The sequence below is a fragment of the Procambarus clarkii genome, chromosome 92 (assembly GCF_040958095.1).
Source record: "Procambarus clarkii isolate CNS0578487 chromosome 92, FALCON_Pclarkii_2.0, whole genome shotgun sequence".
Classification (NCBI taxonomy): Eukaryota; Metazoa; Arthropoda; class Malacostraca; order Decapoda; family Cambaridae; genus Procambarus; species Procambarus clarkii.
The window spans coordinates 4940957-5001904 of record NC_091241.1 but is presented as its reverse complement, the minus strand read 5'-3'; the positions used below and the strand labels follow the sequence as shown (position 1 = coordinate 5001904).

The 60948-nt window shown below is 42.2% G+C and overlaps 2 protein-coding genes across 3 annotated transcripts in view; both read right to left on the bottom strand.

Moving 5' to 3' along the window:
• Positions 1 to 6057: 6057 nt before the first annotated feature.
• On the bottom strand, positions 6058 to 28258 carry LOC123775129 (kinetochore protein NDC80 homolog). Its single transcript, XM_045770027.2, has 13 exons — positions 28095 to 28258; positions 27328 to 27419; positions 25292 to 25480; positions 23829 to 24027; positions 23604 to 23724; positions 17024 to 17232; positions 15027 to 15176; positions 14175 to 14300; positions 12136 to 12282; positions 10745 to 10996; positions 9860 to 9967; positions 8180 to 8295; positions 6058 to 6648 (listed from the first exon to the last, which is right to left on the bottom strand). Exons 2-13 carry the CDS (start codon positions 27408 to 27410, stop codon positions 6486 to 6488), a joined length of 1863 nt encoding a protein of 620 aa, XP_045625983.2. The 5' UTR covers positions 27411 to 27419; positions 28095 to 28258; the 3' UTR covers positions 6058 to 6485.
• Positions 28259 to 46593: 18335 nt separating this feature from the next.
• CycY (cyclin Y) overlaps positions 46594 to 60948 on the bottom strand; it is a 16522-nt gene continuing 2167 nt past the window's right edge. For both annotated transcript variants that reach the window (XM_045770028.2, XM_045770030.2), the window contains exons 2-8: positions 57841 to 57944; positions 56259 to 56427; positions 54914 to 54945; positions 53116 to 53304; positions 52236 to 52369; positions 49299 to 49451; positions 46594 to 47432 (exon numbers count right to left, since the gene is read on the bottom strand). In XM_045770028.2, the coding sequence (XP_045625984.1) occupies positions 47144 to 47432; positions 49299 to 49451; positions 52236 to 52369; positions 53116 to 53304; positions 54914 to 54945; positions 56259 to 56427; positions 57841 to 57912 (1038 nt within the window). In that variant the 5' untranslated portion in view covers positions 57913 to 57944 and the 3' untranslated portion in view covers positions 46594 to 47143. The remainder of the gene's footprint in view (positions 47433 to 49298; positions 49452 to 52235; positions 52370 to 53115; positions 53305 to 54913; positions 54946 to 56258; positions 56428 to 57840; positions 57945 to 60948) is intronic.

Below are 60948 nucleotides of genomic sequence, written 5' to 3'. Positions count from 1 at the left end.
ACCGTGACGTTGCCGCCCGCGCCTCCCTCACTGTACCACGTGACGTTGCCGCCCGCGCCTCCTTCACTGTACCGTGACGTTGCCGCCCGCGCCTCCCTCACTGTACCACGTGACGTTGCCGTCCGCGCCTCCCTCACTGTACCGTGACGTTGCCGCCCGCGCCTCCCTCACTGTACCGTGACGTTGCCGCCCGCGCCTCCCTCACTGTACCCTGACGTTGCCGCCCGCGCCTCCCTCACTGTACCACGTGACGTTGCCGCCCGGGCCTCCTTCACTGTACCGTGACGTTGCCGCCCGCGCCTCCCTCACTGTACCACGTGACGTTGCCGTCCGCGCCTCCTTCACTGTACCGTGACGTTGCCGCCCGCGCCTCCCTCACTGTACCGTGACGTTGCCGCCCGCGCCTCCCTCACTGTACCGTGACGTTGCCGCCCGCGCCTCCCTCACTGTACCCTGACGTTGCCGTCCGCGCCTTCCTCACTGTACCGTGACGTTGCCTCCCTCACTGTACCGTGACGTTGCCGCCCGCGCCTCCTTCACTGTACCGTGACGTTGCCGCCCGCGCCTCCCTCACTGTACCACGTGACGTTGCCGTCCGCGCCTTCCTCACTGTACCGTGACGTTGCCGCCCGCGCCTCCCTCACTGTACCGTGACGTTGCCGCCCGGGCCTCCTTCACTGTACCGTGACGTTGCCGCCCGCGCCTCCCTCACTGTACCACGTGACGTTGCCGCCCGCGCCTCCTTCACTGTACCGTGACGTTGCCGCCCGCGCCTCCTTCACTGTACCGTGACGTTGCCGCCCGCGCCTCCCTCAATGTACCACGTGACGTTGCCGCCCGCGCCTCCTTCACTGTACTGTGATGTTGCCGCCCGCGCCTCCCTCACTGTACCACGTGACGTTGCCGCCCGCGCCTCCTTCACTGTACTGTGATGTTGCCGCCCGCGCCTCCCTCAATGTACCACGTGACGTTGCCGCCCGCGCCTCCCTCACTGTACCGTGACGTTGCCGCCCGCGCCTCCTTCACTGTACTGTGATGTTGCCGCCCGCGCCTCCCTCACTGTACCACGTGACGTTGCCGCCCGCGCCTCCCTCACTGTACCGTGACGTTGCCGCCCGCGCCTCCCTCCCTGTACCGTGACGTTGCCGCCCGCGCCTCCCTCACTGTACCGTGACGTTGCCGCCCGCGCCTCCCTCACTGTACCGTGACGTTGCCGCCCGCGCCTCCCTCACTGTACCGTGACGTTGCCGCCCGCGCCTCCCTCACTGTACCGTGACGTTGCCGCCCGCGCCTCCCTCACTGTACCGTGACGTTGCCGCCCGCGCCTCCCTCACTGTACCGTGACGTTGCCGCCCGCGCCTCCCTCACTGTACCGTGACGTTGCCGCCCGCGCCTCCCTCACTGTACCGTGACGTTGCCGCCCGCGCCTCCTTCACTGTACTGTGATGTTGCCGCCCGCGCCTCCCTCACTGTACCGTGACGTTGCCGCCCGCGCCTCCCTCACTGTACCATGACGTTGCCGCCCGCGCCTCCCTCACTGTACCGTGACGTTGCCGCCCGCGCCTCCTTCACTGTACTGTGATGTTGCCGCCCGCGCCTCCCTCACTGTACCACGTGACGTTGCCGCCCGCGCCTCCTTCACTGTACTGTGATGTTGCCGCCCGCGCCTCCCTCACTGTACCACGTGACGTTGCCGCCCGCGCCTCCTTCACTGTACTGTGATGTTGCCGCCCGCGCCTCCCTCACTGTTCCACGTGACGTTGCCGCCCGCGCCTCCCTCAATGTACCACGTGACGTTGCCGCCCGCGCCTCCTTCACTGTACCGTGACGTTGCCGCCCGCGCCTCCCTCACTGTACCGTGACGTTGCCGCCCGCGCCTCCCTCACTGTACCGTGACGTTGCCGCCCGCGCCTCCCTCACTGTACCGTGACGTTGCCGCCCGCGCCTCCCTCACTGTACCGTGACGTTGCCGCCCGCGCCTCCCTCACTGTACCACGTGACGTTGCCGCCCGCGCCTCCTTCACTGTACTGTGATGTTGCCGCCCGCGCCTCCCTCACTGTACCACGTGACGTTGCCGCCCGCGCCTCCTTCACTGTACTGTGATGTTGCCGCCCGCGCCTCCCTCACTGTACCGTGACGTTGCCGCCCGCGCCTCCCTCACTGTACCGTGACGTTGCCGCCCGCGCCTCCCTCACTGTACCGTGACGTTGCCGCCCGCGCCTCCCTCACTGTACCGTGACGTTGCCGCCCGCGCCTCCCTCACTGTACCGTGACGTTGCCGCCCGCGCCTCCCTCACTGTACCGTGACGTTGCCGCCCGCGCCTCCCTCACTGTACCACGTGACGTTGCCGCCCGCGCCTCCTTCACTGTACTGTGATGTTGCCGCCCGCGCCTCCCTCACTGTACCGTGACGTTGCCGCCCGCGCCTCCCTCACTGTACCGTGACGTTGCCGCCCGCGCCTCCCTCACTGTACCGTGACGTTGCCGCCCGCGCCTCCCTCACTGTACCGTGACGTTGCCGCCCGCGCCTCCCTCACTGTACCGTGACGTTGCCGCCCGCGCCTCCCTCACTGTACCGTGACGTTGCCGCCCGCGCCTCCCTCACTGTACCGTGACGTTGCCGCCCGCGCCTCCCTCACTGTACCGTGACGTTGCCGCCCGCGCCTCCCTCACTGTACCGTGACGTTGCCGCCCGCGCCTCCTTCACTGTACCGTGACGTTGCCGCCCGCGCCTCCCTTACTGTACCACGTAACTTACACACACTATGTATGTGTATAAAGTATATGTGGAAGCTGATCAGAATTACATTTGACCTTTGTAAATGCACATTAATGACACTATGTAAAAGACACATCGAACACTTTATGTAGCATACATAAATCTGTGTATCTATGTATTTACGTATGTAGCTTAGCCTAGCATTTTAAAAGCAATACAATCACCTGTGGTTGATTGTTCAACAAATCCCTGAACTATATGTTTGACAAATCTCTCACCCTGTCCATGGAGGACAAAAGAAAATGTATATGTGCTGATTAGCATTGTAAATGTGTGGCCACGTCTGTGGTAGAAAATAATAATAAAAAAAATACACACAGAAATCATAATAGCGTGATGCATCAAATGAGCAAATCCACAAGGGCCATGACGAGAATTCGAACCTACGTCCGAGAGTATCCCAGACGGTGCCTTAATCGACTGAGCTACGACATGGTCAAAAAGAGCTGAAAACCAAAAGATCTACTGAACTTACTTAGATTCTACAGCCTCTCTGAGACACAAACCAGAGTTTGTGTGTGTGTGTTGTGCCACGTTTGTGTCTGTGTTGTGCCACAAACCTCGTCACGGTCCTTGAGGATTTTTTTTTTTTTTTTTTTTTTTTTTTTTTGAGATATATACAAGAGTTGTTACATTCTTGTACAGCCACTAGTACGCGTAGCGTTTCGGGCAGGTCCCTGGAATACGATCCCCCGCCGCGAAGAATCGTTTTTTCATCCAAGTACACATTTTACTGTTGCGTTAAACAGAGGCTACAGTTAAGAAATTGCGCCCAGTAAATCCTCCCCGGCCAGGATACGAACCCATGACATAGCGCTCGCCGAACGCCAGGCGAGTGTCTTACCACTACACCACTGAGACTGTTGACTCCGTTCATCTGACTGTTGCTGTTCATTTGATGCTTCATGCTATTGTGATTTCTGTGTGTAATGAAGTAAGGGCGAAGAGGTAGAACGGCCTATTGACATAGCTCAAGTGCATGGGGGAGTTGTGTAAAACCCTGGTTTGTCTCGGAGAGGCTGCAGGATCCAAGTAAGTTCAGTAGAACTTCTGGTTTCAACTCTTATTGACGATGTCGTAGCTCAGTCGATTAAGGCAGCATCTGGGATGCTCTCGGGCGTAGGTTCAAATCCTCGTCACGGCCCTTGTGGATTTGTACGTGACGTTGCCACCTGCGCCTCCCTCATTGTACCACGTGATGTTGCCGCCCGCGCATCCCTCATTGTACCACGTGACGTTGCTGCCCACCCCAAACCTCATGTGCCCAACGCAATTTTAAGGGCGAGTCTGTACACACCTAACTGTATCTGCAGGGGCTGAGCCTTGGCACTTTGGTCCCACCTCTCAACTGGTGTACAGATTCCTGAGCCTATTGGGCTCTATCATATCTGCATTTAAAACTGTGTAGTTTGCCTCCACCACAGCACTGCCAAATGCATTCCCTTTGTCAACTACCCTACTGTCTGTTTACCTGTGTGTCTACATAAGATACCACCTACGATCAGTGTAAACAGCACCTCTCCTGCCACTACCCCACCGGGTCAAATAGTGGCGGGAAAGCCTGTCATCCTATTGTGTCCTCACGTCGTTAACGAGCTTGAGACCAGCTGTCAGACCACCTAAGAGTTTACTTGCATGAGTGAACGTCAAGAGCTTGTCTAAGTACAAGAGCTTGTTTTATTATTAAAGTTTCTGTACTCACCTAGATGTACCCGTATTGATCCGAGTGGTCAACCAGAGTTCTCATCTTCACAACACCTAAAACGGGTACAAATGGAAACCTAGACACACCCGACGGTGTATACATGTTTATCTGTGTGGAGTCAAGACATTACACCTGTCAGTGAATGCGAGCTTCACAAATACCACACATTTAGTTATTGTGTGCTGTAATTATTGTCTGTCCTACTGACAGTGCCATTGTTGATATATTGTGCATGATTATTGCGATTCTGTTTGGAGCTCCTGTCCCTTTGCACACCGGCATCGTCAAGCATGATGTGCTAGTGACTAGTTGTGAGCCATATTGTTAGGGTTTGTTCACAAGCGGACCGAAATCGATTAGATGTTAAGTCTTGCCAATACAATAATAGCTTTGCCAGCACCAATCTAGAATAAATTTAGCACCCAATGTATTAGTGGTCAAGTTATAAAAAACTACTGTTAAGCTCTATGCGGTGTTTCATTTGAACCACTACTCGCACTCAAGCCTTCAGCCATGATGTCTTCAACACCAAACTGCCTATTAATCACTATTCTATAAATGTAATGAGGACCCAAGAAGTCCCTTAAACTGCTTCTATTGCATTGAGGAGATTCACACAACCAATGTGGATCAGGACCCGGCAAAGCAAGTCTGAGAGACCACCCAGGACTCCCACTTGACTGTGCACCCAGGCCCTGTACACTTCCTCTCGTGTTGCTAGAGCCCCACAGCTTTGTGAAGTGTCTGCCATACGCACATTGGTGATGTTTCATGCAACTGCAGTCAGGAAAGAGCAATGTTATTACACAACCCTACAATGCCCAATTTACCTGATGTCTAACTAGGTGGGGGCTAACCAGATGAGCTGCACTAAACCACCAGCTTTATCCCAGTCTCTTCACCAAAGTGCGTGCATTGCCCCCCCCCCCCCCCGCTTTCCCTAGGAGACGCTACCATTGGGTAGGCTTAACTCCCAGATGAAGGAACATAAGGGCGTTCATGGTTCTCCATACACAACCAACATACAGGGACATATTTATCTTGGGCACCGCCACAGCAAGCCAGGAGAGAGCAACAAAACTACTCCCTCCTACCTGCTGGCAGTGCACAAGACACCAATTGGCCTTCAATTGCTTCTTATATTCTTGTGTTACTGTACGTCATCCCAACAGCTACATAACCGAGACGAATGCTAGTCAACAATTGACCAATCAACTTACAAGTTAAGGTTAAAGTGTTAGCTATCCTCTAAGATTAGTACAAGATTATTGAAAGCACTGATGAGTAAAGGAAGCACAAAAATACTTTATTATGGTTCCTTTACTGCTCACAGGATGAGTGCAGAGTGCACAATTAACGTACAGTACTGTTCACAAGATGAGTGCGTGGTGCACAGTAAAAGTACTGCTAACAGGATGATTATGGAAGTTCACAAAAGAGTTGAACACAAGCTATCTGTACTAGTGATACATTAATATCTTAGCCTGTTGTAAGTGGTAGTAACGTGTAGTAATGCTCAAGATAAACCACTCAGTATATCAAAAGTTTATTGGGGCTTAGTAATGAAAATACTTTATAGTAAAAAAATATATTTAATTTGTATAGCTAGTGTAAATATAAAAATGCATGCCATTGATACAGATGACCGCCAATATGTCAATATTAGCTACGTAATAATATATGAACTCTAAAGGTTATATTTCATACAAAGATAAATGCCCTAAAAGTATATAATGAAGAAGTGTTTCAGGATCTAGAGAAAATATACTGTACTCATAAAAACAGCAATATTATATATTTATACTAAATAAACTATAAATGTCAAACAATGGATATACAGTATATTGCAGAATTAATACAAAGAGCCTATGCAGTACTATAAAATAAAATAAAATTTCACAATGGAGTTATAAATGTTGGTACTGGAAATATTTATTTTTCGATGGGAACTAATAAACTATTTCTTACATGAGGATTAATAAATTTGTAAAACTAGATAACTAGTTTGTGAGCTCAAAGCAGATTTTCTCCACTTCGACTTTAAACTTGGCAGCTTCACGCTGCTCGTATCCCCAGTTCTCCAGGGCAATATGTCCCACGTGCACCAGGAACTGCGTCCCCGCAATTGTGTGGTCCTTCACACGAGTCTGTGTCTCTTTAAACCTGTTTAAGAGTAATTTGATTAGCAATCAATGGTTTACAAGTGCAAATTAAAGGATTAATTAAATTTCAGGAAAATATCAACACTAAATGTTCCATTAATCGAGCACACCAATTTCATTCATTTAAAAGCATATTATATGCAGACAATGAGTCACAATAACATGGCTGAAGATATGATAACTAAACCACACACCAGAAGATGAGGAGACGACGATGCTTCAGTCCGTTCTGGACCACTATCAAGTCAATGGTGATGGGAGCGAGGGAGGAATGGGCATGCCTCGCTCCCCCGACTTGATAATGGTCCAGGACAGACCGAAACGTCGTCGTCTCCTTATCTTATGGCGAGTGGTTTAATCTGCACATTATAAATAAATTCTTACAAGAAACACCTCCATAACATTCATGCACTATACATAAGACAATGAATATTTAAAGTAAAAACCTTTGTTGAATGTAATGAAACGTCTCTTTCTGGTCCAGCCCCAGCGGCTATATACTACAAGTCATATCAGTTGCAGGAGTGCAGTTTGGCCTACTAGGAACCAGAGTCAGAACCTGGTCCCCCCATCAAAGAGGCAGAGAGAGCAAGTACCACCATTTTACTGGGAAAGCATCTAAAAAGTCAGCAAAGCCTTACAGACAACTGCTGGGTTCACAAGACTCAAAGCCTCAAAACTGCCAAATAGCTCCCCAAACAAACCATCCTCCCCCCCTCCCAACAAAAAAATCCCCAAGCCTGAATATCCGGCCAAGGCATATTAGAAAAGACTGCCACAAGTACAGCACACTGGCGAATATCAGGGGCCTGGGGTTAGACTGTAGGTTGGCTAGTCTGAACGACACTGGAAAACTTGAGAAATACGAGCCTTGGAACTGGGAATCATGGAGACTGGATCAACCCATTAAGTGTCCACTAAAGCAGAGTCCATGGCATGCAGGAAGTGATGAATCATCACCACTTGATGCAACAAATGATGAACCCCCATTCCAAATCAACCAAGCATCACAAACAAAAGAATCAAAAAGAAGTCCACAGACTTACGCTGCTGCCCACTCCTGGAAAGGCTTACCCTGGAGCCCTCTCTCCCAGTGCAGTCCACCCTGGTGCCCTCTCCCGGCGAGGCCCACCCTGGCGCCCTCTCCCGGCGAGGCCCACCCTGGTGCCCTCTCCCGGCGAGGCCCACCCTGGCGCGCTCTCCCGGCGAGGCCCACCCTGAGCCCTCTCCCGGCGAGGCCCACCCTGGTGCCCTCTCCCGGCGAGGCCCACCCTGGTGCCCTCTCCCGGCGAGGCCCACTCTGGTGCCTTCTCCCAGCGAGGCCCACCCTGGTGCCTTCTCCCAACGAGGCCCACCCTGGAGCCCTCTCCCGGCGAGGCCCACCCTGGTGCCCACTCCCAGCAAGTTGCTCTTACTGCAATATACCTCACTGGAAGAGAGTACCAGTGTACACCTAAACCCGTAATACGTATACAGTATTACACTCCCAATTCTGAATCTAACACAAAATATTTCATTATTTAGCAACTTACACTTTTTTCGCCTCTTCAAGGGCAAATTGTTTTTGAAAAAGGGAGCCTTTACGAGCCTTGCGTGCTTCAGTGATCTCGTGGAGCTGCCATTCATTCTCATGGTTCATCTCTCGCTCCTGGGGAGTAGAAACTCAGACCTTTGACACTACTCAAGTATCGTGTATTGTAACAGGGTTCCCTATATACTACCAAATCATGTTATGATGTTGAATGCTACCCAGAAAAAAAAAAAAAAAAAAAAAAAAAAAAATTGTGGAATAGAAAAAAAAAAAAACTAGTGGGTAATGTATTATTAAAAGAAAATTTACATCAGAGATGAACTGAGATAAAGATTAGTTTGGACATGTCATCTTGATGTACAGAATTCAACCTTACGTGTGACATTGCAAGGATGCCACAATTATGTCACTTCATATGATAATTATGGGTCAAGCTTTTATGAGCAATTCCAATATATACCATAAGCACTTCATGCTGCCATCACAATGTTAGGGAATATTTAACATTTAATATACAGTATAGTTTTTCTGGTTTGTGTTTACTCCTGTTAATATTCCACTGCTCTTACTGGTGTTGAACAAAGATGCCAAAGATTTTAATGGTGGAAAACTTAGCCATGCTAAACTAGCTTATGCCAATTTAATGCAAATGCATTCAAAATGCATTAAACATTACTTCATAAAGCTCCCATTACCGACATTACATTGTTTAATTATCAGACTGATTGCTACTGGCTATCACCTTACTTGTCCTGGCCAATGAAACACTATGAGATACTGTACTAAAGTGAATGTCCCACACAACAGCATTTTCTTCCAAGATAACTAATTGTCATAACTTACAAGTTACTAACTTATGTTCTTTCAATGTAAAGAGTGCACCAGCCAATGTATTCTTTCATAACCTTCTACCATACTGCCATCAACAAACAAACACTTAAATTTATATGAAACTTTAAAGAATTACAAACAAAAATGCCAAAATTCTGTAAAAGTAGTCTACCTACCAAAAAATGTCATCAATATTTCTATCTGGGTAGAACAAATTATATTTCTGAAACTCTATATTAAAATGAAATTAATAACAAACACAATTTAAGTTTTTCACATAAATAATAGTGGACTTATGGGCAGAACTTTTTATCACTACGACAGGTCTTCGAAACTGTAGAAATATGTAACTTGTCTCAGAGTTAATTACAAGTCAATGAGACAACTGATACCGAGCAGGTGATGGAAGCTTCAGTGATTATCTTTCCAAACTGTACAAAACACTTGTCTTGCACAACCTGGAATAGTGTGTTAGGAGACTTTCAAATTTTTTTTTTAATCAGAGTCTCATGAAGCCATAATCCTCTATAAAAAAAAACCTTGAAAATCTAACCTAACTGTAAGCTTCAGTTCAAGGTACATTGACATATTCTGGTCACATACTTGTCTTGAGCTACTGTAATGTCCCACAGGTATTGGCAGAGCACTGGCAAGTCTTAGCCAGAGTCTTGCTCGCTCCCGAGGCTGACAACCACCAACACCACGCCCGGCCATGATGCCTCTCATACCTTTTACCTCTCATCATTGACAAGCTTCATGTATTAACTATCAAAAGTTAAATTAAATAAGATGATATGCAACAAAGGTAAGAAAACAACATTCACGGAGAAAAAATATGCAATTATCGTACCTGTTCAGCAATTTCAGTTTTAGTTAGCAATATATTTTCTTCTACACGCCGGAGTTTGTTCTCCAGCTTGCTTGTTTGATCGGCCTTATCTTGGAACATCTCTCTTATCTGTGAAATAAGAGCATGAGTGAGATATAATAATTCTCTTCATCTGGCACAGGAAAGCTGTGTATTTACACACTTTAGGCTTTTATCAATCTTGTACGCAATCCCACCTCAGTTCCCTAACTTGCCTTATATATTTACTGCTAGGTGAACAGAGGCACTAGGTGAAAAACATGACCAACCATTTCTGCACTGCCAAAGCTGTCCCAATTGGGATCCATAGCTAGTACCACGACTGGGAGTTGAGAATATATACTACTGTACTACAGAACCCATAATATATAAGCAAGGCCAACTTAACAGGAAATAATTTAGCTCAATCACAATTTCCTACATAAATCAGCTTAAAAAGTATATTAAAGCAAATTAGGAGAGCCATACTTTAAAAATTACTAGTAATGCTTACGTGGAATCATTTATCACTGAAAATGGTTACAATCAAGCATTTAATATAACAACATTTCTATCTGAGCAACTCTCAGTAGCTCCCTGATTGATGCCTAAGGCTCCGATACCATTGATACCTACGAATGCGACCAGGTCCATGGATTTACACAAGCCTACTGGAAACCGGGATCAGAGTATGGTTTGTTAATGAAGATTAGGGGAGCTTGTCAATCCAAAACAAAAAACTGACATGAAATTGCAGGAAAACAAAATAAATGTCCTTGACAGGAAATGAATTAAAAAGAATATACAAGGTTCCAGTTGAGATAGATATATATATACACGCATATATATCTGTTATCCATAAACAAAACGAAACCTTGGATAACTTGCCGTATCAACTTCCCCTTCTTTTTCTCTCTTCTGGGTTTGAACAAGGTATGTATCTTGTTTAGCATTCTTTTTTCTAACTCGCAGCTCATTCAGTAGAGTATTTTGCCAGTGATGCAAGTTGCCACTGACATTGGCCGAGGAAATTTCACAGTCACTAGGAAGTTCAAGCTGGCGAATGAGGGTGTTGAATGAACACACAGAATCACACAATGTTTTTTGCAATTTTCCAGTCTCCATCTCCAGACCCCATACCTGAAAAACAAGTTAAGTAAAATTAATGTGTAGATGACAGGCCAACAAGAAAGGCATTGCCAAGCCCCCAATGTCAACAGAGAATCACAGTTTGTAAATAATGATACATTTTACAGAGCAACTTTACTTATCTGAATTAACATGTGCTAAAATTCATTCAGATACAAGTTATGCATTTAAAGCTGTAATGCATTTTAAAACTAAAAAACAAAGTACAGTATACGTGGAATTGGGTACGATTACCTGCCTCTATAGCTTTGCTGATGCTTTATTGAAAATGGGAAAATCATCCTATTATCTTGGAAGGGAAAAGTGGAACAACGAATGAGAGATTGGGGAAGGAAGAAGAGTTGGAGAGCTTGAGAGTATAAGATTTGTGTGGTGATAAGAGCATCCTGCAGGAACTTCTGCTGTAGCCACCCCCTAATGTAGAGCTCCCAAGAGAGCGCAGAGTGTCAGAGGTACAGTATATGGCTAATTTAATATTAGCCATATACTCATTAGATAAATGTTCACACACATTAAACTGACTGCATCATTACAACAAAGTGGTATTCACTACTAAAGCTGTTTGTAAGAATCAGTTGTGTAGTGACTAAAAGAAAACCAGTAAACAGGACATCTTAATTCTTCACTTAATGTATCAGTGATATATATATTGCTTAAGGTACGAACTCCCACCAGCTAAGCTCCTCACTCCTAGTGGAGTCTATACTTCATCACACTAAATACACACATGGTTTCTTTCGTAATTTTCCATACAGTTTGACCATGTAATGATTTTCTTGGTGTTGCACAAATGTTGAACAGTTAAAGAATTAAGACTACTGGGAGCATCTTTCTGAGGATACACTTAATAATAGTACAGACACTGCTACACCCGTTTACCCACTTTCCAATCCTGTAAAGTTAGGACTGGCTCTAAAATCAGCTACCAAGGAACTATCCAGCCCAATACTAAAAGGGACATTTCACTTACCATCATACCAGAGTGTTAAAAGTTTCAAAGTTAATATACAAAGGTGTTCTCCAGGTTGTGCCAAGGAAAAATAAATCCTGTAAAAATAATCATAAAAAATTACCTACTAAGGACACAAAAAATGAATGGTATGTGTCACTACTTGTATTAAGTAACTCACCTGGGAGTCTAAATCCTTGATTTCGTTTTGAAGTTGAGCAATCATCGCAGCCACATCATTAGCATGATTTTTAAACCGTGCCAAGGCTTCAGCACTTAAAGCTTGTTGAGCTTGCAGAATCTCAAGGCTTGCTATCTGCTCTTTGATCTACAAGAAAATCATTTAATTTAATATATATACAAACTTTCAAAAGACATTACAACAGAATGACTGTGTGTAAACATAAACATCAGGACTGAACAAGTCTCAGACTTTTCACCTACATGAAGTACAGAGCTCCTAAACCAGGTGCATTCACATTCGCCATCTACAAAGCCTTGTTACACCAAAAATACACCATATAAACACTGAGAAAAAGACTGTTCACCACTTACTGTACTATGTGAACCTTCACTTCCATAATCACTAGGGTGGATCAACAACAATAGTCTCTCAGTCCATTCAGCATTTCATCAATTTACATATAGGGAAGGGTTCAGGTCAATACATTTTCCATATATCAAGAGCTTCATATGAAATTCACTCGGGTTTTATCTAAGAAAGTACGAGTTTGTTAGGCCTGGAGATTTGGGTAGAGCCTCCATGTTCATCAGTCCCATGTTTTCAAGGACTGTCTGGGCAAAAACTTTCAATTAGCCACTTGGCTGAGGCAGACCCCACAATACCCATACTCTAATGAAGTACTGTACAGAGATTTGCAATTAAGCTAGCAACAGGATTGAGATAGATGAAGAGTTAGCAATACAGTATAGCATTAAAATATTATTCTTCAGCTTCATCGTGACCTCGTTACGCCCGATTTATGCAGTTTAGCTTTCGTTTCTGTACTGTAGAATAGATATAAATTCACTAGAATGCATACAGAAAAGGATGAAAAAGTTAATCCCAGGAACTAGAAACCTCCCATATTATGTTGTTAAAAACCTAAGTTTATATTCACTAGAGATGAAGATTAAGGGGTGCCATGATTGAAGCATATCAATGGATGACAGGGTACAAGAGAGAGGATATAAATAAGGTTTTAAATATACCTGTATCAACACAAAATAGAATGAATAACAATGAACAGAAGTTTAGATTCAGGAAAAGCTTGAGTAAATACTGCTTTGGAAATAAGGCAGTTGATTTATGGAACAAATTATAGCATCAGAATATACCGTACATTAGATAGCCGGATCATTTCAAGTGCAGTATTCAGGAAAGAACTGGATAAATACTTCCAAAAGATACCTGATCTGCCAGGCTGTATTTCACACATAAGGCTGCAAGTAGCTGTGTCTAACAGTCTGATTGACCAGACCAGCAATCAAGAAGCCTGATCAGGAATAGGGCCAAAGGGACATTGATCCCTGGAACCAACAACAGGTAGACATACATATGAATTTGTTTAGATGGATATAAATAGGAGCTGCCTTTTTTTATGCCACTGGAGCTTCAACAGTGTCCTTTATTCTCATGTTACTTAAATTAAAAAGGAGAGAGAACAAACGAACATCAATAGATTATGCAAATCATTCATAGCAATACAAGTAAATCCGCAAACCCTGTACAAGTGGAATGAATTGAAAGAAGTTATCAAAACTACTTCCATCCTCAAATTAAGAAATTATACAAACTTAAATGTAATGAGAAGCACTAAGCAGAGAAGATAGACAAGACTAGAAGGTGGGGCCAAAAGAGCTGTGTGTCACTGACAGGCAACAACTATCCTAACATACAAGTTCAAGCAGCTTTTCATACTCAATACAGTACCTGGCCAGTTACTAATTTCTTCCTTACTCGTATATTTTCTCATTACTAAACATCATAATTTTATTCAATGACTTAAAATACTATCACTGATATCTTACACTATGTTCAGTTTTTCATGCATATGTAACATTAAGAATAACTTTGGCAATTAGAGAGAGAGAAAGAGATCTGATGTATAAATGGAAATCGACAAAACTCAAGACAAATAATACACAGAGGTATTACAGTATAATATAATTTATCTTTTATTCAGTAAAGAACTTATATATAAACCTTGAAAAACTTACTTGCATATTTCTGGAATTTAATTCAGAGAGTTTGTCTTCCAGCTGAGTTTGTTCACTGTCTTTGCTGGACATATAGACCTGCATCTCTCGGCAATATTCATTCATCTTCTCCAGGTCATTTTTGATCTGAGACAAAATACATGGGTGTCTTTACACATACACATAAACTTGGCATCCCTGCACTTGAACCACATTTTCTTCTTACTTTTCTAGTTATAGGATTACAGCTAAATAGTAGTCAATGACAAGACAAAAGTCAATATCCAAAGAAAAAACCCACTGCCGACGAGCCCCACATGACCCGTGGCCAACCAGCCCCACGCAACCAATCGTTTGATGAGTCCCATGGCCAACAAGCCTCAACAGCCAATCCTTCGCTGTTGACCTCCATCCAACCCATAGCTGATGAGCCCCGCATGACCCATGGCTGATGTCCCCAATTTGAAGTCTATTTCCTCTTTACTTAAGAAGTTGGAATTTGTTATTCTATTGAACATCAAGTTACTTTCTGTTGTAATCTAGTTGGAATTTTTCAGTGTTTTCTACTGAAGCAATAGCCATGCTGATTTTGGTATACAAAATCTGTTCATTTATGTTACTCTTATCATTAATCATTACTGACTAAATTACTGGCATAGCAGGATACTCCATATATGTAAGCACTATATACAGTACTGGTTAAATAGAAGCCATTTTGATTTATGTGTCTCACAATTCTGTCTCATTTTTAACAGTATTCCTAGCCTAACTGGCACTCTTGGAGCCTAGTTCTACTGCCACTAATGATTTTAAAAGATCTAGTACAAAATCTTCATTACTGGTCACATCACCGAGCAGAGGAAACAAACATACCTGACTGCACTGGAACTGCAGTTGTTTAAGCCTCTCTGGTCCACTATTGAGAGTGTCCACCATCCTTTCTAGCTCCTCAAATTCTTCTTGATGATGCACCATATCTTGCGGTCGTACGCCCTCTACAAGCTCCAGTGCGTGCCGGAACTCCTGTTGACAAGTGTTCAGATTCATTGCAAAATTAATGTTTCAATACACCTAAAGTACTTACCAATCATCTCTGCATTATATAGTGACATCTGTGTTATATAGTGTATGATCATCTGTGTTATATAGTGAGATCATCTGTGTTATATAGGTGAGACCACAGGGGCACTCAGGCGCCCCTGTGGTCTCACCTTGTGATTTGAATCACAGAATCTTTCTCATGAGAATTCCCTTGGGTTGAGAAGCGAGCTCTGCTGCTCTACAGAATCATGTGGCTGGTCGTCCCAAAGTTCTGGCTCCTCCATTAATCGACTCCTGCAGTGGTGTGTTGAGAAGTCAGTGGTAGAGATGGATTATGGCAGTAGTGGGCCCCATTCAACTACGGCGGATGAAGCACTCATTTGAATGCAAGTCGATTTCTATGCAAATACATACTTTGTGAGGTGGTGTGTACACAAATTACATTCATGGTACCCAAAGGGTAGCCCCAGTAGAGCAACCTGTCCTCCAACAAAGAACATTGCCTTTTGCTCGTATGAGTTACACAAGGCATAAGTTGTCGTACTAGAAAATGGAAGCGGCCCAAAACGTTCTGTTTTGGGTCCTCTGGTAAGTTTGGAGAGGACACTCTAAATCGACCATTTTCTTGACATTTGGTAACCTTAAGAGGACAGGCCAAGTAGAGACTGGACGAGTTTCAAACTGACCAAACTGATTTAAATGTGTTGAGTCTACTGAAAAGGCAGTTCGATCCCAACAGTCCACAGCCCAAGTTGGTGGCTGTTTGAGCAAAGACCCTTATGAGTGTTGGTCACGTGATCGGGCACATTTATGTGCTATATTTTCCAACACATGTTGGAAATATAATAAGCATGCAAATTTGTTCCGAGCATCCTCTTGAGCTCCTATGAGTGTCCTTTGAATATGACAGCATATGTTAGGCAGCCATAATTGTGAAGCATGTCATACATACAGCAGTGTTAAGCTAGGGATGAATATGTTACTTTGGTATTGTCTGAGGGATGCTCAGGCATTATTGCACACAGATGTGGTCCAAGCAAAGTAATTTTAAACAATCATAAAGAAGTACACTAAATTCAGAAGCAGACACTGTCTGAAAATGTAAGTAGCTATAGCCAATATGTAACCAAGGTTACTACACAGCCATATAAGAAAATCAACAGTAGGGAATCATATTATTGAAAATACAGTAACCTCACAGAAATAAACACAAAATTTCAAGCTTTATGGGTTGAGTCTGTGGAGGGATGGTACAAGAGCTTATGTATAGGAGGAAACCATCGTGGAAAATATAAGGTAATTGAGGAGATAAAGAAATGCCTGGAAGAATTAGAGGAAAACAAAGCAGTAGTACCAAGACAAGAGTTTGCTATTGATAATGAAAGAGGCAGCAGATACAGTACTACATAATCCTCTCACTAGAGAAGGCCAATGCTACCAGAAATGTGTGTGCAATTCTCACAAGGCTTCCAGGTCCCTGGCATTTTAAGTAATTAATTAACCGTTCAAGAAGAGTTCTTGAAATAAACACGACCTGTAGTTAGTTAGTATATCTGTTAAATAAACTAACTTTCCTTCCAAGTCTTACTGTTATATATATATATAATGAATAGAACACTGTTCTTCTTCCACCTGGCTTACTCAAAACCCTAATCTTTGGCTTATAACCAATTCCTTCAGTAAATTAACTACAATCTTCAACTTCTTTCACCTAGCCCATATGTTCAATAAAAGGAAAATATTAAGTTCACTACAGTTACAACAGGGAGATAGAGGCAGCATAGAAAGGAATTTTAAACATATTAACAAAGACATTAAACCATACATACCTCTAAGGCAGCCTCAATTTTCTCAGTGTCGCATTCATTTTTGGAAAGATTCACACATGTTGAAAATTTAACTTGGGTTATGTTGATGTCCGATTCAAAATCACTTGGAAATGCACAGGTAACAGGGTCAAAGGCATCCATCATGTTCACTATGTCCACAAGCCACGCTAACATGGCCAACACTGATGGCCACGTATGTGGGGAGCCAACTGCAACAATATCACTTCATTATTATTATTATTAATATATATATATATATATATATATATATATATATATATATATATATATATATATATATATATACACACACACACACACATATATATATACAGTATACTGTATATATATAATATGACGAATTCTTCAGAACCGAATTTTTTGTCAAACTTAAAGGACTGTAATATTAAGTTTTGCCTTTATTGGCCTAGAGAGGTTAGGTGGGTTGACTAGGCTCAAATGTTTCTGGTTAGGAAAAGCAACTGCATTTTACTGTGTCAAATGTTGAGTGCAGGATCCTAACATATCTAATGCATGTATATCCTAATTTATACAAACTTTCATTTCTTCTCTCCTGCTTGTCATTTATTCCATTTACATTACACAAACACAAGAGTACTCTATAGAGCATCTACTCCTTCCAAGAGAAGCCTAAAATACTCAAACCTAATTTCCCTCCACACCTAAACGGGTGCTGGCTCATGACAAATCAAACTGCAGTATCCCAGGAGAGACTAGGATCAGGTTGTCTTTCTGTTCAACAAACACAGTGCTACATCCCTGGACACCAGGGATATCTTAATACATGCAAAAAACCAGCGTTGAATGTAATGAAACGCCATTTTCTGGGTGAGACCCGGAGGCTCCCCGGAGCTTTACCGGCTGATATGCTAATGTCAGACTTTGGCATCAGTCATGTGTATGGAGTTCTAGGGCCTACCGGGGACCACGAGCCAGAACCTGGCCCCCTCAGAGAGGCAAGGGGAGCAATGGCCTATAGAAACCCCCGTGTGGTTGGAAGCATTCTATGTCTGCCATCGACCGGGTCAAGCATCCAGAAAGGTAAGCATTCCAAAACAAACCCCTATTCTGGTGAAAATTGCTACCTAAGCCGAACTAGTGGATAGAACTCTTCAACAGAAAACAAGGAAACTAGTATGACGTCATACGTCACCGCGCCGCTGTCTGCGCAGCTCCCCCCTCCCCGGGAGGGGGAAGGGGGAGCCCCAGACCTCCCACGCCGGCTATCCACCCATCAGTTCTGAGGCTGGATGTCAAAACACGCGAAAAATGCCGACCGGAGGGAGGGAGGGCACATCACAGGACACAGGCTGACCAACGCCTAAGAACACACGCAGAACATCCCTGTTGCAGAGGAGGCAGGAAGAAAGAGTAGCAGCACAAAAAACCCCAGGAGAACAACCAGGGGTGGACAATCGGGCAGGGACAAAAACCCCACGCAATCCCCAGGCACAAAACGGCAGCAAAGTGCCACTCCACAACCGGACACAGGAACAAGGACACGCCACCGTGAAACACGGTACCAATGCACAAGTGCAGCAGCAGCAACAGGCACCACTGCAACATGCAACATGTAAATAGCAACTCCCCTCTGCAAAAGCAGAGAACGGAGCAGGCAGACCCCAGACAGGGCCAACGGAGACACGACAAAACCCTGCAGGCCCAGAAACCTGCACCAGGCGACCGACGGCGGAGAAACCTCGCTCGATACCTGCTGGATGAGGTACTGGGAGCTCTTTTACACCTGAAGCCCGGCCCAAGGTCAGGCCAGACCGGCCAGAGGATGGCCCACCAGGCAGCTGCTAGGAGCAGTCCACCGGCCCACATACCCCCACAACCAGGACGGGCCGGAACTGCCATACGAAAACAGGCCAGTGCGCCCTGGAAGTCCACGGATGAACCAGCAAGAAGGCTTATGCTCGCAAGTAGGTTGTGTAACAAGCACAGACCACTGATGGTAATACAGTGTTCCCCAAAAGTGCCAATAGCACCACTGCACTCCACTGGTACTATCCCGCAAGTTCTACCAGATAGGCGGGACCCAAGAGCCAGAGCTCAAATCCTGCAAGCACAGCCAGGAGCCTCACCAGGCGAGTACAGAACCAACCCCACAACCCCACACCTCACAACATTAAAAAAGGAGGGTCCCCTGAATGACTCCAGCATGGGTTGGACATGCACAGGAGGGGGACAGGAAGGGGTGATAAAGGGACAGTCACTGGTGTGCGAACGGTCTCAGTCGTACAAAAATATACCTAAACAAAGACAGGTATATAAACACCGCCGCATCCAGCGCCCGGCCAAAAGACGCCAGACCTCAGAAACTCACCTGGCGAATGGTGGCACGAACTGGACACGACTCAACCGTGCCCAGAAAAACTTGGGAGCACCGCCAGAGCCGGACCCTGCCGGACCCGCAGGAGAACAGGGAAAGGCGAAGGAGGCGTGCCAACACACATGACACAGGGAAAACCGCGGTGTCCTCCCCACAACTGGGAACCAGGACACCCCCGGCGCGAAGGGGCACATACCGCAGCCATGGAGAAGAACGAGAGGCGAAGCACTGTAGCAAAAAAGGGCGCAAAACCCCAGCACTGAAACACCGCCCAGACCAAAACAAACTCCACGGCGCATGCGCATAACACGCTGGCCGAACCGCACACCCTCCCTGCGGGAAGGCGCCAGCCAGGACTACTGCACGAGAAAAGGAGCCAAAAGAGGAAGCAGGAACAATAAAACCGGCCAAAGAAGCAAAGAGCCCAAAAAGGAACCCAACCGGGCGACAAGTAGCCCAACCGGGCGACAAGTAGCCCAACCGGGCGACAAGTAGCCCAACAGGGCGACAAGTAGCCCAACAGGGCGACAAGTACGAGGAGCCGACAGACGTTCCAATAATGCGGGAAGTAGCGAAAAACCTTCCCGTACCCTCGAGAACACAGAAGCCAACACTAGTCCCGAAGGCACACGAAGGCGCTGGCGCACCCGAGATCAGAAGTCACGCAGAACCCCATCGAACGGGGAAACATGACAAAAACACCGTCCCAAAAAGGGGGGGGAAGGAAACATCCACCCACAGGACGGAACCAACCGACTCAAAGGCCAAGGAACCGAGCCCGGGGAGGGGCCGACGTACAACAGCACGTACGGCGAGTGGGGAGGAAAGACCCCACTCCGCGTAACCACAAGCCCCGCCTAGAGGGGGATAAAAACCCCCACAGGGTCTAACGGGGCCAAGGCCCCCCCAAGTCAGCCCCTCCCCAGCCCCGGGAACCTACACGACAGGCCCCGGGAACCTACACGACAGGCCCCGGGGCCGAGCCGTTCCCCCAAAGCCCCGGCCGTACCAGAAAACCGGGGCAGCCGTGAAAACACTAAGGAAGGGAGCCCACTGGCAGACTCATACAACACGGCCGGAGGAACAGGCCCAAATGCCCCCGTCACTACCCCGGAAGAGGAATTCCCCGAGATTGCCCGAGTCTCAACACCACCAAAAACCCCGCCCCGAACCTACAGACGGTAAGGAACTGGATGCAGGCAGAAGGGTGAACCAGGGGAAAGACAAGGGGGCGTGGATGGAACCAAAGCAACCAACACCCCCAAGTCCCAAAACGAACTACAACGGGGCAGCCCCGGGGCTCCCGGGGAGGAAACCACGAGAACGTTGCCACCACCAAGGCTCAAGTGCAACGCCCCTGCTGCCCGCACCCGCTTTGTTAGCACAACTGGGGAACCGAGCCACAACGAGCAACCAAACTCGCAGGACTCCGGGTCGAAGGTGTCACCGACCCCACAGGCAGCAGACGGAGGCAAAACAGAGTCACCCAGAGACAAAAGGTGAGAGCAACCCTCAAACTCGCTAGAAGCGAGGGGGGAACTCTGGGGTCACATCCATCGGACCCGCGCGCCCCCAGGGGTTTCCCAGGGTCCCGAGCGTTTACTTTAAGAGGACTCGCGCTCAGGTAATCCCAGGCAGGGTACTGCTAACCGGCACCCAAAGCTACCAAACAACTTTCTAAGAGCTGAACCCCCGGGACGTGTACACTCACGGGGACCTAGCAGGGGGTACCACCAGAAAATACTCAGAACACAAGGGACACAAGGGGCAAGAACGAAGGCAGACCCCCCCCCCCACCAGGTAGATAAACAAAAAGAAAAAGAAAACCCCGCAAGAGGACAGCGTACCCAAGCGGAACAGAGCCGGCCGCTATGATTGGTAAAGACAAGCTGCACAGTACCCCGCGCCCCACCAGTGCAAACACTGCCCCTTACTCTAAGGCGAACAAGGGAGACAGAACACCCGAGCACACAAAGAGCGGCCGAAAACCAAGCAGTAAACGGCCAAGCAGGGGCAGGACCCAAGGAACTTGTGGAAGGTGGCCCCAAGCCCCAAGGGCAGTACTTACAGGGCACCTAGGGAAGGGAACCCTAAGCGCATGCAGCACGAGTACTGAAGAATCACTCCCGGCTCACGCACCACCTAGAAAACAGACACCACACTCTAGGTACAGTGCTGAAACAACCACTGGAGCCGGAGCACATAACCATTGCCTATAGCATCAGCCGAAGAACTGATGGGTGGATAGCCAGCGTGGGAGGTCTGGGGCTCCCCCTTCCCCCTCCCGGGGAGGGGGGAGCTGCGCAAACAGCGGCGCAGTGACGTATGACGTCATACTAGTTTCCTTGTTTTCTGTTGAAGAGTTCTATCCACTAGTTCGGCTTAGGTAGCAATTTTCACCAGAATAGGGGTTTGTTTTGGAATGCTTACCTTTCTGGATGCTTGACCCGGTCGATGGCAGACATAGAATGCTTCCAACCACACGGGGGTTTCTATAGGCCATTGCTCCCCTTGCCTCTCTGAGGGGGCCAGGTTCTGGCTCGTGGTCCCCGGTAGGCCCTAGAACTCCATACACATGACTGATGCCAAAGTCTGACATTAGCATATCAGCCGGTAAAGCTCCGGGGAGCCGACGGGGCTCCCCCCAGAAAAGGGGCTTATTCCAAGATTAAGATAGATAAAAACTAATGAACAAGATATCTGTCCGAAATGCTTTGCATAATAGTGGCTTTAGGCATTGTATATACTAGCTCTATCTATAAATCCATCAACTTTTGTATCTTACCTTGTATGTATGTACCTTACCTGAATAAATATTTATTTATTTATTATTTATTTATATATGTATGTATAAAGAAAGATATCTTTAAATATTTAAAGGCACCATACTTCCTTTTTAGCTCCACCTAAAAAGAAATGTAATAAAAAGGTCACCACGAGAAGGCATGGCAAGACTTGAATACCTCACATTACAAATGGTAATACACTTCAAAGTGCTTATCAAAGTATAATTACAAAAAATGTTACCAATACATGTGTAGCTTTCCCAGTAACAACCTTGTATGCCCTACTGAATATGGTACTGCCACTAGTCTCCTACAATGGGGTAAGACTCAGTTGTCCAGACACGGCCAACAGACGAAACAAGCATAAACAAAAGCCAGACAATAAGATGACACCAGCTAAGCTTGCTGACATGTCCTGTAATATCAGATTTTAATTACCAGTGGTTCCTAAGAAATGACCTATAAAACAGTGGCATACTTAGTGTTATCCAGTCCCAATGGAGCCATAAAATATGGGAACAACACGTGTTCTAAGTGGGTTACCTACTGAACAATGGGAGTACAGTATAATACAGATCCTGATATACAATGTTATGAGACAATCAGTAGAAGCCATGAGGAGTCAAACCTTCACACTGGGTACACCCAAGTATAAGCCTTAACCAGTGTGCAGGTTTGAATCCTCATCGTGACTTCTACGGATTTTCTCATTGATACATCACGTTAAATGGGATTTCTTTGTCCATACAATGTTTTACTAGTGAAATTTGCTTAAAAATTACTGCACTGTATCTAGCCATTTAATTGCTCAAATACTTGAGCCATTTTAAGATTTTATGCAGTTTGATACTCTTTTATAATAACAGAATGCAGTTGCAACGCGGCAGTTTCAGGTCTGGCGATGTGGGAGTGAGATATGCGAGTGCCAGGATATGGATGGACTGGTGACATGGGAGTGGGACACCTGGCAACATGGGAGCGGGACACCTGGCAACATGGGAGCGGGACACCTGGCAACATGGGAGTGGGACACCTGGCAACATGGGAGCAGGACACCTGGCAACATGGGAGCGGGACACCTGGCAACGTGGGAGTGGGAGGCCTGGCAATGTGGGTGTGAGAGGCCTGGCAATGTGGGTGTGAGAGGCCTGGCAATGTAGGAGTAGGAGGCCTGGCAATGAGGGAGTAGGAGGCCTGGCAATGTGGGAGTAGGAGGCCTGGCAATGTGGGAGTAGGAGGCCTGGCAATGTGGGAGTAGGAGGCCTGGCAATGTGAGAGTAGGAGGCATGGCAACATAGAAGTAGGTGGTCTGGCAGCAAGGGAGCAGGATGTGGATGGCATAGTGACATGGGAGTAAGAGACTGGAAGTATCAATGATGGTACAAAAGCAACAAAGGAAGAATTTACAGTAATGCAAGGAATAATTCGTTACTCTCACCTGTGATAAACGATGACTTGGGCATCTGAATAGGATATTTCAGTAACTTCAAAATCCTTGGGATTTCTTCCTCAACTCTATTGGGCTGCAAGTAAGAACTATCCAGATGTACATATACAAACTGGAAAAAGAAGAAAAGGCAAAATTATCCCAAGTGAATATGAAAAGCGCTTTCAGAGCACGACACACTGATGTTCCGTAAGGCAAGATCCATTCATTACTTACATTGAAGATTCTTGCAAAATCTCTGGTGGATGGAGTGTAAAGATTGCGTCGCTGAAGCTGGCACTCGTAACCATTTCGAACAAGAAAATCAAGAACCTTATCAATGCATTGATTCTTGAAAGCTGGATCACCAAGGGGTCGGGTCTCCTTCCTGCTTTTACCACCCATGCTAGAGCGGACTGTGTCCACGGACATCCTACTGCAAGCAGAAATAATTTAGATGTAATTTACAAGTGAAAATGGTGTCCCAAGAATAAATGACAATGGCTCTAGGTTAAAAGATTTATACAATTAAGAAAGCTAAGTATTACCAACACATTTTAACACAAAGATATAAACAGTACATAAATAACAGTATAAGATGGAATTGTATAAAAAAGAGAGCATGTTTTTATTGAGAGAAGTGTGCTCAAGTATGTGTGTGATATGAGAAAAGTGAGGAGAACATTGGAGGTTTGGCTGATCATGTTGCTGCTATAAAAGATAATGTTGGGTGAGTGGAAATCATGAAAGAGGTGCTCATGTGTACAAGACAGGCTCTGATGGTGGGAGAAGTGCAAGATGGTATGCCAGACAATATAACTGAAAGAGGAAGGAACATCAGCAAAGAAACTGAAATGTGACAAAGCTGCAGGTGTTGAGGTATATGCAGAAATGATTGAATTTAGAGAAGAAAAAGAATATCGAAGGTTTTGAGAATTTTACAAGGGCATAGAATAGTGGTACTGTATTGTGATTGGAATTTTTTTTATCATAGCAAAGAATTACCACAGCATTAGTTCACAAAGTGTATGGGAGGAAAGTGAGTATTGTGGAAAATTAAATAAATTCATCAGTGATGCAAAGGTGAGGTCTGTGGTGGAAAAGGGATATACAGTATGTGCAAGATTTTCAATACTTCTGTTATAGTAGCCTTCTCTGGTGATTGTCTGGTCTATGAGTGTTTATAGCTGTAACCGGCAGCCATCATAACGAGGCTGAACTACATTCTCCACTGCATTCAGATAACCAATTTTCCAACCAAGTAAACAATCTTCCATACTTGTATTTTTAAAACTCTTCAATGAGGAGCTTTATCAAATGTTCATGGAAATTCTAGAAAATAATATCTGCCTCCTTGTTGTCGGTAATCATATTAAAAATGTCAGACTGCATATCAATATAATAAATGGGTTGCAAGCACTGATAAAAAGTATTTATTGCAGTATTACTTATCAGCTTTACAATGATGATGTACACAGTTCAACCATTGTTCCAATCTTACAATTATCATCATCAATGCTAGACCCAATAATAAGGAGAATCACTCACAATTGATTTAGCACTACACTCGTCAAAATATGCCATGCCTATAGCACTTCAAGTACTGTAATGGAGTAACAAAATAAATTGCTATGTGATGTCACATGGAAGGGGTTAAACATTGAACATGTTTTTTGCAATACAGTACTGTGAATACAAACCTGCTACCACTGGGTGGGCCTGCATGAGTGTTAATGGATGGAATATTGTTTCGGTTCGGGGTGTAACGCATTGATGCCAAGGAGAGACGGGCAAGGCCTTCTGTGCTTCCTCGCTTGAATCTGCTGGTGCTTCCTCTCTTACCACTGTCTGGCTGCAATGCTTTAGGGAGATGGGATTTCCGCCCGAGTCTGTAAGAACGAAATCAGCAGTATTGTTAGAATTTTTGTATACATATGTTAAATAAAGATGAAAATAAATAGGTGTCCATGAATGACAGAGTGTGTGTAATAATTAGAGGAGAACTGGGAAGAGAAGAACAATCAGAAGTAGTGCTCAGCTCAGTGCGGTGGCACCTTGACTTACGATAATTTCGAGTTACGATATAAATTTGATTGAAAAATGCGACTCGACTTATGATAGTCGTCGACTAACGATATTCATTGATACGCGTTCAGGTCGACCGAGCTCGTGGTTCCCAGTCACACAGGCCGACCTGCCTCAGTTTACAAGAGCCGCCAGCTTAGTGACGATCACGCTTATAAGAAATTCCATTTTTGCATGATTTTTTTGCTTTTTGAACTGATTATTATATATCAGTTCAAAAATGATATAATAGTTATATTATATATAACTGATTATTATATATCACGCCATGGTCCCAAGAAAGTCAGTGGTAAGGTTCAACATGTGAAAACACATGTAAGAATGACCATAGAGGAAAAACAAGAGATCATATGTAAACATAAAAATGGTGCTCATGTTGTTGAACTAGCTAGGCAGTACAACAAAACTTCAGAGGAGGAGGAGGCGGCGGCAGCATTAGAGGATGTCCCTTCCTTATTAATTAAGAAAATGTGTGCAGTATGGGAAGAACTGCAAAATTTTGCCGAAACGAATCGCCCAGATAAAGCTGTAACAGGCCATTGCATTGATCTTTTTAATGACAATGTGATGCCTCACTACAGACAAGTGTTGGAAAGAAGGGAAAAACGAATCTTCAATGGAACGATTTCTAGTGAGAAAATCAAGCAGTGAGCCAGAAGCAGGACCTAGTGGTATGCAGGCAAAACGTGCCAGTGAGTGCACCCCAGAGAAGTCTTCACTGCCTGATGTTATAATGGAAGGGAACTCCCCTTCCAAACAGTACCACCTCTCCTTCTCCCCCCCCCTCCTCACCTTCTTGTATACACCATCAAGAGTCCTCCATAAACGTAAGATAAACATATGTACTGTATTGTAGTTAGAGAAAAAAATTGTATTCAGTATAAAATGCATTTTTCAGTTAATATTTTTGAGGGTGTGGAACGTATTAATTCAATTCCCTTTATTTCTTATGGGAAAAATCGTTTTGACTTACGATATGTCTCTAGGAACAGATTACCATCGTAAATCGATGCCCCTCTGTATATGCATGAGGAATATTGATGTGGTCAACTCACTGAATCCTTTGCTGATACTTCTTGTACATGTAAGAGTGAAAATTATTGTTTATACATTGCACCAATTTCTGTATGTAAGCAAGGTCACTTGGCCTATAAATAAACAAGGGAGTAGCTGTATATGTCGGAAATTTTAAAATGTAGTGTCATTGAGGTGATCAAAATTGAGCCACCCTCAAAAATTATTTAACAAAAAATAATAATCTAATAATGCACAATGAAATCACATTAACGAGATGTATCAATCAGATGTATTTATGTACAGTATGTGAATGACTATAGCACATGAAAGGAATATGAAGACAAGTAGCTGGGATATGGAGAATGGTGTCTAGGCACTTGGACCCTCAGGGATTGAGCACTGGCCTGCAAGAAGTGAGGCCTCCCCTGTAACAACCAATCCAAACCAATGGCATTTTTTTTTTATTAAAATAATACAAATTGCTGAAAAATATCTTGGACACCAGAGAGGGTGTCAAAATAAATGGCCTAACTTGCTAAATAAAGATTACCAAAATCATGATGATGAGATGAACAAGAAATTATGTAAAATACTGAATGATAAAAAAAAAAAAGAATGTTATGCCCCCACCAACCTGTTAATGGGAGTACCGTCATCACCGCGTGGCCTGATCCCCGGACGCTGGACGCTTCCTGTTCCCAAATTTGACTTCCTCATGATCGTGATCTGAAATAAACGTTGGAGAAATACTGTACAGTATAACTATAAGCCTATATAACTTAACATATGCTGTTTACCACAAAACACGACTCCTAATTATACCATACCGGACAATGTATAACATTTCAGAGAACAACGTTTCATCTCAGGGGGGTACAGATACTGCTTTAAGGGGCGAGAGGGAGGAGGCGAGAGAAAGGGCGAGAGGGAGGAGGCGAGAGAGGGCGAGAGGATAGGGTGAGAGAAAGAGAGAGGGTGAGAGAAAGAGAGAGGGTGAGAGAAGGATAGGGTGAGAGAAAGAGAGGGTGGTGCACTATGGAGGCACTGTCCACGCTCCAGCATGACTCCCCAAGTCTGGGAGTTCTGTGTACACCGTGGCATGTGTAACCATTTCATACACAAATCCCATCTATAGTACCTCGTGTCTTGAGGGAATAACTTGTTATTGCCCGAGTGAACCATGGCAGTTAGGAGTCTGAAGGAATTATATTGAGTACACTGTACAGTATAACCCCCCCCCCCCACAACATCTGGCTCACCAGCCAGGTGTTGTGTTGGGGGGGGGGGTTGTAGTGACCCTAGTACCTGGATTGTACCTGCATGAGGGTTCTGGGGTTCTACTGCCCAAGCCCGGCCCGGGGCCAGCCAGCACTCAGGCAAACACGTCCTCACACACCTTACCTGTGTAATCTTCCTCAAAACTGGTAGATCTGTCGCGGATCCTAGGTCCTCACATGCCCTACGCAGGAGCCCCGAGGTCACAGGAAGTCACAGGAAGTCGCAGGACACAACACACACAGGTCAACAGAATAAGGCTGAAGTTTGAATTAGCGTTTCTACCTGACAAAATCAACAGAGCGAACTGACAATTGATTTTATTATAATCATTAAAAGTCTAAGTTAGTACAGGAAAATATTAATTATTTTAATTAATCACAGTATAAATTTGCTATTGCAATATTTGAGTAATATTGATGAAAAATAAATGTGAAGCATGAATGTGAATGTCTGATTTTCTTTGGTTGTGTTTTAGGGTAAGCTATAGAAAATCGTCCTCATACTATACTCTCCTAGTTGTGCTTTGGCTCTTTTGTCCCACTTCTCAACTGTCAATCAACTGGTATGTATGGGCGTTATGTATGTATAAAACTTGTATGGTCGTTATGTATGTATGAAACTTATTTCGGCCACGAGACAGCGTTGCCAGATTGGGCTACAAATAGCGAATTGGGCTACTTTTGAGAGCATCGCGCTCCCAAATTTTTAATTTCGCTACTTGCTACTTTTTGGGCTAATTTAAAAGCAAGATGTGCTAATTTGGGCTATTAAAGTAAAGAATGTACGATTGCGAGTTACATGAAAGTAACTAAGCTATAAATAATTGTAATTAATAATAATTGCAAATATTAATTAATACTAAATAATATTATTTAATAAATTAGTCCCAATTCAATGCAGAGTTTTCTTCCAAGTATAGAAACTTGTAAATATAAATACAAGATAATAGATAGATCGATAAATAAATAGACAACTTTCAAATATTGCACCAAGTAATGGCGAGAGGAAAAAACTAGACAGTATACATTACATTTGAAATTAATAATGGATGAATGGTAATAAATTGGTGCATGTTTGTATGTATACCAGACAAAGTCCATTTAATGGCAGAATTTAGCTATTTTGTGTAAAAACTTTTATATCTCATATTATTAATTATAACAGTAATCGAAAAAAGTCATAGTTTGTATATACAAGAGATGAAACAGAGAGCCATGAGCTAGAGCGATGTGCTGAGTCCATAAGGAGGCCGAGCTTCCAGAAATACCTTCCTGTGATTGGCTGTTGCGGGGAATACCAACACTCTTTTATGAATAAAATTTAAACTAAGAAATAGGTCCTTGTGCACAACAAGGTTGTTGTGAAAAAGAACAACAATTTCTGATTTGCACCTGACAGAAATCTCCATCTAACTGAATAATAACTGAATAACTAACTGAATAACTGCTTTACTAAGTGGATGGCACCTATAGCTTTAATCCCTTCTTGTGATTGGCTGTTGTGTGAATGTCAACAAAGAATATCTACCAATGATATGCCATTTATTATGCACCCCATACCATCTTGTGGGCGGAGCTTGGAACCTCCTACCTGAGCACAACAACCCGCCTTATGGGTTGCTGTTTGGCTATTTATAGTGCGTTGGAAAAGCAACAGATGGCGTTAGTTGTATTTTGTGGGGTAATTTGTTATAAGTGTAATTTGATGTCAACAGATGGCGTAAGCTGTAACTTATGGCCATTATTGACCAGCCAGTTGATAGTGTTCTCTTCTGCCGACAGATGGCATCAGCTGTGTTATTATTACTTCCGAATTCCTTTAAACACTGATCTACAAATCCCTTGGCTTATGATAAGATATTATACCATTTATGATAAGTATTAGATAACTGGAGTTCCGCAATTACTTTTATTTATCAACTGTTCAGGATATCATCATATAACGTCTGGTTAGGACGTACTGCTCTCGATTGATGAAGATTAAGCCACCCAAAAGGTGGCACGGGCATGAATAGCCCGTAAATACTGCTCTCGTAATATTATTCAGGGGGGTGGGGGAACTATCAAGTGAAAGCGCCAAGCCATTACGACTATATAGCACTCGGAAGGGGTCAGGATACGGATTTGAGATGAAACGGGGGAAAGGAATGTTGCCCAACCTTTAGGATGGTCGGGGATTGAACGCGGACCTGTAGGAAACGAGACCGTCGCTCTACCGTCCAACCCAAGTGGTTATAAGCGTAATATTATTAAAACAACAATTTATGCATATAATAACAGCATTTCACACTAAAAATACTTGGATATATCGAAATTTGGTAGTGAATTCCAATCTAGGAATCTCCTATGACTAAACTGTACTTTTTAATTATTTTTATGTACTTACTACTTATTATTAAATTATTAAGTACTTACTATAATAATTAAATAAATTATTTTATTTAATATTTAAATTAAATGATAAAATAATAGGTAATAATAAATCATTGTGTAGGGGGACAGGCAGCCAGTGTATATATACATGTTAGGCTTACACCAAGGTGCCACAAAGGTGCCACAAAGGTGCCAAATTAAAGACTGGGTGCTGCCGGGGCGGGCCCAAGGGCTGCTGGCGGCCCTGGCCAGGCTGAACTTCCGCGCCCTTATAATCACCATTGTTTAATAATCTTCACAGGGAGAAACAACTGTAAATATAGGAATAGTTTATTACAACATACACGGTAAAGAAAACAGCTCGGAAACTAAGGAAATAAAACTGCCGAAAAAACATTAAAGTCCACTTCAAGTTCAAGTATGTTTATTGAGACAATAAAAAAATACATCTCAAAGGGATAGAGTAGCTTAGGCTATTTCTAGCCCCCCCCCCCTCTACTTCAAGTCCCTCAAGGGGCGCACAAATTCAGTGAGTACAAATACACAAATCACAATACAAGATTCCCATTTAACATAGCAGGTTAAAATAGGAAGCCCAGCATATAAGTGTTACAAGTGAGTTACAAGTTACAAGGGAACAAGTGAGAAGGCGGTGGAGGCCAAAACCGGAATTGCACACTGATTTTAATGCAGATATGTCGTGTTTATCATAATATATAGATGATAAGGCACGAAAACCTTTTTATTCGTTAAATTGTATAAGGCAATTAAAATAACCTAACTCACAGCCCCTCTGTTCAAGTCCCTCATCATGCTAAACATACACTCACTCTACACATTCTCGTGTGCTATCTACATGTACAAAACCCTTGTTCCTAAATGCCAATCTTGATCTAAAGCTTTTGCTTGATAGGTGTAATAGAACCCATGAGTACCACACCAGAAATAAATATCTATAAATATCTTACAGTCCCCAAGTGGGCATTTAAAGGCATAGACGACGTTGGTCTCCTTCAAAGAGTTTTTCATGGTTTTTTGATTGGCCGTTTTTTTTGGTTTTATAAAACGGCCAATCTACTCATGAAAAACTCGCCAGACACCAAGCAGAAAGCTTTGAAGAAGACCAACGTCGTCTATGCCTTTAAATGCCCACTTGGGGACTGTAAGCCCCAAAGAACTCAGTATATATGGAACTCACTCCCTAATGAATTGAAAAGCTGTCCAACTTTTGCGTCATTCAAAAACAAAACTAAAAAGTACCTAATCTCATCTGCATAGTTTTTTTACCTTGTTGCTTTAAAATTGCACTGTATCTATTGGTACCCAATCTTTATGTACCCAATCTAAACATCTTGATCATTGTGATCATTGCTGTCAATCTGCTGTATGGTGTCTATTAATCTTGTTTAAATTACCAATCAAGCTGTCAATGTAATCAATCAGCCCGAAACGCTGCGCGTACTAGTGGCTTTACAAGAGTGTAAATACTGTACTATGCTTATGTATTCTCACAAACCCAATGTACCTTCTTGTATATAAATAAATAAATAAATAAATAAATAAATAAATAAATAAATAAATAAATAAATAAATAAATATTCACTAAAAAAAATTGGGCTACTCTTATTACAAATTCGCTACTTTTAGACCGTCAGCTCGCTACTTTCAGCAATTTAGATGTGGCAACCCTGCACGAGATGTGTGGTGGTAAAACACTCGCCTGGCGTTTCGCGAACACTTTGTCCTGGGTTCGTATCCTGGCCGGAGAGGAATTACTGGGCGCAAATCCTTAACTGTAGCCTCTATTTAACTCAACAGTAAAATTGGTACCTAGTGGTTAAACGATTTGGCGGGGTCGTATTCCAGGGAACATAGGATTTAGACCTGCCCGAAACGCTATGCGTACTAGTGGCTATACATGAATGTAACAACTCTTGTATATAGTCTCCGTGGTGTAGTGGTAAGACACTCGCCTGGCGTTCCGCGAGCGCTATGTCATGGGTTCGTATCCTGGCCGGGGAGGATTTACTGGGCGCAATTCCTTAACTGTAGCCTCTGTTTAACGCAACAGTAAAATGTGTACTTGGATGAAAAAACGATTCTTCGCGGCAGGGATCGTATTCCAGGGACCTGCCCGAAACGCTACGCGTACTAGTGGCTGTACAAGAATGTAACAACTCTTGTATATATATCTCAAAAATATAAATATACAAAAATAAAAAGATGATTCGGCGAAGCTCGTTTTCTGTTTGTTAAAATCGTGTATATTGTTATGTTGGGGTGTATTAGCTTAAGCTGCATTGGGCTCGGTTGGGTTAGGTTGGTTTGGATTAGAATAGGGTAGGTTGGGCTGAGTTAGGTTAGGTAGGTTTCAAAATCCGTTTGCCGATTGTCTTTGTAGTCCGACATTTGAACTTGGCGAATCGTCTTGTGTACGATATGATTTGTATTCGGCTGACCCCGAGCTTCCTCCCTCCACATGAGATTACAAGTTAAGAGTAAATGGAAATTGGTATAAAACCACGTTATTGTCTACTCAAGAATATTGAATTGACTATTGAAGAATAGACATAATCAAGAACAGAGATAACAAAAAGAATTGAAGAGAAAAACTAAGTCAACGTAGAACACAGTATGCTAGGGAGAATCAGGATCTCAGGTTCAGTGAAATCAGGGTGGGACGGGGATGGGTAAATCAAGCAAAGATAGCAGGAAGAGGCATAAGCGAACCGACAGGGTTTGGTGTGGTAGGAGGCACTGGGGGAGATGACACAAATGAGGGAAAGGGGGAGGGGGCGAAGAAGGAGAGAAACAGCGAGGTGAACTTGATCAACAACAGCACCAGAGGGAGACTCAAGGACTACGGGAATCTCCATAGCAGGGTCAGTCGACTCCGCCCTCGAGATGAGATGCAGGGACAGAGCCGGAGGTGGGAAGCAAGGAATGGACTGATGCTCTCTTACCAGCTAGGGAGATTGTTGTTGTTAAGATTCGCTGCTTGGAACAAAAGGTTCCAAGTAGCACGGGCTATGGTGAGCCCGTTGTGGCTCCTGGCACAGGAGCGGGGCTGTAACTTTGGCTAGGGAGGAAAAGTGAGAGGTATTATGACCAGACCACACACTAGAAGGTGAAGGGACGACGACGTTTCGGTCCGTCCTGGACCATTCTCAAGTCGACTTGAGAATGGTCCATGACGGACCGAAACGTCGTCGTCCCTTCATCTTCTAGGGTGTGGTCTGGTTAAACTACTTCGGCCGTTATTGTGACTCATCGCCTGCATGAGAGGTATTACCTGTCTGACTGAGATACAGGCGTACCAGTAGCGATGTACTGTGCGACAGCCTCCAGTCTCAGATGGGTAGTCTCCGTGGTGTAGTGGTAAGTGGTAAGACACTCGCCTGGCGTTCCGCGAGCGCTATGTCATGGGTTCGTATCCTGGCCGGGGAGGATTTACTGGGCGCAATTCCTTAACTGTAGCCTCTGTTTAACGCAACAGTAAAATGTGTACTTGGATGAAAAAACGATTCTTCGCGGCAGGGGATCGTATTCCAGGGACCATAGGATTAAGGACTTGCCCGAAACGCTACGTGTACTAGTGGCTGTACAAGAATGTAACAACTCTTGTATATATCTAAAAAAAAAAAAAAAAAAAAAAAAGATGGAGTGGGAGAACAAGAGCGGACAACACAGAGACAGCTGCAAGGGAGGAGGAAGAATATCGGCCTGGACAGACAGTTGTTATGGAAAGCCAAAAGAAAGATGGGGTCTAAAAGTGAAGGTCACAGTGGATAGAGAAGAGGGAAGAAGTGACATTTAGACAATAGGTAGAAGACTGGGCAGGAAAGGTGGAAACACCCGGCCATAAACTATGCGGAAAACCCTCAGCTTCAGAACATAGAGGAGCTGAAGACGGGGAGCTGGTGGAGGTGTCAGGGTCTAAAGCCTGGAAACGGTTGCGAAACTGAGAAGGGCGGGGAAAAAGAGTGGAATGCAGCGCACGAGTGACAAATCAATTCAATTTGATTTGATTGTTATATCAAATTAACTTGAATTGGTTTTATCTGAGTGTAAATCATGTCAGAGAAAATGGTAAAATTGCGAACCTGGCGTCTTGCCTCGGGGAAAGATATACAAGCTCGATTTTTTAATAATTTGAGATTTTAAATTGATTGATTCATGACGATTAAGCCACTCAAGAGGTGGTACGGGCATGAATAGCCCGTAAGTGGTTGAGGATTTATCTTGAGATGATTTCGGGGCTTGGTGTCCCCGCGGCCCGGTCCTCGACTAAGCCTCCTTTTTGTTACACACCTCCAGGAAGCAGCTGTCTAACCCCCAGGTACCTATTTCCTGCTAGGTAACAGGGGCATTAGGGTGAAAGAAACTTTTTGCCCATTTTTCTCCGCCTCCACCGGGAATCGAACCCGGAACCTCAGGACTACGAATCCGGAGCGCTGTCCGCTCAGCTGTCAGGCGCCCTGACAGATGATGGCTTCTTGGCTTCAAGAAGGATGGCTTCTTCAAATTTATAATGCATGCATGTGCAATACATGACAGGAGTGGGCCTCACCAGTTGATACAGGGAGCTTGGAGAGAAGAGCACTGTCTTAGAATGATCAGGGTCTCTACATAAGAGGCACAGGGACCTCTCACCTCTACATAAGAGGCACTGACCTCTCACTCACTTCAAGGGATCATTTTTAAATTTCCAACACCTATTGTAGAGACGTGGAGAGGGAATGTATTCCTGAACAAAGCATCTGATACCCTACGAGAATTACACAAGCCAGAAGGGTCCTACCATCAAAAGTAATTTTGACTACTTGAAGAGGCTGATGATGACAACCACAACGGATGGTAGGGAAAGGGGTCAAATGAATGCATCAACTGGAGGACAGAAACAGCTTGGGCCTCAAGTATATATTTAATATCCTTATGGCAGTCTTTGAGGTCCCTATCCTTAGTCACAACATAGTGTGGGAAAATGCTGGCTTTGGAGACCTGAACCAGAGTCACACCAATGGAGGACAACTATACCAAAGGAAACAAGAGTTAGTATCAGTGGGGTTTAGCCAGAGTGAGAAAATGTTGTAAGTGGAGTGCCTCAAGGCTCTGTCCTGCCTGGGACGCCTATGATACAAAAATCGGGAGGGAAAATAAACGGAAAGACTCACTATCACATCAAGACGATCTAAATAGGGTTTTGAAATGGTCAAAAGATTGGCAGATGCAGTTTAATGCTGACAAATGTAAGGTTTTGAGGCTAGGTAATGATGATTGAGTTACAAGATACGAGCTAGATGGTGTTGAGATTGCAAAGTCGGATTGCGAAAGAAATCTGGGAGTTATGATTAGTAAGAATTTAAACCAAAAAAATCAATGCATAAATGTTCGTAATAAGGCAAATAGGACACTGGGATTTATTTATCGAAGCATTAGTAACAAGAAACCTGGTGGTGTTCTTCAGCTATATCTTGCTCTTGTTAGGCCCCATTTAGATTATACAGTTCAGTTTTGGTCTCCATACTATAGAATGGATACTGTATAAATTCACTAGAACGCATCCAGCATAGGATGACGAAGTTAATTCCGCAAATTAGAAACCTGTCATATGAAGAAAGATTAACAAAAGCTTAAATTACATTCTCTAGGAAAGCAAAGAATTAGGGGTGACATGATAGAGGTGTACAAGTGGATGAATGGACATAAAGGGGATATTTTAATTATACAAAGGGGAGGTTATAAATAGGAGCTGCCTCGTATGGGTCAATAGGTCTTCTGCAGTTGCCTTTATTCTTATGCAGAATATGTTATGTAGCCAGGCAGGCGGCTACACAACTAAACATGATTTTTTAAACACTGATAAATGTACCTTTTAAATTTAAATCTAAATTATACAGTATATAATTAGTATGTTACGCTTTTTCTTAGATAAATAACTTACTGTAAATTTGTGCAAACTAAAATGAGGTCAATGGGAATAACCGGTAAAGTAGGATGCTGGATACTCAGTTTTCTGTCAAACAGGACTTTGTACCATAATACAGGGTACAAAACACAATCAAATGTGCCCATAGTAGGAAAACAGCATGTAAAGGATTTGGGAATAATGATGTCTGACGACCTAACGTTTAGGGAGCATAACCAAGCAAATATTGCGTCAGCCAGAAAAATGATAGGATGGATTACGAGAACTTTCAAAAGAACTCCCAGAACCCCATCAACCAGGTAACCTAACTATAAATGTAGAAACATTTACAAACAGTTTTGAATTTGAATAAGCCATGTATAGAGGGTGAAGTCTCCCCATCTAGCCTAATGACATTTTCCAGCAGTCCATATTTTTACAATTGAGCAGCGCTCTTGCTTCAGAAGGTAAACTGTTTTATTTTATCTCCCTCTACTTGATGAGTTTAACAGATGCCTTGTGGGGTGTAAAACAGCAGTCATTTCATATTGAGTACACTACTGTAACACATTCTCTTCTTCTTTTATATCACTAATGCTGTTTCAAACTTTTTTTTTTTTTACTTAATTATAATTGAAACCATAAATCACTCTATATTTGACTGATTTAAGATGTCAGTTCTGTTCAGTGCCTTGGAAAACAAATAAATGCAGGGACATTTACCTGCATAGAGTTGCCCAACCACTAAAAATTTCCCAGTAATCACACAAGATTTAATTTTTAAGTTTCAAAACCAGCAGACTGGGCCCTGTCTGCCGCAATGTGTGGATTGTGTATTATCACAAATAAATACATTCTTATTTGATTCCACTTGTAAAGAAATTCTTGTAATTATCGCATGTCCCAAGTATCTGATAAATATCCAGTCTCTGTAAAGGTAGTGGTGCTTTCGAAATTCTTTATAATGATAATTAAATGCTGTACTTTAAATTTTAACGGGAGAAAATTTAATATTTTATGAAATTCTACTCTGTGAGCACCATTGCCACACATAATACCAATGCTTCATAAATTATACTCTGTGAATACCAATGCTTCATATATTCAGGACAATATTAACCAAAACATCGATTGTATACTTCATGAAGTTAAGATATATTTTGAATAAAATTTATTAATAATGAGTGTACTTAGGACAAAAAATTAATTGCATATTGTATCACATACATCATCTCCATCCAGCTATTGTAAAGACAGCAATTGAATTTACATAGACCATGGAAGAAGTATACTGCTGTCTCTTCTATTTAAGTGTACTATTTACGTTTACAGTGGTAAAACACAAAGTTGTGTTCATTGAGCTGCGACTCAACATCACTGCAGGAACAAAAATATATTAGCTATTGAAAAGATCAATTAACTACCACATCAGGATAATTTTGCTCGTTTGGGCCTTTACCAAATCACTTTTGACACCCACTCCGAGCTAGTTTTCAATACACTATTAATATGGTATTGTCATAGAAGTTATCATTCAATACAGTACTTTAAGGTTTAATTTGCATAAAACAATAGTAATAATGACTACAGATGTTGATACAGTAGTGATATTACAATTTAGCCTCAAGTGTAAGTAGTGGAATATCAGTTACTCACGGCTGTCAATAACTTGCTTTCATTTTATGACATACTGGATGTTTTGGGGTTGAGATTTACTTCAGCTTTGACTACAGAGGCATGTAAGTCAGAACTAAATTGCCATTTAAATTTTCATGATGAAAGGTATTTAAACCTTATTTATAAGAGTCATCAGAAACAAATCTCTACAATGAAATGGCATTGTACAACCCAATGATGGAATTCAACGTGCACTGGTAGGGCCATCATGTGCCATTCTGCAGTAGAAGAAATCCGGCACTCCTCCAAGGAGTGCCGGACCAACCGGGCTGTGGTGGGTATGTGGGCCTGCGGGCCGCTCCAAGCAACAGCCTGGTGGACCAAACTCTCACAAGTCGAGCCTGGCCTCGGGCCGGGCTTGGGGAGTAGAAGAACTCCCAGAACCCCATCAACCAGGTATCAACCAGTAGGCTTGTCACATAAGTTCCCAGTCTTTGCTCAAAATGGGTTGTAGACTCTGTGGCTGTGCTAGCTCTATCACAAGGGAAGTAAATTGAGGATATACCATTTATCCACTTTAAGCTCATCTTCAGCAACACACAAGCACTGTATTCACACTGGGAGGAGGTATTTTATGCCCTTCACTCTCAGTTGCAGTAGTTTACTTTGCTTGTGGTCTTTAAGAACACATTCCCGTGCAAAACTGGGGTCTCTGAGAGTGCATCAATGTGCAGAGCCAAGGTTTCCAGGAACACATCCCAATTACAAAAACTGGGTCCTAATAATTACATTACCATACAGAACTGGGTCTTAAGGAACACGTCCTTGTACAGAACTGGAGACTCTTGGAATACATTTCCTTTCAGAACCCAGGATCTCAAATCTGGTATTATCATATTGAACTGCATTCCTGAGCAGCACATCTATGTGCCTAATTCGTAATTTATTGTACCGCATATACACGTACAAAACCATTAAGACAGTGGCTTCCACCAGTTAGGACTGACCGGTTAGGACTGACCACTGGGTCAATCAAGTTTCAACTATCAAGGGAACACTACCAAGACGCATACAAATGAACTTATTATGATCAATGTGTGGCAGGGGGTCGCAGGTCTTTTAGTACAGTATTAGAAAACAGGGCTGCGAGTTCAAAAGAGGTTGGGAACCATTTCACTAACAGATAAGCACACATTAAATCGTATCATATAACAGCAAGGATTTCTCTCTTCCTAAGGTATACACCAGTGTTAGCAATGAGTGGTGAATAAAGAAAATTAAAGATAATTATATATAATAGCATAATTAATTATTTATTCACATAAGCTGAGGATATCACCCGCAAACCACCAAATTGGCACAGAAAATTTTAGCACTGAAATACTTTGAAGAGGTTATTATACAAAGTACATTTATTAATTGCACTTACAATATTGATGTTAGTGATTTGGGTATAAAATGGCAAAGCCAATTTGCCCACCACTCGTAAGCTTCACTTGTACCAGGGATGCCCATACCTGTGCTTCAGTCAAAACAATAACAAATATCATTCTTTTCCACACAGATTTCAATTTCAAATAGAGTACAAAATGCTTTCTCCAGTAGTCAACAGTATATTTTTGGGAAAACTGTCAACAACACACAAATTATTCTCAATTCAAATGACACCATAAAAACCAGCATTGAATGTAATGAAACGCCATTTTCTGGGAGCCCCTTCGGCTCCCTGGAGCAATCGGGCTAATGTGTGATATTAGACTGGGGAATTAGTCTAAGGAGTTCAACCTACCAGGGACCACAAGCCAGAACCCGGCCCCCTCAGAGAGGTTGCAGGGAGCAATGGCTCTGGAAAACTCCCGTGGTTGGGGGTTTTCCTTATCTGCCATCGACCATGGTTAGGAACGCAGAAAGGTAGGCATAACAAAGGATGAACAACGGGAAGGACCAGGGAGCGCGGATTGAACCAAAGTTGAAGCGACTAATGCCCCCAGGTCCAGGTCCAGGTCCCTATAACCAAAGAAGGCATCCGGGTGGGAAACCAACCTAACCTTGCATGCAATGCAGATGCTGCCTGTACCCTAATAGTAATGTCATCAGAATAGTACTGGAGAACAAGCAGAGAATACGACTCGCAAGACTCTGGGTCAAAGGTGTCGTTGACCCAACAGGCAGCCTGAAAGGCAAAAAGAGGTGATTGTCACCCTGAGACAAGGGCACACAGCAACCTTTAAACCTGCACAAGGCAGGCTAGAACTCTGAAGATGCATCCATTGGTCCACCGAGCCCCGACAGGGTTTTCCAGGGCCCGTAGGCTGACTGCTACGAGAAGCCCGGGCAAGGTGTTGCTAACCAGTTAAGACCCAAAGCTAACAAAGGGGGAGATCAAAACACTGAAACCCTTGCGACATGTACAATCACAGGGGCCTAGCACAGAGGCCACCAAAATATAATAATAATATTAATAATAATATTTTATTTAGTGAAAGTACATACATAGATGCAGAGGCACAAACATACTGTTGGATTTATAGATAGAGCTAGTACATACAATACATAAAGCCACTAATACGCTTAGCGTTTCGGGCAAGAAACGCCTCATATTATAAGTTGAACAATAGCCATACCAGGCAAAAAAAAAAAAAAAAAAAAAAAAAAAAAAAAAAAAAAAAAAAAAAAAAATTAGTACGTCTCCAGAGGAAACAGGAACTGGCCGCTGCGTAGGTAGGCAAGCAGCACAACACCCTGACACCCTAACCAGCATGATACCACTCCCTACCTAAGGCCAAACAAGGGCCACAAAACCCCAGTTGGCCCCAAGGTTGGGGTAAATGCTGAGCAGCAAGAACCCTTACAGAAATGGTTATCCCGAACGCACCGAGGAAGAGAACCCCAATACGCAGAAGTACTCACAGGGCATCTAGGGAAGGAAGTCCCTAAGTGCATGCAGCCCCAGCACTGATGAGGAACACCTGGCCACCACAAACAACAACACTGCAGAAGTCGCCACAAAGACAAAACACCGCCTTGCAAATCGAGGCCAGAGAAGACGTCCGTCCAGACCAAATTAGCCAACAAAATGGAGTGCTCGGGCAGCAGGTGCATGGAGGTCCGGGGCTTCCCCTTCCCCTCTCAGGGAGGGGAGGGCAACGCGGACGAGCGGCACGGCGGTGGAGTGCGACTTGCTTGTTTCCTTGGGATTGGAGGGAGTTCTACCTCTTTTCGGTTTTTAGTTGTAATTTTTTACCACGTGGGGTTTGTTTTGTTATGCCTACCTTTCTGGGTGCCTAACCCCGGTTTAATGGCATTTAAGGAACACCCCCCCCAATCACAGGGAAGTTTTCCTGGGCTATTGCTCCCTGCAACCTCTCTGAGTGGGGCCAGGTTCTGGTTCGTGGTCCCCAGTAGGTAAAACTCCTTAAACTAATGCCCAGGCCTAATATATCACACATTAGCCCGATAGCTCCAGGGAGCCGAAGGGGCTCTCCACAGAAAAAAGTCTCACTATATTTTACATTCTTTCTGTTTTCCCCAGACTGCATATATAAAAAAAAAAGTCATATAAAATTCTATCCACCTAAAATATTTGAGAAAAGTGAAAGAGCCACATGTGTCAATGAACACACACACACATACACAGACACACACAAAAAAAAAGCTGTGGAAATAATCTGACTAAATTTATGACAATTTAATAATCATCCAAGTTATTCTATATGCAAAACATTCTACACGTATAATTAAAAAAAAAAAAATTAACTTTTAATACAGCATTTTATGGAAAAAAATTTGATGGGTACAATGGCGGCCAAGAAGTAAACGTGTGTAGAAAGATGTCGTGTGGACGATAACGATGGTGGATATAAAACCGAGCAATTGTTAGTGGAATAGTAACTTTTTTTTTTTGGCAACAAAAATTCATGCAATATTAATAAGTAATAATATTCTAAACCTCAATTCTTTACTTCACAATGTTAACATTGAATTTTATGGAGGCTTTCTACTCTTATGTAGTGAGGTTAACATTCAAATGGGAGACTGAAAATGACCTCACTAATGACCCAAAGCCGCCTCGTTCACAAGAGGTCCAAAGCCTCCATGGTCCTTCATTGAGCGACCCAAAACTGCCTCACGAGTAACAAAAGTGCACATGGTGTGTGTTTTTCTAATCACAACAATGACGGATGGCAAATAATTTCACTATGCCCTTCTCCCGAGAGCTTGACAAACATTCAATGAAGTGCTGTTGTCAGTGGTAGGAGGGAAGAGGTAGCCTTTAATGTGGCTGTCAGACAAGAATCAAGGCAGCTCAAAATATTCAAACATTCTGATGATAAATAACTGAAGAAAATTACAAAATGAATGCAGTACTGATGCAAAGCACATACAAACTGGTGTAGTGGGAAGAATACATGTAAGCTTGATAGAGGATGCTGCAAGGAATGCAGAACCCATGCTGCTGACAAATATATGAATCCCGAACCACGTACACTACAATAAAAACATAACTAACATCTTTAGTGGAGCAATGAGAAAAAATTGTGTAACAATAGTGTGCAAAGAACACAATACAAGTTAGGAAGAGGGATAGCAATGAATAATGTGTCAAAAATGCATGACAAGTATGACTATGAATTTATAAAATAAGTATGTATGTAGTATTGTATGACAAGTCGCTATTTTATAAATGTCAAGGACAGTGAGTATTAGAATGTTAAATATGTACAAGATTTGATATAGAAAAAAAGTATTTTGTATATGAAAGTAACATGTTTCTTCTAACATCATTTTTACTAGGAATAGCATCATTAGGTAAAATTATCTTCACCCAAGATGTAATTAAAGCAATTTGTACATATTGATGGCTACAAGTCCACCCACTAAGAGCACTAGCAAAGAAATACCCTACACTGGTTGTCTGTAACCATTCTTCATACTCCCCCACACTTTAATTCTTACTCCAAGCTCAGCAGTGTTTGGACCTAAATAAGCACAAACTATTTACTTTGTTTATGTTGATGTGGCACTTCAGTAGTACATCATCCAGAACTAACTTGCCTTCCCTCCTTATCCTTCTTGTGGAGCTGTACGCAACGTTACAAGTTTGTTCGTCTCATCAAGCACAAATCTTGGCCAATAATCGAATGGCCACCACATGGACATAACCTTACCCCGTTTAAGGAAACTGCAACAAACCAATTTAATAGACTGTCCCTATCAGATTATCAAAATACACCACCTCAACTACTTCATTTAAACCATGTTCTGCTGGCCAGACCCAGGCTTAGTGGTCATGTGTACTGTGTCACTTGCACCAGTATCACCCTGCACTTTAATATTAAATATTTCCTGCTGCCCTTTATCATTTGCTCTGCTCTCTCCCCTCCCCCTAGACACTTTTTATATAGTTTGCCACTTCTAAATTCCATTACCAATACAATGAACAAAACAAAATATTAATCCTTTTGCACTCTTGGGGAAAGGGGGGGGAGGAGACAAACATATTCTCATTCAAATTGAACCACGCACTCCTGTCCCTTGCTCAGAGATATGTAAAAGATTTTTACTGAACATATTTTGTTGCGAAGCTATTTATAGGGTTAGTATCAAAATGTTTGGATATAAATGTTCACTCGCTTTTGGTTTAAAAAGTTATTTATAGGCTTAGAACATTGATTTTGGAATTAAAATGTTAGAAAATTAAGTCTGAAACATGGCAAAAGATGATAAATAACCAATGTCGGATATGTGAGGTGTCGGCACAACATATAATTGCTAATGAAACAATTCAAGGATATTTTGGATTGGATGCCACGTTAAAGCATCAGAACAACCGAGTAAAATCAGTGGATGATGCATTAACATGCAATTGGAATGCAAACGTCTGAATAGTCAACCCTTAAAACAAGCATCCTAAATAATCATTTCCATATTTATTGTAGTACTTTTAATTAAAAGATCTGCATATTTTATATTTTCTAGTTGAGCCTTATCCTATTTTCTATTATTATTACCCAAGAAGGTCATCTCGAGATTATTTCGGAGCTTAGCGTCCCCGTGGCCCGATCCTCGATCAGGCTTCCTTTTTGTTACACACCCCCAGGAAGCAGTCTTTAGCAGCTGTCTAACTCCCAGGTACCTATTTACTGCTAGGTAACAGGGGCATCAGGGTGACAAACATTTTGCCTATCTGTCTTTGCCTCCACCGGGGACTGAACCCGGAACCTCAGGACTACGAATCTGAAGCGCTTCTCCATTCAGCTGTCAGGCGCCCTGACAGCTGAAGGAATATAGTTTTAGGTTAGGAAATGCTACTCACACTTAACAATACCTTGTGTTACTATACATGATGGCCATTGCCAGCATCTTTCAAACACTGTTTTGTAAAGAATGTCAAAGATGAAAGACAGAATTTGCATCAGCAACCTTCTCTGAATGTGGGATATAATTCAGTAAAGGCAGGAAGTTTGATGTTAAAATGCTATAATCAGAAGAAAGTATTAAGCCACTATATAGCCATACTGGAGAACTATTTAATGATAATGTTGTGGCTCTCTTCACTAGGTATAAAATAACAGTACAGAGCTTCCTACTAATATTTCACTAAAAGGGACAGTAAAAACACAGAGCCTTGGGCAACACAGTATATAACAATTGAATACTTAACCATATATAAAACTCTGTAAAAAATAAGCAAAGTATTCTTTGTAATATGATTAAAATAAGGTCATATTGAGCAGCAGATTCAATAAGTTATTAGTGCTCAACCTGTAAGGTTAGCTGTGGTAGAGCACGAGCTGTACCGAAACAAGTAACTTTGCATGCACTGTAGCAACACGAGCGATACTATAGCAACACTGCTCAGCTATATGATTTAACTACCTTTTCCCCCTCTAATATTCAATGACCAGGTGTAGTACTGAAGTAAGAATGGCACAATCAAATGAGATCAATTTAAATGAACATTCTTAATACAATAAGAAGTTACTTTTCACTAAAATGGACTTTAAACTAGTTAACTCAAAATAAAAGTGTTCCTGGTTTTAAAAAATGTTAAAAAGTCTTAATTATAGTCAAAACATAAAGAGGACAAGGACGAGATAAGTTCACTCCAAAGTGAAGGAGTGTGTCAAGCCAAGAGGAAGAGAAGCCCAAAATATTCAATATACACTTTAAAAATTAAATGAACAATAATGATAGATATAGGTAACTTGAACAGCTATGCCAAGCTAAAGTAAGGCAGAAGTGCAACAAACTTAATGCAACTACAGTAATACACACACAGAACGGTCACGCAGAACTTTTCATCAACAGAAGGTTGGCTACACTGACTTACTACAGTGATAAGAGTGAGTTGAAGAGTTGTTAAAATATATCAAGTGTTCTGGTGGATGGATGGATGGCGTAAGTTAGGCATGAGCCAAAATGTTGTAACCTTTAAGATATTCATCACTATAGTGCTCTCCATTACGTGAGAGCACTATAGTGCTTGGAGACAGCACTAACAAGTCTACTTCAAATTCAACATGGGGGTCACCCATTATGGAAACTTATGTGGAAGGAGTAGAAGAGGTGAACAGTAATGAAACAATGTCAGTACAGGAGTACAGAAAGGTTAGACAGTATATAACTTCAGCCTGACATATAGAAGTGAAATGTGGGTATGGACAGTGGCCAAGAGCTCAATAGTACATACACTAGTACATTTGTTTATTTTTGCTATTAAAAATATGGCTGATGTGTGTAGGATGGGTATAGTAGCAAGACGTGGAGTGAATGACAGGGGCGAGGGAAATGAATTGTGGCGCTGTGGAGTGGGCAAAGTGTAAAACACAGATGATGTATTTATTAATGGCGAAGAATCGTTTAACAAGAAGGGTGCACAAGTTAACATAAAGGGCTTGTATGGTAGAAGCATGCAACCAATATCCTGGAAAGGAAGAGAGAAACAATATACAAAAGGAATGGTGTGGGGGGGGAGGGGGGGGGGAGAATAGGTTTTAGAGCCTGAAAGAGTGAGAGGCTTGTGTGATGATTGAACCTCCTGGAGAACCTTCTACTGTAGGCACCCCATGATGGGAAGCGCCCAGGAGGCAGTAAGGCATTGAAGCAATAGTGTGTAAACATGAATGCATGTATGCCTATGTTAATTATTTATTTATTAAGAAATGAATCTAATGCAAGTAGAATTTCCTAATGTTAATCCATAATCCTCCTCACACTTCAACTTTGGCAAATACAGTACCATTTCTTCCTCTAGCGAACTTGTTGAGAGCATCTCCACACACCTCAAGTCTGCATACCATTCCATTGTATTCTCTAAAGTAATACAAGCACAAAATAATATATATACCAAAGAACAATTATGCCTAGCTACAAAAAGCCGATAAGGTGAATGATCGATACGTAATTACACGAAGTAATACAACAACTTGTTATAAAGATGAATTAATAACATAGACGCAAGAGATTAACTCGGACACAAATGGCCTCGTTCTCAACAGTGGCACATCACAGTAAAAAATGGCTTAAGTGATTATCACTCCTTGCAAAATATCAGTCATACCTGTACACACAACACTACCCGATTACCTCTGTTACGCGCACTTTCCATTCTTGGAAATGTACACTAGATATCACTGTATAGTATCAGTCGAATGCAAGTTTTATAATTTTTTAAATTTTTACATTACAGTATATATAAAAATGCTGGAAACCAATAAAAAGATTTCATCGTCCAAGGTAATATATTTATATATTTATTTTTATATATTGCTTGAATAAAGGCTTTCACTGTCTCAAGACACAATCAATATTTGCTTCCCTTTCATATTTTAGTGTTTCTCACTGAGGAAGCAAACTATACTTTTCCACATTTTCTTTCATATTAATTAGTAATGAACACTTATTTTCAAGTGTTTGCACACTGCTATACACATATATAAATTTGTCATACAATACTTTGTTTTTCATTACAACATCCCCATTGTATAAAAGACTTCATATATTTCACATACAACACAGTTTTTGTATCAAATGTGTGAGGTAAAATAGTATCTTTTAATTTGCTAGTCATAATGTGTTTGGCAAATATTGTGAGATTAGTCAGGGACCAGCACAACATGGTCATCATGAACTCTGGTTTCATCATGTAATAAAAAAATATCACCACCACCAAAGTTAACAAACATGGAGGTTGAAACTGAAGCAAGATGATGTATATTTCTTAACATATTTATAGACCTCTGTGCATAATAACTTTATCTTAGAACCTAAGATCACGAAAGGATCGCTACCGAGCGTCGAGAGGCAGCAGCACTGATATTGTCCAGACTGTTCCACTTCTTATGGCCATTGCGCCCCATCTGGGCAGCATACTTATCTTCACAGATACGTGACATGGCCTCCAACTTCTGGGCACGCTCTTTACTCAGAGTTTCTGCTGGGAATGACAAATCGTTGGCCTCTGCCAGCGTGCGTAAGCTGAAGTAATACTTGGCATAGACAGAGGAGGGCACATTTATGTTGAACTGGATCATTACCAGGTACTGGCGCTCCAATTCATTCCTGTTCATCACACAATTTATATTAATTACAAAATAAAACATGGAACAAAATTATTCATAAAAAAGTCAAGTGTTATATGTTTTGAAAAGCACTTTCCTGCTGGGTCCCCAGTAGCTACCCCCCAAAAAATGCCAAGACCCATACTTCCATGTCTCGGAAGATCACACCAGGCCTATGAAACCCACCCTTGCCTACTGGAAGCCGAAGCAAAATATCTGGGGCAACAAAGCAAATAACTGCTCGAGGGAAATTAGGAACCACGAGGCAAACAAGGCAAATGATAATTTCTGCAGGGTATACAAGTTAACCAAACCACACACTAGGAAGTGAAGGGACAACAATGTTTTGGTCCGTCCTGGACCATTTTCAAGTCGATTGTGTCAAGTTGATTCACTTTCTAGTGCGTGGTTTGGTCAACATATTTCAGCCACGTTACTGTGACTCCTCGTCTGCACAGGGTATACAACTTATCCATGATGAGCTTGACAACCATTAGATGGGCAGCCCAGGGCACCTGGGGTCTTGGCCACCCTGCCATCTCACTCATGAACCACCTTACCTCCAGAATTCCTATTTTTCTACTAGTTGTTGCTGGTTTTTTAGGATCTGCCCTGCTTACCAAGTTTTTTCCGAGGTTTGGGATAATCTCCGATCCATAAGCTCCTTAATCTCACCCCCCCCCCCTTTTTTTTTTGGTTGTGGCTCCATGTAAGCAAGGTGGATCTTGCGGGCCTGATGCAATTTTCTAAGGACTGGTAGTAGCAGCCCTTAAAACTGAGCTACTGAGGGAGCCCTTCCAGAAATGTCTCGTCTTCCAGTAGACTAGACATTTTATTACCGAGGTAATGGTGGATGCTCAAAACCTCACTAGACAAAAACATTTGACTAAGAATTGTGAGCAAGGTGTAAAAGAATTGCCAACAGCAATTTTTACAGCAGTGCAAAAATCTTACTTTCTGATATTTATCTTGGAAAATCAAATAATTGAAAGTTCAGTCTCACCACAAACAACTGCAAGGCAGTAGCTATTCAATTCTATCTTCAGGCCTCCCCCTCATCCTTCCCTCAATAACCCCCACCCATACATCCCCCAACCACCTTCTTGTATACTTCCTCACCTAACCTCACATATCACCCCCACCCATCCCCCTCCCTCATTCATCCCCCACACATTCCTCTCCCTCACCCATACCTACACACAATTCCCCCCCTAACCCACTCCCATTCTATCCCCTACAACCCCCCCCCCCATCACCCATCTCCATTCAGCCCTTCATCAACCACCCCCACATCACCTACCCTAATTCTCACCCATCCCTACACACCAGTGCTGAACACCACACATCTCCACCCAACACCACACATCCCTGCCCGACCCCAAACATCCACACCCACGCATCCTCGTTCTTGCCAAACCCCACACATGCACAAATGTCCTCGTTCTTGCCGAACCCCACACATGCACAAATGTCCTCGTTCTTGCCGAACCCCACACATGCCTGCCCTGACCTGACCTCACACTTCCAGCCTATGTGAGCAAGCTAGGCACACAGTCACAGTAATTGTGAGCACAGTGTACACCAGCCAATATTAACTGTTGACCATCAACTATACTGAAATGAGCCCATGCACAATTATTGTAATAAAGCATAAAGTAAACCTATTGTTTAACATGTGTTCAATCACTGGATATGAACATGAAATAATGTTCTCCATTTATTAAAGTGAAGTGTTTCCATACCTGAATCAATCCCATTAGTTGTCTTTAAAACAAGATATCCATTACAAGTAATCTACCTGCAAATATTACTGGTGTGTTAAATAGTAATTGAAAACAGAGAGCATACAAAATAAGAGTTGTCTTACATGTCATCAACAGAGATGTCCTTTAATATCTGGCAATAATCTACGTTCCACACAGCTTGGTCGTCCCAAACTTTACTGGCAAGAATGATAGCACCTAAGACAATGCGCTTCCATGTTCCCGGTGTCATGTCAATGTCCGCATATGTCAACAATCTGAAAATAATATATAGCATAATATAAAAAAAAAAATATACAAGGGGGATTAGGTATTAAACAGAGATGATCTCTGGAAGGAAGAGGCTATGTAACGTTGCCGAGGCATGCCGAGGTAAAGTAAGACGTCTAAACAAACATGGTACCCTGTGTAAACATGTTTTTATATCAACTTCATTCCTAGATAATTCAACTGAATTTTGCTAGATTCATATCTTAAAAAACTACGCTAATAATAGCAACGAAACACTAAAAATTACTATTTAAATGATTCTTACAATGAACTAATGTCAAGGTCCCTATTCTTGCCTAGCTGTAACAATTAACCAATATAATATACCAGTATATATTACTACATAAACATGTCATTATGTATGATAATTAACCATTAAGAGAGCAAGCCATATTCATATGTAATGCAGCAAACAGGAGCACATTGGTAACAGTGCACAGAAATGTACTGTACTGGCATCATTCGTTGCACTGGTTGTCACTGTGCTCAATAGGTCTCTCTGCTGGGCTAGTGACCATATGAAAAAAATTAGGCTTTCTCCAGTATTCAATGAACTACTGTATGATGGAACTCTGTTGTATATCCGCTACAGGTCATTAGGCTGCTGCTGCACGATCCACACAAAAAAAGTTTGGGCACAACCAACTGCTCAGTCACCTGGGGCTGCCTCAACATCAACAACACTGTAGCCAGAGCAAAGTCGCCAGAGGAAGGGAAAGTAACGCTGGTTAAGAGTCCCCCATGAGGCCAACTAAGTCTGAATCTGTGACAGAACCAACTGGGACTTCCGCTGGTTCACCAGGAACCCAAACCCAGCGAACTGGGAAAGAACCAGTTCCCTGACTAGTACACACAAACCAGTTGTCGAGGTAGGCCAGGACATGAACCCACAAAAAACAAATACAATAACGACCTGTGTCAATCTGGTGAAAACACAAGAACCCAGATGCAATCTAAAGGGAAGCACCCTGAAGCAGTAGACCTGACACTCTACTACAAAAACTAATCAATCCCTGAATCTTGGATATACAGCACTGTATAGGGATGTGTCAAACATCCTGGAGGTTCAGGGGGGAAATCATCCAAGACCCAGCCTCCAACATGAGATGAACCTGGACCAGAGTGTTCATACAGAAAGTAGGTCAAAGGATGAACTAGTTCAATCAATGACAAACCGAGGATGAACTGGAGTTCTGCCAAGTCCCATTTTGGAAACAGGAAGAGGACATCCAGCAAAGAGATGCATTCGTTTTGACACTGCTGGAAGCCACCCATTCTGCAATGACCCGATTCAGGCAAGGGGAAGAAGCCTGCTCCAAAAGCACTGACCCCCCAGAAGGGAAGGAGGATTGACCAACTCCAATTGATGGCCTTGTAAAACAACCCAAAAAGCCCACAAATTGTGGGACAAGAAGTCTGCAAACCAGACGAGGCCCCCCCCCCCCCTCCACTCCATCAACAACTGCCCAGCGAAAGGAACAAACCAGTGGTAGCCCTCTGCAAAGTATAAAAACAGCGCCAACAAGCAGAAGACACATCAACAACAGGAAAGACACGACCTGAATCTGGCTCCAACAAGAGCCTGCAGTGACACCCAGCAGGTGAAGCCCTGGCCCTACTAGATCATCTCCAAGAGCGAGGATAAGAACCACAGGAACAGAAAAGTTCAGAATTCAACCGGAAAGAAGCAGCCACAGAAGACCAAAACCGAGTAATCACCTCCGGAAAGAGGGGGGGTGGGGGAGGGAGGAGGAGAAGAAATAGAAGAGAAAAATAAAAAGGTGGATAAGTGGGCCAAGGCCCAAGCTGGATTTTCTCCATCATAGTGCATGCTGCCTCTCCTCCTCCTGTGGCAAGTCCCAGTTTTTCTCTGTGGTTATTTAGCATCAGGGCAGCCTAGAGAAACCCAGCATTGAATGTAATTAAATGCCTCTTTGAGGCATTTGGCTGCATGCAGAAGCTGGGCTGCCTGGTGGCATTTAGTATCATGAGTCCCACTTATTTTGAATGTTGTTCTTGTTCTGTGTGAATTGTTTGTGGTATTGATTGTCGATTTGGAGGCTTAGGTCCTCGTTATTCCTCCAGTTGTGTGTAAAGCTTCTGACTTTCTGGGTGATTTCCTGGTGTGGTGGTGCATTGTCACTCAATCTCTGCACCTCTGTGAGGGGTTCTGGTGCATTGTCACTCAATCTCTGCACCTCTGTGAGGGGTTCTGGTTTTGGCTCTGGTTCCTAGTTGTCTATGCTGAACTCGTGCTTTTGATGTGACCATTTGCATGGAGCAATCTCGGCCTTATAGCTTCAGGAAGCCACCGAGATTCGTCCAGAAAGAGGCATTTCATTACATTCAGTGCTGGGTTTGGAAACAGGCTGTGGATGGGTGGGTGGGATGGGCTGCCATCTAGTATTATTTTGACAAACAGTTTAACAGGCTTCAAGAATAGATTGGATAGGTACGTGTTAACCTAGTATAGGTCAAGAGGCCTGCTGCAGTGCGTCATAACTGACATGTTTTTATAGGAAAAAACACAGTACAGGTACTGCAAGAAGTAGGAGAGTTAATTATATGGAAAAATATTGGAATCAAGGTAAAAAGTGTGGCGAATCATGATAGACAATGCAAAACAAAAAGGCAACTCGAATTCAGGTAAGAGGCGGTATACTCTACACAACTCATCTTCCCTGAACTAATCTAACCTTACCACATTTATTCCTGTATTGTGACCATATCAACAGGTACCACTCTCTCAGTGCTTGCAAACTGACACTAACCTCTCCAGGTAGACTAGCGTAATGATTGCACATTCGGCAGTGAGCTGAGCAGCATTGAAGAGTGTCCGTACAAACTTGTAGATGTGCCGGTGTTCAGGATTGTGTCTGTCATAGTCAGGAGGAACTCCATCCCTCTGAAATGGAATACCTTGCTCTTGACCGTTTCTTCTACATTATGCAAGTTTAGAGTAAATACACATAATTGGCCCTTATGAGACATACTATACCTTGTTGTGTAATGCACACCTAGTAATGGAAATCACTGTTTAATGACATTTGTCTACAAACACACTTGAGTGAGCAAAATTCCCAATAGCCCGGACTAATAACCACATGTCACCATTAATGTCTTTGTACACATTTGCCAATAAGGCAAGTCACCATGAATGTGTTATGAAGCCAGCACCAATCTTGAGGTTATCTTGAGATGATTTCGGGGCTTTTTTTTAGTGTCCCCGCAGCCCGGTCCTTGACCAGGCCTCCACCCCCAGGAAGCAGCCCATGACAGCTGACTAACACCCAGGTACCTATGGTACCAACACTCAAGCAGCAACCTCATTGGCTCAAAACTCTCAAGACATTATACTACACATAGATGCAAGCCAATTATCAGCCGAATGCCAAATTTTGTAGCCCAATTAAAATGTTTTATTTTTGTATTATATTTTCTCCACAGTACAGTATATTATTGCACATGTACAGTACTCCTTAAATTTATTTAAATGTCTGCCAAACAAACCTTGTACAGTAATGTTCAGTATTTAGACTCCAAATATAACCTTTTCAAAAAGGTTATAAGGAAAAAATATTCAAATGTGCTTCATTCATCAAGATTTATTTTACTATGTTTAAACAAATGCCACTATATAAAGAGACTTACCGTTAATGGGTGAAGTTTCTCATCGAATATGTCCAGCACCCTGTTATCATTTCGGTTTCTGATGTGGTAGTATATTGCAAGTGCTACACACTTTATTGTGTTTTTCAGGTTAGGCTGGGAGACTGTCGAGTCATCCAAATAGATAGTTGAGCAGGATGAAGACTTCTTCAAAGTTCGACCATCATCCAACTGGTTTACGAACAAAATTGTAGTAAATAATTCAATTCAAATACATAAAAATATATGACTAATCAGATATTCATTGAACACATCGCTCCAACCATTTTCCTGTCTAAATATAGCAAGCAGCAAGTGGCAGAATAGTGAGACAGTAACCAATGCAGGGTCACTGCCAGCCACTTAACTATCAAGTATGTAGGTAGAAAAACTGATAAAGATTATCGAACAGAATAATATTAATATTATGCAGTACAGTAAAGTTGTTTACTAATATTCAGACTGAAGAGGGCCATATTATGGAAAAGTTTAGTATACAAGGGACAAGGCCAAAGAGATAAGCAGACAGACCAGACAAACACGTGTAACCGTGTTGCTTGGGGTATATTAATACACTCCCATTCTCACGACTCGGTATGTAACACCGACTCGTGAAGATCACCAAGCACAAATATAAAGTTATAATATGACAGACTATATATAATGCATTTCAGGAGTGGGTGAAGTTTAAGACAACCACGTGATGGGTCGGCCATGCTTGCTAGCACACAGACCAAAGGGCCAGAGCTCAACCCCTGCAAGCACAACTAGGCGAGTACAGTATGACTCCATGGACATGTCGATGCTTGCACTTCTTCACACATTTATATAGCCATTTGTTTCAGTAGCCAAATAAGTGATGTTATAACGGTGAATATTATATATTACCTCATCATGTAGCAGCAATAGATAAAAGGAGCAAGTCATTGATGAAGAATATATATATTTTGCCATTTGCTTTGAAATTTCCCATGAATCAGATTTTTAAGCAACACTATTTCTCCCATACAATTGAGCAATCATATGCAAACATTCACACTTACAAAAACTATGTATGTGTCAATGAACAGCTGTAAAAGTATTAAATGTTTGTACACATTGTAAGACTGGATGACTATTTCCACAATCCAGGCAAAACTGCTTCACATTCACTATGGTAACACTAGCATAAATTGTTATACTGTACTGTACAATCCTCTTTCTTCTTTTTACTCTAGGATTGACCAATCATTTGTGAACATTATCACAAAAACAAATTACATATAGTAATAATCGGCTGCAAAACTAACTACATATACTGTACAGTACTTCATTCATGTTTAGTACTCCATCAACCTGTTCGCTCAAAGTGTAGTTTAGGGGTATGGGAGGTGCGTGTGCATAAGACGTGACTATAATGCAATCCTTTTTGTTTTTAAATACAATAATGCAATCATCTGCATAAACATTAACATGTAAACAAAACTATGCATGACAACCAGCATTACAACGTAAATTATTATTTTTTTTTTTTACACAGTGCAGGATAATCATTTATTGAATAAAATCCATTTCAACCCCACCATTGAAATAACATTAAATTTGTAAAAATATCCTTTTTTAATATTTTTATTAAAAAAAAATCATTTGTGAACACCTACATTTAAAGAAACTAATGAACGATAATAAACAACATTATAAATTAGAAAAATGCAAAAACATTCACGTGCAGCACTCTGCTAACCCACTCATACCCGATTCACCTCAAAGGGTAGCACGTGGGCAGACCCCGTAACGCCAGAGTGTTAGGTAGAATACTCACATGACTTCTACTTCTTCTTCTGATAAGGCCATCTGTAAGAAAAATAAAATAAATAAATAACCTTGTTCAAGTCATCACTTGAAATTTCTTGCCAATCTTGCCACAACTACGTTGAGAAATACATAGATGAGAATAGACTAGACAATATTTCACCTGCAAGGGTTTTACACTACACAAAGTCTATTTTCAACTTGTTACTTCTTTACATTGGTGTCGAGAAACTGTGTTCTCAACAACAAATATCACATACATTAATAACCCAACCCACATGCACAGAGAGAAAAGTGACAACATTTTGGTCCATCCTGGACCCTCATCAAACCTAAATGCTGTCACTTTTTCACATGTGTGGGTTGGGTTATTAATTTTCAGCAACATTGTGACATTTGCTTCACAAACATGTGATATTTGCATTCACAATGCAAGTACCTGTACAGTACTGTATCTATAACTAAATTTTTTCAAAAATAATTTTTGCTGAACTATAATTTGCAAATTCGGGTAACAATTCAAAATAAACATTTACCAAATATACAGGCTGAATCACCGAGATAATTGACAGATGAGATTGCTGAAGTCTGTGTTAGACGAGGTTAGGCTACACGAGAGAAACACGGTGGCTTTATGAAATAATGTGACCGAGGGTCCAACTCACAATGAGAATGATAGCCGAGAAAATAGTGCAACAAGGCATTACAGAGGTAAGAGGTTGAAAACAGACGAGATGTAAAAAAGCATTAATTGTAATTAAATGACTTTCTGGTATGGCCTCGGTGGTTTCTTGCAGCTACCTCACTGAGATAGTTTCCCCAACTGTGTCATATCAGCCATAGGAGTCCCGTGTGCCTCATCAGAGACCACAGTCTGAACCTGGCCCCGCCCCTCACAGAAACACAGGAAGCAGAAGATTGTTATGATTACCCCTCACTGAGAAAACATCCAGAAAGCAAGCAAAATATTACAAACAACTGCAAACTTCACAGAAAGCAAAACACGTAAACACCATTAGACGCTTAGTCCACAGCTGAAGACTACAAACTAACAATTAGTAAAGAGGAAGAAAGGTAAAGAATCGAGGAAATGACACACTTTGTCAAGAAAGAAGGGGGGTAAAAATTATAATGAAAAAAATATTATATAGTTTTCTTTTGCAGAGTGGTAGACGGTTGGAACAAGTTAAGCGAGACGGTGGAGGCCAAAACTGTCTTGGTTACAAAACGTTACACGACAAAGAGTACTGGGAAGACAGGACACTACAAGCGTAGCTCTCACCCTGCAACTACATTTGGGCAACTACAAAAGCTTTCTTTCACTCACACTGTAAAGGTTATTCATAATTACTTACTCTCAATAAGTTGTCTAGACTTGGAGAGGAAGAGTGGACCAGCTGAGGGATGAAGGCTTGGGTCCTGGTCAAGATCATCAGGTTCTCTCTCACTGATGTGTTGCAGGTTATACATGTGCTCCTCAGACACATCTTCATGGTTAGCATCTCCTGACCCTCCACCAGCCCCCTGCCATGTAACAACACAAATACTGTATTACACAATACTCTTCTCATAGGTGAAGCATAACAAATTGACATTTACCATGCCACAGCAAGGTATGCCTTAGATAATCCACACACGACAGCAGTACACTAAATATTCATGCTGTAGCCAGCATGTGTCATACTTGTACTAATTATTCATAAATTATCCTCCTCCACCTTTGACTTCCTTCCCCTTCTGCCTGATTATTTATAATATTATAGACATCATTAAGTACTAATATTCACTTAATTTTGGTACTGTATACACATTTTCTTGTGACTCGAGATGTAAATGATCACAATCATCACACTCCATAGGTCACAAAAGTTAAAAGAATGTGGGCTGAATAAAAATGCGAGATTTATGTACTACTGTATGTGATCAGCTCACAACTGAAGGATCCAGGTTCAGTCCCCCAGGAACAAGATACAATTGGATTCATTTCCTTTTACCTGATGACTTTGTTCACCTAACAGTAAAATAGGTACAGACTTCCTGGCCCCCAAGAACAGGAATTATTGAACAGGTTACAATAAACAGCGTCAGCTGCTTTTGTGTCTATCAATTACTTATCATTTCCCTAGTCCATAGATTCAAGACTTTAGTGTGCCTCTTCTTCGTGTAATCCCATACACTCGTCAAGCTACGTATAGAGTTCAATCCGAGGTGTTACACTCCACACAGGGAAAGCCACAAGGCTCCTATTGACAGGCTCCTATTGACTGGTGAACATGGCACAAATTGATGAAAACAATGTAGAGAAGCACCAAGTTGGTAGCAGACATTAATGATGACAGTTTAACTAACTCTTAACACTTTGCGTAGCCCGGTGTGCGTGCCCCAGCCCACCCAAAGGTGGGCCTGGCATTTCATGGGAGTGTGTACCCACACTAAAAAGTGTATACTCTTTCCAGTGTTCTGACCTCAATTTCTGTGCTGTCATTCATTTTGGTATCAAATCGTTTGACATTTACAGGTGCACATTTTAAAACTAGTCTCATAATAATCAAACAATAACTGGAATTTTAACAAACATTTTAATTCTCAATGCAAAATGCATCTCCGTCGACATCTGGAAAGATAATTATGGACGCAATAGCCGTCGCCACGAGCTGAAAGTGTTAAGTCCAAGATACATTGTATTTTAAAGTTTCCAGTCTATACATAAATGCATATTGTACAGACACCAGACATTTTGTCAAAGAAAGAAAAACAAAATTAATAGAGAAAGCTTGGGAGTTTAGTTCCTGAACTTATTATGTGCCTCTGTAACCCTTTACACCACTGCCCACGGCATGGGTATGGGGTGCATAATAAAGAAAGAAATTGAATTGAATAGAGAAAGCTATAAGGAGTACCTTAATGGGATACATAATGACAGTAGTCAAGACAAACCTTTTGACTGGAGGCAGAGCGGCCCGAGCCTCGACCTCCAGGGTACACACAACAGCTGTGCTTGTTCCCCATTGTTATTCACTACCACTAGATCCTCTACTCCCCTGAAAAAATATATAAAAGTATTCACAATTAGACCACAGTAATTCTAGATTTATTTTCAAAAATACAAATTACCACAGTATTTTATTCTGAAAACATATTCAACTTTGGCATTTGTGTGAATACTGTACGTAATTATATATTGTATTACAGTATTACCATTTTACTACACTTTACAATAGTAAAGAAGAAAAAAGAACCAAGTGTTGAACGTAATGAAATACTAATTTCTAGATGATCTCCGGTGGCTCCCTAAAGTTACTATCAGTAACTGTAGCTTCAGGGAACCCTAAGACCCTTCCCCGCAGAAACAAAAAATTAAAACGAACAGATCCAAAGTGCAAAATAAGGTCTTCAGAGAACCAGACAATACGAATTTCAGAGAATAACAGAATACAGTACATAGGTGTTTTGAGACACCTCCATGTACTCTGTGGAAAAAAACATTAATCAATACAAACCACAAGGGGTTTACCAGGGCGTGAAGGGTAAACCAAGCTGGACACCCATGCACTAGGGATGCTATGCCAGACCTAAAAGTAAGCCTACACAGCTGTAAGGGTCAATCTCAGTGTACCGTATGAAACAAGTTTGAGTCCCCAGTGCTCCACCAGACAACACTAGTTCCACCTGTTTTAACCCAGGTTAGGGGCAACTAGACCCCTAACCTAAGACAAGGGCAACTCCAAACAAAACACACCTTTAAGAGTACAAACTCTTGAACATACCGGAGAACTCTGTTAGTGCATGGGCAGTGCTACAGAGCACTTGGGAAAGGTAGCCCTGAGCATTTGCAGCTTCAATCACCAAAAATCTGGGCTCATGCTACATCACAAGTTACAAACCAATACCATATAGAATCAAGTCCAAAAACCCACTTAGCTGAAAATCACCGGAGCCAACAACCACTCAAAATTATTAACCACACAAAAAAGAAGGGAAAATGGTGGGGACAATGAGCCACAGGGAGCCCACTAAGAAAGGGCACTTCATTACATTCAATGCTTAGCTTCTGGCAGGGTAGCTTCTTAGCTCAGTAGCTCCCAGAGCTTTACTTGAACACCACCTCAGTAGAGGAGGCCAAAGGGAAAGTTCTTAGTAAGACAGAAGAGACAAATTGGGTTAATGCACGAGAGAACAATGGTTTGAGAAGTGTGCCTGGGAAAGAAGGGATTCAAAAATTGGAACCCTTAAAATAAATTAAAAATTGCATTTTTTGTAACCAGAGAAAGAAATTAAACAATCTTTATTTAAAATATTGAATGCTATATACACAACATTTTTTATTCCCATCATTTCAATGTTAACCAGTTTTACTTGTTTGTTTATATACAAGACGATACATACGGTTATGTGAGCACATAACTATGCATTTTACTAGGTCAAGTAAAAATGATACCACATTTAAAATTATAATGTATGATTATTTACATACATACATATAATATATATATACATATATATACATACATATAATTATATATATATATATATATATATATATATATATATATATATATATATATATATATATATATATATATATATATATATACACATACATATATATACATATACATATATATACATATACATATATATACATATATATATATACATATACATATATATACATATACATACATATACATACATATACATACATATCCATATACATATATATACATATACATATATATACATATACATATATATACATATACATATATATACATATATATACATATATACATATATACATAAATTACTGTATTTCGATAACATTTTTACATCTTCATCATATAACATTAATCACTGCACTGCGCAAAGCGCCTTTAGGCGCTCTAAGAGTTGTGAGTTTTGTTTTTTAATTAGACTATATTTTTATGTTTTTTAATGTTTTCATTACTCTTTGTGTTCTGAAAGGGAAATAGTTGACTTTGGAAACATTTTGACATTAACTTTACCTGAGCATTTATGAAAACAACAAAAATATGTCCTTGACAATTGCACCAAGACTTTTTTGCCGAAAATGTGTGAGCAGTGCAGGGGTTAAGAAGGCTAACTAACTTTATTCAAATTTTCTACTTGCTATAATGCTCTAGATGTTGGACCACCCTCAGTTAGGTTACCTGGTTGATACCTGGTTGATGGGGTTCTGGGAGTTCTTCTACTCCCCAAGCCCGGCCCGAGGCCAGGCTCGACTTGTGAGAGTTTGGTCCACCAGGCTGTTGCTTGGAGCGGCCCGCAGGCCCACATACCCACCACAGCCCGGTTGGTCCGGCACTCCTTGGAGGAATAAATCTAGTTTCCTCTTGAAAATGTCCACGGTTGTTCCGGCAATATTTCTTATGCTTGCTGGGAGGACGTTGAACAACCGCGGACCTCTGATGTTTATACAGTGTTCTCTGATTGTGCCTATGGCACCTCTGCTCTTCACTGATTCTATTCTACATTTTCTTCCATATCGTTTACTCCAGTACGTTGTTATTTTACTGTGTAGATTTGGTACTTGGCCCTCCAGTATCTTCCAGGTGTATATTATTTGATATCTCTCTCGTCTTCTTTCTAGTGAGTACATTTGGAGGGCTTTGAGACGATCCCAATAATTTAGGTGCTTTATTGCATCTATGCGTGCCGTATATGTTCTCTGTATTCCCTCTATTTCAGCAATCTCTCCTGCTCTGAAGGGGGAAGCAAGTACTGAACAGTACTCAAGACGGGACAACACAAGTGACTTGAAGAGTACAACCATTGTGATGGGATCCCTGGATTTGAAAGTTCTCGTAATCCATCCTATCATTTTTCTGGCTGTCGCAATATTTGCTTGGTTATGCTCCTTAAACGTTAGGTCATCAGACATTATTATTCCCAAATCCTTTACATGCTGTTTTCCTACTATGGGTACATTTGATTGTGTTTTGTACTCTGTATTATGTTTAAGGTCCTCATTTTTACTGTACCTGAGTACCTGGAATTTATCACTGTTAAACATCATGTTATTTT

Bases quoted from the DNA above. Each gene is read 5' to 3' on its own strand.
- LOC123775129 (XM_045770027.2), bottom strand. From the start codon at position 27,410: ATGAGGAAGTCAAATTTGGGAACAGGAAGCGTCCAGCGTCCGGGGATC. The intron at 24,028-25,291 runs GTTTGTATTCAC...TTCTGCTTGCAG, and splicing joins GGCCCACCCAGTGGTAGCAG to TAGGATGTCCGTGGACACAG. The intron at 12,283-14,174 runs GTAAGTTTTTCA...ATTTTCTTGTAG, and splicing joins TAAATTCCAGAAATATGCAA to ATCAAAGAGCAGATAGCAAG.